This window comes from Hemibagrus wyckioides, linkage group LG03 (assembly GCF_019097595.1).
Source record: "Hemibagrus wyckioides isolate EC202008001 linkage group LG03, SWU_Hwy_1.0, whole genome shotgun sequence".
Lineage (NCBI taxonomy): Eukaryota > Metazoa > Chordata > Actinopteri > Siluriformes > Bagridae > Hemibagrus > Hemibagrus wyckioides.
The window spans coordinates 6,820,146-6,877,645 of record NC_080712.1 but is presented as its reverse complement, the minus strand read 5'-3'; the positions used below and the strand labels follow the sequence as shown (position 1 = coordinate 6,877,645).

The following is a 57,500-nucleotide window of genomic DNA, read 5'->3' as shown; positions in this document are numbered from 1 at the left end:
GAGTCAGGACAAATACAGCGGGCAGCCGGTGCCAGCCTCGTCCTGGCACGCCACCTGTCTCACTCTTTCTCTTCATCCAGCAGTGTGACAGAAGCAGCTGAAGCCCTCCCATCCAACCCTGCCTTAAATTTACCCTTTGGCCTTTTACACTAAGTGCACACATCATACTCACACACACACACACACACACACAAACATACGGAACGACTTTGCATCTGATCCATGATCAGTTTCGGTTCATACGTCACATAAGAATTGGAAAAATGAGAGCTGGCCCTCTCATAAAGACAATACCGTGTACAGAGCGATGACTGTACAGGCGGATTTCCTCCACTACTCACGCCATGGAAAGTGTGACGATCGTGACTGACCCTTACTGTGACTTTTGACCTTCAGCTTGCAGAGTCATTCAGGGTTTCAGCGCTGCTGCATGCCTGTGTTAGAGGCTGTGTGAGATGACCTGGACATCAAAAATAATAATCACTGAGCTAACAGGACAGGACAGCACAGAGGGAAAAGAGAGTTCTGTCAAATTAATTCAGGTGTACTGTATATAACAAAGAAAATGTGATAAAATATCACAAAAGAAATGAAAAATGAAAATGAAAAATTAATTTTTGGTTACCCAATTATTCAGCAAAATGTCACAAAAAATCATATATATTATATTATATTGTATATAAAAATATATTATCTAAGGATTTTAATGTAGTCTGCTGTTCTAAAGTATTGTATATATGTAAAATATTAAACAAATATATTAAATTAAAATTATATTAAAATATAACACTATAGAACAGCAGACTACATTACAATTCTTAGATAATATATTTTTAAAAATTAACAATGAACATTCTGAGTTATATATAATATAATATAATATAATATAATATAATATAATATAATATAATATAATATATAAAAAAGTCATTCAGAAAAATATAATAAAATGTAATAGATTTTAGATATTTTTATAATATATAATATTTATATATTATTTTTTAACAATTTAATACTTAATACTTTAATACAATTAATAATTATATAATATTAATAAAATAAATAATAATATATAAAATAAATAATTATATAATATTTTTTAATGATTTTTGCTTTTTTAATGAACAGCTTTCGGTCACTTCTGCGCTGCAAAGACAGAATTCACCAGTAAATGCTGAATATATTAAATTCTTTCACCTCCTATTGATTGATTGATTGATTATTTAATTGATCTTTTCTCAGCAGTAGTTTTAATATGGCATAAAAATCATTTCATATACTGTTAACAAGAAGTTATTATTATGCTCCATAAAGGTAAAGGTCATAGTTCAGCACATTCATCAGAACTGACTGTGATTTATATATTTCATTTAGAAGGTCATTAAACCTACTCAAATATACTCTATATATATATATATATATTTCTTTCTTTCTTTTTTTTTTAAATGCATATTAATAGTGTACATAATGATCAACCTTGAAGCATGGAAGAGTTTATGACTTATTCTGGCACACAACAATTGTATTTCTAGGAATTCATTTTTTAAAATAATTGTAATGGAAGAGAATTGTTCATGATGTAACATAGCATTCACTTATATATTATATATTACTCCCTGACAATTAAAAAAACCTTGTGTTGTTGATTAATGCTCTGTAACAGCAGCTCTGACAGTGGTTCCAGCTGCAAGGCCGCGGATCATCGGCTGATCTCAATGTCAGCAGGGTTTTTTTCACTTCTTTTATTTTGTTTGTCTTGGTATTGTCTTTTGACCTCATTTTTGACTCGGCTCATGTCAAAAATCAACACAAACAAAGACAATGGATCAACACAAATAAAGCAAAACAGTTAGAGACCTTTTCTTCTTCTCATAATCTTCCAGAAATTCAGATGGTGCAACTTCCTGTTGAACATCGAACTCATGGTGTATTCCAATTTTCCGATATTCCACTGTGTCCAGGTTACAGTGCGGAGTGAATGACTAAAATATTTATTTTTTAAACACTTTAAAGGATTAATTTGTTTTAAGCATGTGATGTTACTTAGATTGACACACTAATACAAAAAATTGCAAGTATGATAAGATAAGATAAGATAAGATAAGATAAGATAAGATAAGATAAGATAAGATAAGATAAGATAAGATAAGATAAAGATTTGATCTGCTGCCCCCAAGACCCGGCTCCGGATAAGCGGGAGACAATGATGATGATGAAGATGAAGATGAAATATTCTAGATATACAAAAAGTACAAAAAAATGTGCTAGGCAATGTAATAATAATAATAATAATTATAATAATTATATTCTAAGGTAAAGTGAAGTTGTGTAGTGGAATGGGCAAAATTTTCTGTGCTGTACATTTTATTCATGTTCATAGTTTTTATAGTTCTTTACAAGCACATATATTGTATTTACTTATGTTGTATATAAAGCATAACTGTTCCTACAGATGTGCACTTTTCCAATACGGAGCTTTCTTTCTGAACATAATGAAAGAAAGCTGATAGAAACGGAAGGTCAAGACCGGGAAAAAAGGGAATTGTTTTTAAAAATGGACCTCAGAAAGATTCGCTTAGACACCTGAGGATCTCCTAAATCTGAATCAGTGCACACTGGATTGATACACACACACACACACACGCACACATATACATATAACATTATGAGTACTGAAGTGAAATAAGACTGATGATCTCCTCATCATGGCACCTGTTAGTGGGTGGGATATATTAGGCAGCAAGTCAGCATTTTGTCCTCAATGTTTATGTGTTAGAAGCAGGAAAAACGGGCAAGTGTAAGGATTTGAGTGAGTTTGACGAAGGGCCAAATTGTGATGGCTAGTCCACTGGATCAGAGCGTCTCCAAAACTGCAGCTCTTGTGGGGTGTTCCCGGTCTGCAGTGGTCAGTATCTATCAAACGTGGTCCAAGGAATGAACAGTGGTAAACCGGTGACAGGGTCATGGACGGTCAAGGCTCATTGATGCACGTGGGGAGAGAAGGCTGGCCCGTGTGATCCGATCCAACAGACGAGCTACTGTTGCTCAAATTGCTGAAGAAGTTAATGCTGGTTATAGAAAGTTGTCAGAATACACAGTGCAGGACGGGTCAGGGCTGTTTTGGCAGCAAAAGGGGGACCAACACAATATTAGGCAGGTTGTCATAATGTTATGCCTGATCGGTGTATACACACAGTTTAATATAAAAGGGAAAAATAATTCAAATTTATCTATCTATCTATCTATCTATCTATCTATCTATCTATCTATCTATCTATCTATCTATCTATCTATCTATCTATCTATCTATCTAATCTATCTATCTACAAAGCTATAGCGAGTGCTGAGACAGGAAACGATTCGGTTTGAATACACGTCTGAAGACACTTTAGCTCACTGACATCCTTTTTGTGCATTTTTATATTAAATAATGTGTCATTTTTCATACATAAAAAAACATGTCTGAGATACTCGAAGCGAGTGTATGATGACTCTGACATGCTACAGATTAACGTACTAGTCCCAAAAAATAAAAAACAAACATGCTAATAATAAACATTTGGGATTAGGGGAAAAAATGGGGTCAATTTGAATTATTTTATATTAAACTGTGTGTGTGTGTGTGTGTGTGTATCAATCCAGTGTGCACTGATTCAGATTTAGGAGATCCTCAGGTGTCTAAGCGAATCTTTCTGAGGTCCATTTTTAAAAACAATTCCCTTTTTCTCCGGTCTTGACCTTCCATTTCTATCAGCTTTCTTTCATTATGTTCAGGAAGAAAGCTCCGTATTGGAAAAGTGCACATCTGTAGGAACAGTTACGCTTCAATACAGTAGCCTGTTGGATATATTGTGAATAATCTCAAAGAACTGTGCTTAAAATCCAATGCTATTGTTAATAGGCTCTGTGTTAAAGCTGAAAGTGTAGAGTAACGATGGATAGTGAGATGAAAAAAGGAAATCTGGGTCTGTGTGGAATATTTATGTAGTATATTGAAGTCCAGCTCAGATTTTTTCCCCTCAGATTTTCAGTACAGTATGAAGCAGAAGCGACAGAGCTTGTGGGTAATTGCAACCCTGCTTCAAGCCTTTGTCTGTCTATGGTTTTGTCTCTAAACTGATTTCATCTCTCTCTCTCTCTCTCCCTCTCTCTCTCTCTCTCTCTCTTGCTCTCCATATCCCTTTGTTTCCCCATTTTTTTTCCTCCCCCGCCCTCTCTCAAGCTCCTCCTCCCCCCCTCCTCCAACACTCCACCAATGGCAGAGTCTTCAGGTGTTGACCTTATCGGGTGGAGGTCAATGCCAGGTCAGGGCTCTGTTGCTAGGCTACCATCAGATAAGTGGTGGGGAAGGCTGCGCGGTGGGTTGCGCCGTCATTCGGCGCCTGTCATGTAATCTCATTCATTTGCTGACAATTGCCTGCGCGTCACAGAAGGTTATCGAGCCGATCCTGTCATAATGAAACGCATTAAAATATTAAACCAAGCGGCTCTGTATCTTTCGAGACGTTCTCCTAAGGATGGGTTATGCCACGTTCGTGTCAGCTTTTATTTCAGTGGGTCATAAATGGCTTTATGCGTCAAATCTATGAAAGATATGATGACCTTTCCTTTTGGTCAGGATGCAGGTTTATGAAAAATATCACAGAGGACAAATTAAAGGAAAAACAAACAGAATTATTAAGATGCTGAGCTTCTATAAGCCACTTTAAAACACCTTATCTTATCAGAGATTGTACAGTATACGGCTCTGGAAGCGTACTTTAATGATAAACGATCTTCTTTTCACAATCTCAAGATTTTTACTCAGTTACGATGATGTACGTGAGCGCTGTCTAACACCTCACTCCAAAATTCTGTTGAGATGTGGTGAGTCTGAAGGCCTTAACTTATGAGTTACTTCATTCTCATCCTCATCAAAACATTCAGTGAGACCCTGACAACAGGGGAGGAGTCAGCCTGGAACAGACCACGCCCAACAGGATAAAGGTGATCGGTCTGAAGGACTTTGTATTGATTTGCAGTGATGCTTTTGTCTAAGGGGACAAACCGGTCAGTGATTAAAGATGATTATTTTGGAGAAAATGATTAGTTTTCGAATAGCTTTTAATTAAAAAAATAACTAATTTGTATAATTATTCTATTATATTCTTTTCTGTTGTTTTAAAGGTGCTTACTGGAAAAAAAAGCCGAATTTCTTTAGTAAGATTTAAAAAAAAAAATCATTTAGAAGATCCTACATTACAATTCTATCATTTTTTTTAAAATTATTTTTTCAAATAAAAAAATAAAATAAAAAACTTCATTTAAATTTAAAAATGGTTTAATTTTTTTAAAAAAATGTAAAAAGTAATTTTATTTATTGTATGTTAGACTTTTACCTGATATAATGCATTTTATCTATCTATATATCTATCTATCTATCCATCCATCCATCCATCCATCTATCTATAGACATATCGTTGGGTGATTTCTAAAAATATAATTATTTTAACGTGTACTTATTATATATAATACAATATTTTTTTATTGGCTTGTGAGCATTTGGATAATTGCCCTATTGTGTGTGCATTTATATTTAAATCTATCTATCTATCTATCCATCCATCCATCCATCCATCCATCCATCCATCCATCCATCTATCTATCTATCTAGACAAATCTTTGGGTGATTCCTAAAAATATAATTATTGTTAACATGTGCTTGTGTGTGTGTTTGTGTGTGTGTGTGTGTGTGTTGTCCACTACATCGATCCATCATGACTCATTTGAGGGACAAGTGCTCCTGATTACTTCTAAGCTCCAAATAGCACCAAACTGGAGCAGTTGAGGCAGCGTATTATATTTAGTCCATGTGTCCAAGGTCTTCACACAAATGTGACGCAGCCTCCTACGCACTGCCACCTGGACTGCTCAGAAAGTGCTGCTCGAAAGCCTGTGTGGATAAATGACAACTGAAAGACAGGTCCTGTTCGCACCAGGCCAGTCTCACACACACACACACACACACACACACACATAGTCCTATAATTGCAGGAATGGAATGAAAAGTAGTATGTTCACACTAGAAAGTGACAAAAATGACAGGTGATCGGTTATTTTCTTAGCAATTGTGGAGCTGCGACTTCAAAAAAAAAAGCAAGGACTAAGATTCTCTAAGATTATATGCAAATTAGGTACGACAAAGTAAAGCTGCAAATCCAAAGAATCGGCTTCTCTGACCAGTTCTATGGCACATGTGGTCCTACTTTTCTTCAGTTCCCCACTCACAACCTGCAATTAGTTCCCATTTAGCATTACCATTTCACTTAAACCTTTTATTCAGTGGCTGTAGAGACATTATGAAAGAAAAATAAAGCTTGGAAAGAAGTAGCAGAGATCTTTAGTGCCTCTGAGGAGAATGTGAACAAAAAGCTACCAGGCTCACCATCAGGAATAAAAAATGCTGGACAGTATACAACCACAAGCGACAGCAGTAGCGGTCAGTTACACGCTACAAATTGTACACCTTGACACCTGATAGTGTGAGTCAAATGACACAGTGTTATCACTATTTGGGACTGGAGGTGAGTTCAGAAGTTGAGTCAAATATTATGTATATATATCCTATCAGCTCAGTGACCAGAAAAGAGCAGGACATTGTTATTATCCAGGGTTGGGAAATATGATTAAAATATCATATCACTATTTGCAAAGCCATGGCATGATACATGATATGTGTCACTATGCAAATTAGTTAGGTTTATTTTTCACCAGCAATATAGTAGTGTTGCACAACAAAGGGAATTAAATATATAATTTGACTTATTATAATTAAAGATAAAATATAACATTTATGTAAATAGAATAAAAAAAATAAATACATTTATTAATAATAAAAAAATATTTTTCTTAAAAAAAAATCAATGAGAATAACACTGAAAAGGAGAATTTTTTTTTTTTTACATTTTCCAATTTTCAGCCCAAAATTAAAATTTTAAAATATCAAATTTAAATATATATATATATAAAAAAAATTTAAATATGAAAATTTAACATCACATCGGCATTGTAGTCAGTTTGTCTTGTCAGTTAATTATTTATCCATGAATTAAAAATAATATATATTAATTAAACAGATTAAATTAAAATTAATATATATTTTCAAACTGATTTTATTAAAATAAATTAAAATGAATATATATATATATATATATATATATATATATATATATATATATATATATATATATATATATATATATATATATACTTTTTTAGAAAAGAAATTGCCAGATAGTCCAGCCATAGCTATGCTGGCACAGCATTCCCAGATAGACAAAAATAAACGATATGGACAAAAAAAGACCATTAACATCTCCACGACCCTGGAAAATGTTGCAGGAATGTTGCAGGAACGTTCTTAAAGTACCCAGAAAACTTTCCTAGAATGGTGACCGTCAGAAAATGTTCCTCCATCCAAAATATGATTTCTGGGATTGAAGTCAAACAGCATCTAAATGTCTTTGTAGCCACAGGAGCATTCTGTCACTGTCTGAACCTTGGGGTTAACCGCAGGTCAGCGGATTGGACGACGGATGCGCTCTTTGATGGGGCGTCTGGCCAGTTCCGAGGCAGCTAACATGGAGCCTGGGTGAGACTGGCGCACTGCGAGGGGTGAAGGCTCCATGCCTGGGCGCTTGCCAGCTGACATTCCAGTGAGACAAACTCGAGAGAGAGAAAGTGGTCAGGGCAGATTTTACCAAGGCAGCGACTCGCCTCAGGAATGTTCATGTAACACTGCACTCCTGTGAAAAGGATAAGGATGAGTGTGAAGACTCTCGTGCTGTCTGTCTCTCTCACTCACCCTCTCTCTACTTCTCCACAACCTTTCACTACTCACCTTTCTACTATACCGTAAGTCAGTATAGGTGTGTGTACTCCTGTTGCTGTGTGTCCTTTATGAATATTAACCATTTTTTTAAACAAAAGGAAAGCCTTGGTTTGACAAAATATGCTTATCATGTCAACCCTCAAGCAAATAGAACTGAAACTGGCTAAACTTTAACACAAATGCAGTATGAGTGGACTTTCAGAAATGTCTGATATGAAAGCTATTTGCTCTGTAATGTATGAATGGTATGACGTTCTGTATGAAGGCTGCCAAATGCTTTACTGTATTAGATAGAAAAGCTAACAATTTTGTATTAAAGCACTGCTGAATTCCTGAACGTTTAGAAGTTGTTGATTAATTTTTTATAACTGCGACTCTGACAATAGTTACAGTATAAATTATCGTTGTTCGTTCTAAACCCTGATCTTAACCCAGGGTTGAGGAACGTTTCACACAAGCATGGCTTTCCCCCCGGGGTTATGAAACTCTGCTCTAAAGCAGGATCAGCACGGCTTTTACAGCATTCACTCCACATCACTGTGACAAACGTGTGCAGTGTGAAACGATACTCTGTTAGAACGTTACAGCTAGTTGCTTAGCAACAGACACCCAATCAGAAACTGAACAGCGTGTAAAAACCTCATAACACATGAAAACCAGGACATAGCAGCATTTAACGAAAACGGCTTGATAGATATAGTCAGGTGGCAAAACCAGAAACAGACCTGGGGACACCTTAATGACACCAAAATAGACCTGGGGACACCTCAAGGACACCAAAATAGACCTGGGGACGCCAAAATAGACCTAGGGGCACCTTGAGCCTCCAAAAACAGACCTGGGCACACCTCAAGGACACCAAAATAGACCTCGGGACACTTTGAGCCCCCCAAAACAGACCTGGGGACACTTTAATGACACCAAAATAGACCTGGGGACACCTCAAGGACACCAAAATAGACCTAGGGGCCCCTTGAGCCTCCAAAAACAGACCTGGGGACACCTAATGACACCAAAATAGACCTGGGGACACCTCAAGGACACCAAAACAGACCTAAGGACACCTTGAGCCCCCAAAAACAGACCTGGGCACACCTTAATGACCTTAAAAATAGACATGAGAACATATTAAGCACCCAGAAACAGATCAGGGGACACTAGGGACACCTTGAGCATCCACATACAGACCTGGTGACACCTTAAGTACACGAAAATAGACCTGGTGACACCTTAAGTACACGAAAATAGACCTGGAGACACCTTGGGCACCCAAAAACAGACCTGGGGACAATTTGAGCACCCAAAAACAGACCTGAGGACACTTTAATAATACCAAAATAGACCTGAGGACACCTGAATGACCCCAAAATAGACCTTGAGCACCCAGAAATAGACCTGGGGACACTTTGAGCACCCAAAAACAGACCTGAGGACACTTTAATAATACCAAAATAGACCTGAGGACACCTGAATGACCCCAAAATAGACCTTGAGCACCCAGAAATAGACCTAGAGACACTTTGAGCACCCACACAGACCTGGGGACACCTTGAAGACACCAAAATAGACCTGGAGACACCTTAAGGACACCAAAATAGACCTAGAGACACTTTGAGCACCCACACAGACCTGGGGACACCTTGAAGACACCAAAATAGACCTGGAGACACCTTAAGGACACCAAAATAGACCTGGGGACACCTTGAGCACCTAATAACAGACCTGGGGACACTTTAATTACACCAACATAGAACTAGGGACACATTGAGCACCCAAATACAGGCCTGGGGACACATAAAGGACACCAAAATAGACCTAGGCACACCTTAAGGAGACCAAAACAGATATGGAGACACCTTAAGGACACCAAAATAGTTACAGGGACACCTTGTGCACCCAAAAACAGAGCTGGGGATAATTTGAGCACCCAAATACAGGCCTGGGGACACATAAAGGACACCAAAATAGACATAGGGCACCTTGAGCGCCCAAATACAGATCTGGGGACACCTTGAGGACGCCAAAACAGACATGGGGACATCTTAAGCACCCAGAAACAAACATGGGAAAGCTGGATATCAAATAAAAAGAAGGTTAATCCAGGGTTTAGGAATATATAGTTTGAAACGTCAGATTATGAATATAGCCAGGATTAATCGTTAATCCCGGGTAAAGTATGAGCAGTGTGAAACGTCAAACTAGATAACTCAGGATTCTGTTAACCCGGAGTTTACAATCACCCAGGGAACTAGAGTGAAAATTAACAGTGCAGAAAAAAAGCAGCAGCAGAGGAGTTTAAGCTTTCTACACCCTTAAGTTAATCAGGGTTCTGTAAAGAAACCTGGGCTCTTTAATTACATCCAAAGAATCCTTTATGGCAAAAAGGTTTTATAGTAACAACAAAGAACACGGCTATATTGTTTCATTGTCTTTTACATTGCTCGGTTGTAGTGTAAAAGGATTTTTGTGCTCAGTATATTGCATTCCATTTATGTTTTGAACAATTATTATTATTGCTTTACTCAATTACTCAATATATTATGAAAGAATGACTCTATAAAAGATTCCATACAGAACCTTCTTCTGACTGCAGTTTCTGAGTGCAGTAATATGACAAGATCAGGTCTTATTAACTAGAAGAAAACCAACTCAAAACCGGTGAAGTCTGGTCCTTCTTGCTACTTTAAAATATACACAGTGTTTGTATGGGTTCTTATTGGAGATACATTGTATGTTTATTCTCTCAATTGGTTAAGGCTCTGGGTTGTTGATCAGAAGGTCAGGGGACACCTTAAGGACAACAAAATAGACCTAGGGTCACCTTGAGCATCCAAAAATAGACATTGGGACACCTTAAGGACTCCAATACAGACATAGGGATACCTTGAGCACCCAAGAACACACATGGGGACACTTTAATGACACCAAAATAGAACTGAGCACACCTTAATTTCACCAAAATAGACCTAGGGACACCTTAAACACCCAAAAATCAGACCTAGGGACACCTTAATGACACCAAAATTGACCTGGGCACACTTTAATGGCACCAAAATAGACCTGGGGACACATTGAGCACCCCAAAACAGACCTAGGGACACCTTAAGCAGAACAAAATAGATCTGGGGACACCTTGAGCACCCAAAAACAGACCTAGGGACACCTTAAGGACAAGAAAATAGACCTGGGGACACCTTGAGGACACCAAAATAGACAAGGGGACATCTTAAGGACTCTAAAACAGACCTAGGGACACCTTGAGCACCCAAAAACAGACCTGGGGACACCTTTGTTGTTATTTTAAAACCTAATTCAAGCCTCAGCACTAATCTGCCACTTTCGGGCCCCTGAGCAAGGCCCTTAACCTTCTCTGCTCCAGAAGTGCTGACCCCAACATCTAAAGTTGGGATATGTAAAGAAAAGTGTCTCACTGTGCTCTAATGGACATGTGACAACAATAAAGGCTTTTTCTTCTTCTTCTCTTCTTCTTCTTCTTCTTCTTCAAAATAAAGGTACCAGAAAGAACCAAAAAATGTTTTTTGCAATAATAATCCATTTTTGTAGAACCCTTTTCAGTAAATGGTTCTTAGAAAACCTCTTTTTTTCTTGCCATTCATAGTCAAAAGAACCTTTTTCCACTCCAGAGAATGTCTGTGTAATGGAAACGTTCCATGCATGTTACATGTTCTTGAAGGTAAATAAATGTATCATGTCCTGAAATAGCTGTCAAGAGCTTAAAGCATGTTCTCCTTTGAGGTTACTATAGCCTGTATTTTATTTCTCAAACTTAAACCTTAAAGCAGTCTCAAAGGTTTAATCTGCACAAGGCCATGCAGTTCCTATATTCTCTTTCACAGCACTAAAAGAATTTCCTTTCGACAGACCGACAGATGGACGGATAGATGGACAGATTGAGAGATATCTGGGCTTTGAACATATAAGAAAGATCTCTGCATAGCAGACAGGAAGGAAACTATTAAAGAAAAACTATTTCCGGCATTTGACCTTGCCGTGACCTTGGTGAATCAGATGAATCAATTGGCAATGATAATTCCATAGAAATCCTATACATTCTTGAGATATCACGCTGAGTGGAATGTCAGGCAGATCCTGAAAACATAATGCCTCCTCCATCATCCTGTGGAAGAAGCATCAAAATTTAACTCAAGGGAAGGAACAGCAGCATTTTGTGGCAATAACGTAAGTGAGAGCAGGAACTACTTTGCTTAAAATGTATTTTATTTTATTTTATTAACACTAAAAAATATATTTTTAATTGAATTTTATTTTTATGTTCATATTTTAATTAAACAATCCTTTTTGATGATTTTAATATATTCATATGTCATATATTTTGCTATATAAATAAATCACACTGGCTGGTGCTAGGCACAATTCTAATTTTTTATAATATATTTTTTTAATAATTTACTAAATTTTAAAATAAACAAATTTTATATTATTTTATTAAAATATACATTTTTAAATGTTATTTTTTATGATCATATTTTATTTAAAAATGTAAACAATTATTTTTAATGAAATACATTTTTTTTAAATGTAATATATTATTATGTAATATATTTTGTTATACTGATAAATAACACTGGCTGATGCTAAGCACAATTCTAATTTATTATAATAAATTTCCTATTAAAATGTCTTTTATTTTATTAATATGTATATATTTTTAATTTTATTTTGTTTACTATTTTATTTACAAATTAAAACCAAAATTTTTTTTGTTATATTTTATTATATTCACATGTAATATATTTTGCTACATAAATAAATCATTGCCTGATGCAAGTGCAATTGTAATTTTTTTGTAATAAATTTCTTAATAATTTACAAAAATATTTTATTTTATTAAACATTTATATTAGTTTAAATATAATCAATATAATATTTTAAATTGCATTTTATTTTTATTTTCATATTTTATTTAAAAATGTAAACAATTCTTTTTAATGAAATCTGTGTTTTTGAGTAATATTTTTAATAGATTCAAATGTAACATATTTTCCTATATTAATAAATCACACTGGATGATGCTAACTGCAATTCTAATTCATTATATTACATTTTTTCATAATTTACTAAGCCGTATGAAGGAAATGCTGCAAATCCAGTCAGGTTTCTCTGTATAAAACGTTGAATACCAGAGCAAACCCGTTGTGGTCACACAGAGAACACAGAGTAAACTATTCTGATTCTTACTTAGAAACAGGAGGCCTTAGGATGAAACACAACGTCTCACTGACTCCATGAATATTCAGTATGTGGTGAGAGAGATGGAGAGAGAGAGAGAGATAGAGAGAGAGAGAGAAAGAGAGAGAGAGAGAACTGGCGCTCAGTGTCTGACTCACAGCTTCTCTGTGGCAGAAGCACAGCTGGTCAAAAGGCAGAGTGGGAGTCAGCAAGAGAGAGAGAGAGAGAGAGAAAGAGAGATGGACAGAAAGATAGATGTGGAGACTCGAGAGAGTTTCTGGAGGAAAGACAGAGATGTGTAGAAGCTGGAAAGAGGGTTATAGCTCCCCGGAGTGTGATCTCTCAAGCTATGAGGTGTTCGAAGAGAACATCATCATCCTCACATAATGTATTTGCTGGTGCTGTGTTGCCAAACCAGTAACGCTTTTCAATAAGGATTCACTTTATTTGAAAAATGAAAAATGATAAAAATTAATACACTTTTTCTTTTTTCTTTTTTTTAATAAAGTAGACTTAAACAAAGAGACTAACACTTGTATTAATGGAGTAGATATTTTAGGACTTCAAGGAAAATACATTTTGAATGGGTTGTATTTACTACACAGTATGTTTAATATTAAATATATATTTTAATTATATATATTAAACCTAATTTTATATATATATATATATATATATATATATATATATATATATATATATATAGACTTTATACATACTGCAAAATTGATCAAATGCATGTTTACTCATAATTAGCCTCATTTATCAAGATGGATACAAATGAACTTATTTGTAAATTATTTGTATGAGTGTTTACACAATACATTTGGTATTTATGAAAATCCTGTAAAAAAACAACAACAACAAAAAAAATTTGTATCCTACCCGTAATCCTGACCGTGCGTAAACTAATGTCAACTTCGACTTGACTGATGCTGAATCATACGCTGATCAGGCATAACATTATGACCACCTGCCTAATGTTGTGTTGGTCCCCTTTTGGCTGCCAAAACAGCCCTGACCCGTCCTGCACTGTGTATTCTGACACCTTTCTATCAGAACCAGCATTAACTTCTTCAGCAATCTGAGCAACAGTAGCTCATCTGTTGGATCGGATCACACGGGCCAGCCTTCGCTCCCCACGTGCATCAGTGAGCCTTGGCCACCCATGACCCTGTCGCAGGTTCAGTACTGTTCCTTCCTTGGACCACTTTTGATAGATACTGACCACTGCAGAACACCCCACAAGAGCTGCAGTTTTGGAGATGCTCTGATCCAGTGGTCTAGCCATCACAATTTGGCCCTTCGTCAAACTCGCTCAAATCTAACACATCAACTTTGAGGACAAAATGTTCACTTCCTGCCTAATATATCCCACCCACTAACAGGTGCCATGATGAGGAGATCATCAGTCTTAGTCACTTCACCTCTCAGTGGTCATAATGTTATGTCTGATCGGTGTATAATCTGGATTACTGAACATTTAGAATTAAAATATTCTGTACACTTTAAATCGTTTGTACGGCAGAAATTACAGAAAAGCTTTGGAGTCTGTATCAGAAACATGCTACTTTACTACGTCAAGAATTAAGAACAGCATTGAGAAGCCAGGTTGGGTTAAAAAAAAGTCATATTGTATAATTAGCATTCATTAAATGAAAATGTAAAATAAATTAAAAAGTGCCAACCAGGCAAGTTGAACAAAACAAATAATCGCTTTATAATCGTTTTCATAAATAAGACAAGACAAATAATCATTCAAGAAAGACATAAGTCTGAGTAGAGATGTAAGCTGTAAAAAATACCTCATCTGATGGAAGATTTAGCAAGCGGAAAAATGATTAAAGACTGCTATGATTTATTTTAGAGGATGAAAACAGGGTTATAAGTCAGTTATATGCAGCTCCATCATCTTGGGCATCTTTCTTTCCCCTCCGGTTCCTTGTCACCTCATTTAATTAACACCTAATTCACATTTCTATAGATTCTAACCTTTTCACACACTGATTCATTGTTAAATATATTTTTTTTATTAATATAGAAGTGAATCTAAATAATTTCCACATCTGCCTCACTCTTTAGTAGGCATTTCATGTTTCCAGCCCTCAGTGAGCTTGACCTTTTATGGAGTTTTGTGGACATCAGTAAATGTAAATGCAAATGAGCTGTGATAGGAAAACCCTTTGGACTTTATAGGTGATCAACCTACACATGAGTATGAAGAAAATCAAAATAAACCATGCCAAAAAATGGTGTGCATCAGGAAAATAAGGATTAAAGCATTACACATTGTTTACTCTGAGCTCAGGCAGGAAGAGGAAGTCAGTTGAGGTTGGGGTAAGAGCAAACAAACAGCAGAGATACATCAGAAAACAAGAACCAAAAAACAGAGATATGAAGAAAAATATACAGACTTTGATTGAGACAAAGGTACAAATAGAAACACACAAACAACAAAAGCTTGACACTGAGGAGGCACAAACTAAACTTATACAGGAATGCTATATCAGGGTTAGATGAGACAGAGGAGCTTAGGATAAGGACTTGTGACATGCTAGGGCTGATGGGAAATGTAGTTCAGGGCCTTTTGATTGCTACCTTGAAAGTGTGATACGTTCATATCTCTATATATGTTTTATATGAGTGCCTCAGATGAATGAAAACCTTCATTTTGTATTGCTTATTCCAAATAGGTGTCTCAAAATCTATAAGGTTTGTTAGATTTAAATCATTTGATTCAACCATTTACATTTTACTGTTTCATTCACGGCATTTGGCAGACATTCTTATCCAGAGTGATGTACAAAAGAGCTTTGAAGTCTCTATCGATAAATATAGCAATACTGGTTCACTAGGTCACAGACTAAGGATATCATGAGTCGAAAACTCTGTTGGAAGGAAATATGGCAGACAAACATTTTGTTAAACAAACAGAAAAAAATATAAGTGCAAGTTTAAGTGTCTCAGGAAGAGGTACGTCTTGACAGTCAGTGACTCAGCTGTTCAGATGTCTAGGGAAAGTTTATTCCACCATCTCAGTGCCAGGACAGAAAAGAGTCTCGGTGTGTTGTACCCTGAGAGATGCAGGCCCTGAGAGATGGTGGGACCAGACCTGAGAGAAGGTGGGATCAGACCTGAGAGATGTTGGGACCAGACCTGAGAGAAGGTGGGATCAGACCTGAGAGATGTTGGGACCAGACCTGAGAGATGTTGGGATCAGACCTGAGAGATGTTGGGACCAGACCTGAGAGAAGGTGGGATCAGACCTGAGAGATGGTGGGACCAAACCTGAGAGAAGGTGGGACCAGACCTGAGAGATGGTGGGATCAGACCTGAGAGATGGTGGGACCAAACCTGAGAGAAGGTGGGACCAGACCTGAGAGATGTTGGGACCAGACCTGAGAGAAGGTGGGATCAGACCTGAGAGATGGTGGGAACAGACCTGAGAGAAGGTGTGACCAGACCTGAGAGATGGTGTGAACAGACCTGAGAGAAGGTGGGACCAGACCTGAGAGAAGGTGGGATCAGACCTGTGAGATGGTTTGACCAGACCTGAGAGATGGTGTGAACAGACCTGAGAGAAGGTGTGACCAGACCTGAGAGAAGGTGTGACCAGACCTGAGAGAAGGTGTGACCAGACCTGAGAGAAGGTGGGACCAGACCTGAGAGAAGGTGGGGCCCCTTGTACCCTGAGAGATGGTGGGACCAGACCTGAGAGAAAGTGGGACCAGACCTAAGAAATGGTTTGGCCAGACCTGAAAGAAGGTGGGACCAGACCTGAGAGAAGGTGGGACCATATAAAATCATAAAATGATCTGCACCTTCTAAGCAGGAGGGATCAATCATCTGTCAATCATCATGGTGCTAGCCTATCTTCAGTCAGCTCATGTATGTGGAAGAAGGCAGACTGCACTATTCTTTATATGTGATGTGGTTGGCTTGCTTCATGTGTTTTTGGGAAAGCATGTTAGCCTTCCCCATCCCATGTTAGTAGCCAGTGCATGATAGGGGAGCTATCTGGTGGGTGGGAATGAAGCAATGAAGGAGAAAATTGAGAGCCAAAAAGCATCAAAATCAAATAATATTATTATTACTAGTTTGCTTCTGAAACATTTCCCATTTTATCACATGTATCATATATTTACATGAGCCTATTTACATGAACCACTCATGACATGACACGGTGAAATCACATGATCACGTGTGGAAAATATTACTTTTATATATTCTTATTGTTATTTTTATTAATTGTGTTTTGGCCTACAGGTAAAAATAAATGATTGAAGATGAAAATTACATGAAAACATGTGACATGCCTAAAGAAGGACATGTATAAAATTCTTCTCATGTGATTATTTACATGTGATGGTCATGTGACTATTCTGTGAAGGATAGATGTGACTAAAAGACTATGGGACCCATTATGTATACAATAATTCTGACACCCTGACAACCCCCCCCCACCCCCCGTACATATATATTTACACATATTAACAGTAAGGGTATTAAACTTTCTCCGTATCTCTTGACTGCAGCCCTTTTGGTGGCTCAGCAAAGTCGATGAACAGAGGAGATTGCTTATGAAACACAAGGTGTGACAGTATGGCAGTATGTTACAGCGCTCTGGAAGAACTCATCATGAAAGCAAGATGAGGGGGCTTTGTTCCAAATGTCACGATGCATATTTATGGCTGCGGCGGAGTGTTTCTTTTTGTATAAGCACCGAGCGTCCACTCCTCCGTCTCAGACACTTCTGCTTGCATCACATGACCAAAAAAAAATAAAAAAAATAAGTAAATAAATAAAAATACAATCGAAACGCCAATACAGTTCCAGTATGACCCAACCTTTTAAGCTGGCATGGCCTTTTAGATAAAAGATATCAAACAGTAACGCAAAACATATTTCCCACTACGAGAACCCGGAGAAAACAAAACATGCATTTTGTCCTTCTATTAGCATACTATTTGTTTTTCAGCCTGAGGCGATAGAATATTCCAGCTCAGCTCTGGGTTTTCTCTGCATTACACTTCAGGTGATAAGGGGTCTGAAAATTGGCTGATAAGCTTAGGTGTTTAAAATTATACCATCTTCACACTGTATGATATTTGGCCAAAAATCATGTGATTGGACTCAATTTGATCTAAGACTAATGGTCTTAGATTGCATAATGTGATATTTTCACCTGTGGCCTATTTAATGCTAATGCAACCAAAGTTCTGGTAGTGTGAGAGATGATTTTATTCATTCATTTATCAAAGTATATGAGTGCTGATGTGAAGCCTGTCTAAAAGTGTAAGCCAATCTATGGTCTACCTTAAAACAATGGTCTGGGGTTTGCTTCAAGTGAACCTGGGAGCAATGTCCTCAAAGGGGCCAAGCACTGAATGACATGATAGGAAGATAATAATGCAACAAGTTTCAAGTAATTTCAAGTTTCTCAAAATAGATAGAAAGACATTTTGTTCTGAGGATAAAACAGATGGATAAATGAACTAATAAAAATCATTGAATTATGTACAGTAGAACTTTTGCAGATAAGCTGATAGCATGGGTTATAAGGTTTAAGTATATTGCACAAATGAAGGATGAACAGTAGATAAAAGGCGATTTGGATGCAAGAAATCTAGTTCTCTCTCTCTCTCTCTCTCTCTCTCTAATAAGGGGTTTGACTAACTTCCTCTGCTTGGGGGTGTCTGCATGCCTTCTGGATTGGGGTCATAGAGACCACTTCCACCAAGGGGTGGAGAACTTGTGGCCCTCAACCATGGCAGCCTGGGACTGTACAGCTTCTTTCAGGCATCACTGTCATCCACACAAAGCACTTTTCTTTCATCTTCGAGAGGCTCGGTGGATTTCCTCCAAATTGCACTGAGCACTCCTGCCCTGGACTTGGCCTCTTTTCTCCCCTCGTTCTCTCCCTCACGATCTTACCAGCAGTGTACAGTGGGTTCAGAGGTCAGCTGTAACCATGGCAAAGTCTAGATATATTTCAATCGCAATCAAAATGGTGGAGTGCATAGAAAATCTATTGATGTGTCTCGTTAGCTTCAATTAGCTTCAGTCTGAGGAATGGTATATTGCAGGGACAAGGCTAACTAATAATTTATTATGAGGCACTGACCTTGGCCTTCACTTCAGGGCAGTAGGCAGTGTAAATAACTGTGGCCAATATTCACAATGGAGTATAATGCACAGTGTCATGAACATGGCTCACCATTTCATAACGGTGTGTGATCCTATTTCAAAAAAGTCCAAAATTACCTAAAATCATATCTATCACAGGTCTAGAGGCCATAGATTGAGACTTAAATCACAGTTTGGCTGGAGTCCATAACCTATAATGTTCTGATATGTTTATATATAAAGGTAGGCATAGATGGATCTATGGGTTTGGAAGAGATGACCCACGTCCCAGGCTCCGTTTTTGATCAAGGCAATGCTACGCCATGATTTCCAAGCTATTACCTCCACCCAGTATCAGGATTATGGAGAAAAGGTTGGTGGGGCATGCGAAGGAGGGGGAGAGTACACTCCGCCAACCAATCTGGTTTTCATTTGAAAACTCCCTTGAGGTTTTTCCATTATCCTTCCTCCATATCCAGGCTGACCCTGGAGAGAAAGCCCTCGGCCGCAAAGGTCAATGCAGTCTAGACTCTCCCCTCTCTCCCCTCTATCCTCTCACCACCGACTGCCTTCGGCAACTCAGGGATCCCTCCCCTCCCCGTCTCGTTTTCCTCCTCTCTCCCCTTGGCTCTTGCTGACCCACCCCTCCTCTTTTCTAACCCCGCTCCAGCTCGCTCTGTAATCTTTTCATTTCGCCTCCCCTCCCTCTCAGGTCTTGGGGAGCTGCAAAAGGTGAGGCAGGTTGTGCCAGCGAATCAACTGTGCCACTGTCCATCTGAGCACCCCAGTGTCTTTTGAGGCAGGGTGAAAAACAGTCCCATCTGGCCTCGCTAGGATGCTATTACTGTTGAGTTACCACTTTTGCGTCAGTCAGGGATCGAGGCACCGCTCCAAGACATGCAACGTGGGCACGGTCTGTACTGCACTAAGGCTTTCTTTTGTCTCCAGCAAATCAGTTTTGCATTTTCACGAATGCTGAGAAGCCACGCTAATGCCTAAAGTAGCTCGGCGGCTTTATTCATTTTGCCATCAAAGAAAACACGGAGCTGCAGACCAGCAGTGCTCTAGAAGGACAGGTCAATAAGGTTAAAATGTCGTCTTTTTTGGAACACGGATGAAGGGAAAACATTCTCATTTTCCTCTCCAGGCAACTGCCACAATGGTGAAGAGAAAAGCTTGTGAAACCCAAGTTGTGTCTCCTTGGCTCCATTGTGTTTTCATTCAGTATCACTTAACAAGTCCGGCTTCCTGGCTCCCATCCAATAAAGTCAAGAATGAGCTGCAGTACACCAAGGAGGTCAATATTGTGTGTGTGTGTGCATATTACATTATGGCAGTAGCTGTACTACCACTCCATTATTATTATCAGTCCCGCTAGAGAATCTTTAAAAACCACACAGTGATGAAGTGAATGATTTCTTTGATTAAAAAGAAATTAAAGCTTTTCTTTTCAAACCCCTTCAGGACACAAACTGAAGGAAGCTATGAAAGGAGAAAAACTGCTCATTGAATATTCATTAACCTGGACCTAGGTGTGTACATGGTTCTTAACCACACTTGTTTATGACTTAAGGACTTGTAGCACTGACCTTTTGTTTAACACTGCGCCAGATACCAAATTAACCTCTAGCCTCTGCTTGGCCTGCCATGGCCTGCTAACAAGCAAACTGTCTGGAAGCGCCAGAAGTGCTTTATGATTCTGCCTCTCAGATTCCTGCCTTGTCCTCCCTCAAACCAACATCCAGTGCACCCAGTAACTTCCTTTATCATTACTGATTTTCCTCACCTGCGCCTCTTTTTCCAAGACTACTGCAAAATCAAACATGATTGTTGATATTCTGGTAGTCTTGGAAAAAGAGGCGTTCTCCATGTTCTCCATAGTTCAGAACCATGATGAATAAAAGGAAGCAATGCTTTAGTTGAGAAAGGCTGATCTGTAAATGTGGCTAATAGCAAAGACTGTAAAAGCAAGCAGGGGGCAAGTGTTTGGGGGTAATCTCTTAATTTTATTCAGTTCCACAGACTTTTATTGTCAACATGAAAAGGTTTTAAAAAACATTTACCACCTGTAGATTCTCTATGTACAAAGAACTTATTTTGTCAAATCTTTAAAAAAAAAAAAAACCTAATACAAATCCTAAAATAATAAATTAAATTAAATTGTTATTATTATTATTATTATTATTATTATTATTATTATTTACTTTAATAAATTAAAGTAAATTCCGAATTATTTTGGGGTATCAATTTTTAATTTTTTTTTCTTGATTCTTTTTTGAAAAACCAATTATGTACACAAATTCATGCACATATAACCCAACTTATTTATGTAACTGTAGTACTATGCAGGGACAATCAATCAGAAAACTTTTTGCATGCACACTGAGACCTTATTTGCAGCCATTATTTGCAATAAACAACACTCTCATACATTCATCTATCCCTAGAACTTCCTTGCGTGGTTGGAACTACATCTGACTGACTAAAGTTACATTACTATTCCACTCTATAACCCCTCTTACTTCCAGGGGTGGTGAGAATCACTAGGACAATATATGTGACAATGGCTTGAAGAACCAGGAATTTCTTCAATGGGATAAGGTGTTTGGATATTACCACTGCATTGATGTCACTGGATCTGAACCTGGAAGGCCTGGACCTGGACTGTGATGCTCAGGTAGCAGCAAGGCAGACCTCCTGGATTAATACACCTCTGAGTAATTCCTCTGAGTAATGCCTTTCCTTTGTGACAGATGAACAGGGAATAGGATTGTCACCAATGGGTATAAAAAGTAGTAGTAAGATTTGCCTTTATTAAACAGTAAATCAGTTTGATTTAATTATTATGTTGTTAGGTCACATGTCAAATGACAGATCCCTAGTAAGGGTCTCTTGTGACAGGGTGGGAACCTTTGTTTTCTTTGGGAATTGTTGCATATGGCAGTGTCTCGACCATTTCAGAACAGCTGAAATGGGTTTACAGATTCCCAGTGAGATGAATGCACGAGGTGCACAGCATTCATGAAACTTCCATGTAAGGGCATACACAGCTTGTGTACTAGGGGCTTTTGGGCTTTTGGGTTCAGGTGTATTTCTTGGACTGCAATTCAGTGCGAGGAGCCAAACCCTCTGACATATGTGACCTTACTGGGGTGCTGAACTCTGGGAGTTCTGTCAATTTGAAGCAACAAATAAGGGACAAAGCTGGCAGGGTTACCAAGGTCAGGACCACGAGCAGGACTCTGTGGCCTAGTTGCTAAATTCTGTACACCATGGGAAGAACAGTGGTAGAGGAAGACAGGGCCAGTGCATCCTGTCCCAGTTGCTGCTCCAGGGAGACCCGCAATTGTGTTGACTTGGCACTGGCGAGTCAACATCTGCACCTTGCCAAATCTTTGCCTTATCTGGGACACCACTTCTAGATGCAGATGCCGCTTGATTGCTGTATCACTGAACAGCCCTGGTAGATGAATTTCTCTCATGCTTCAAATTCAGCCCTACTGCTGTATATTAGGAGAAATCCAGCTAACTTAACTGAGTAAAGCAGGAATATCACTGGGTATACAGAGAGGTGACCATTCAACTATGCTAACAGTATGTAGCCTCAATGTGAAACACTCTGGGTAAATAACATGGAGGAAGAACCTGATGAAATTTGTAAGGCCATCACAAAGCTAGCAGTCATCAGAGAGTTGCAAGGTAAAGAAAAGCTTTTGAAAGGTAACAGATTACCTCTAGTTCCCACTAGTTGGTGAACAATTAGTTTACAACCAACCAACGATATAATCTGAGCTATAATTGTACTTCTGTTAGCACTTAATTAAAGAAATAATACATTTTATAGTGGGAATTTTTATATTATTCAACGTAATCTTGTTAATATTGAAACATTTACGTTTTAAAATGGAATTTATATTTCACTAGTAGTGAGATAAGAAGAAAACACCATGTTTTAGTTTTTATTTGTAATACATTTTATATGTGGTCAGGCAGATTTGAGAAAACTTTTATGCATAGTTTATATAAAAATATTAAGTTTCTCAAAAGATTGAGAGTTGTAGAAAGATTAAGCGTAGAGTGAGCGTGATCGATTCACATAGTTTTAACGTAAAGCAGTTAGAATGTGAAATCTGACGAGGATGTTGGTGCTGATGGGAAATACACTAGAACTACTGTACAGTGTTAGATTCAAGAGATTGGTCATTGGTCATGTGTCTGATACTAAACACCAGCACTATGAGTTTGATTCTCAGCTCAGGTGTAAGCTCAGGGTTTGATTACACACAGCTCTGTGGTAGTGCGGGAGTCCAATTATCCAATTATTATTGTTTTAGAGGTATTAGATAATGACTGACTTGTTGTAAATGTATGATATACTAAAATATTTAAGCAAGACAGGATTTCCCATTTGTACTTATGTTCAAAAGTTAAACTTATTAAACACATCAAAGGCTGCAAGTCTGGATTTTTATTTAAAAATATATTTATTCACATTATACATTTCCATTTTCCTTGAGTAGAGGAAGAAGCTCAATACAGGAGCTCAATGTTACTGAATTTTGTTTTCTAGCCTCATTAAAACATTAAATAGAATAATCCAAGCCAAGGACAGAACCCTGAGGAACCCCTTTAACGATTTTTAAGAGCTGCTGTATAAGATAATACAAGATAAGAAAAAATAACTTAATGATAAGCTTTTATTAATCCCTCATGTGGAGAATAAAGTGGTCTAGCAGCATGATATAAGACTATAAGGAGTGATAAGATAGATAGATAAATATAAATATGACAAATAGTAGAGTCAATATGTCAATATAATCTTGGCCGAATTCTATAAAGCACTGTGTTCGAGCACAATGTGTGTTCTACTGTATAAGTCAGATTATAGGATGAAGATCTTCTAATATAGGAACTGTGATTGAAGAAAATGAAAGAAATAGTCTGATCTAGTTTTGTGGAATGAATAGGGCTTGTATATAGAGGAAATGTTTTTAAAGCAAGCTTAACTCTTTTTTTTTTTTTTTTACCAGCACGCTAGCATTCTATTCCACTGCCAGAATGCAAATCGACAAATCAGCCATTTGCAATCAATATAAACAAATAAATTCTTTTCTGGCTACAATTCTGATATAAAATTAGTCAGGACTCTATTCAGATAACTTCACAATGAATTTTAGTGGTTGACGGTAAACACCTTCAAATTATAGATGCTTATGAACAAGCACTTGGGGCATCCCAGAGAGCAGAATTTGGTTTGATATCAACATTTACTTACATTTTTGGTTTTTAAAACATTTCTATGAATATTTTGGCTCTAGTAGGCTGGGTAAAAATACTTATTTTTTAAAATAAACTTATTTTTGTCTGTGACTGCAAAATCAGGAGGAAATCATACCGCATAAAGCCGGATTTACAAAAAAGACAAAGATTTTGTTGGATTTTTATGATTTATTGTCGCCAACTTGATTTAATTTTTGCATTTTATCCTCTTAAGCATACTTGTTTTTTCTTTATTTAGTTCATACTATAAATACATTCAATAAGATCTGGACATGTCTCAAGATAAATGAATGATCCAATAACACAAATATTACATGATAAAGGAAATGCATGCTTTTTTGAATGAAGATTAATACATGTCCATCTATGTTCTGTTACTCTTCACGCTGGACTTGATCCAAACAGAAAAGACCTAACCTCAGGCACATACAATATCTGTCTCTCTATAAACTACACCTAAGATTTAATGCCTACTTAGGTTAAAGGTTGTGCACCCTTAGCGGGATTTGGTTTAAGCCCCCTGTCTAAAAACATATCTTACACAGAGACATTGCAACATGCCAATCAGACGAAAGGTCAGGGATTGGGATTTTCCCTAATGAGGTCCAGGTGGAATGATGCCTAATCAGGTCACCTTTAAAAAAAAAAAAACTTTAATAAAGAAGAGTTTAGGTGACTGCAAGAAAAAGGCCTCAGTTTGTCAGTTTCTCTCCATCTCATCATGTCTTGAGAGTGACGCTGTTGGCACACTTCACACAGGCTATTCTGTGCCAACGTGCCAGTCACTCTGGGTTAAAGCCGCTCCAGACTGGCAAGACAAATAATCTTCCGAGGTCTGGTCACCCTCAAGTGAGAGCTTGTTTCAGATGCTGTGTTCATCACATGTTCATAGACATCACACCTACAAGTCTGTGGTGAACTTGTTCTGGCATCGGGTCCTCTTCACAGATGAACAGACGCAGATGGGAGGACCAGAGGCGAGGAAAGAGACGTGCTGATGGCTTAGTTCAGGAAAGCGACCCCTGGGGTGGCACCTGGGGTGCTGTCTGTGGGCTGAGCGTCACCATACAGACAGATCCTAGCTCCAATTAATGGTCAGCAGGATAGACGTTATGGCTATGGGAAGCTTGGAATGCAAGATCAGGTGATTATGTGACCCTGGCAAATGGACACCAATTTCATTGGGCTGTCTAAAAGGAAATAACAAGCAATAACTCTAATATTATTCAGATCCTCATTAGCACTATGAACAAGACAGATGAAGCAAACCTTGATGAAAATTCTAACGTAGCTGGACCAGGAACCACCTGACAAATAACAGAGCATTTCTGGTAGAAAGAAAACCTGTCCTTTTTAAGAAATAACACAGCAGTAAAGCAACTGGATAATGTCCATGTAGGTTTCCTCTGGGTTTCCTCCTAAAACATGCCAGTATATGGACTGTCTATGACTAGTGTAAACGTGTGTGAGTATGGTGCCCTGGGATGGACTGGAGCCGGGATTGGCTCTGGATCCCTAACCATGAAAAAGCAGTTACTGAAGCTGTAGGAAGATTTCAGTCTTGAGAAAGTTTGAAGGAAGCTGGAGAATATCTTACCCTAACCACTGGCAAAAACAATCTACCAGCCCAAGCTAGATATTTCAGCCAGAAATTCTTCTCCGCAGGATAGAAGAAATACAGTGGTACTCCTTGAGGTCCAATTATGTACCATGGTTAGACAGGAACACTACATCCTCAAGATCCTCTAATAAAAGGTAAAAAAAATAAGTATATATAGCTTTTTGAGGGTACAAACTCATCGACAAGCAGCATTGTGTTTTCTTGGGATGAAGGTATCTAGTTACATTTAGTGCATAAAAGATAGTGAAGGTCAACTAACAACATATTTTGGCACAATCATTAATGTGCATAAATACATAAAATTTAATATGTACAAATTAATTTGATCTTTTATTTCTTGTGGAAGGTGATTGGGATTGATGTTATAATTACAGTAATGGATGTAAAAGAAGAGCAGTTGGTCATCAACTGAGCCAAAATCTTTACGTCGGATATCGAACACTGCATTAAAGTTGTTTATCATATGGAAGTGAAGCAAGGAATGTGTATTCATATTGCACAGGAATGTTACTGATACTGCTGTAAGTTATACATTACATTACATTAGTAAAGCTGGAAAATCCTCATTTACCACATTCTGAGGTGTTATGGTTGTACCTCATACGTATTTACAATAGAAGTTATCTGTATATGTGTAATACAATGTGAAATAGATTATCAGCGTGACATTAATATGAAAACAGGCCACTATACACAGATCAGGCATAACATTATGAGCAGTGAGAGGTGAAGTGAATAAGACTGATGAGCTCCTCATCATGGCACCTGTTAATGGGTGGGATATATTAGGCAGCAAGTGAACATTTTGTCCTCAAAGTTGATGTGTTAGAAGCAGGAAAAATAGGCAAGCGTAAGGACTTGAGTGAGTTTGACGAAGGGCCAAATTGTGATGGCTAGACCACTGGATCAGAGCATCTCCAAAACTGTAGCTCTTGTGGGGTGTTCCCGGTCTGCAGTGGTCAGTATCTATCAAAAGTGGTCCAAGGAAGGAACAGTACTGAACCTGCGACAGGGTCATGGGTGGCCAAGGCACTATTAATCAGGTGGTCATAATGTTATGCCTGATCAGTGTATATAGGTAGAAACATCATTCTGAGAAAATAAAACAAATAAAATTAACAATGATGCAAATGCTGAATTTACAAATGGTACACTCCGTATATAAAATGCTATTAAACTATTAAAATGCATCAATATATCAATGAGCTTTAAGAAGAATTGAGCTGAAATCATAGCCTCTGCAAATGGCTTGAGCATTTTGTCTCTCTAAATCCCATCTGAATCATGTATTCTGCTCAAACTATGCTTATCTTTTGTTCAAGTAGATATATACAATCTAGGTCATATTTTCATTCATCTTGCATAGATTCTTCCGTAGGTTTTAAGGAATAGGAAATTTCACTGTTTATCTCGGTTAGCAGCAATTGTTTACAGATGAATTAGTGCCAAATTGGCTTAATTGGCTGCACAACATAACATGACCAGATTTTTTATTTATACTGGGAATTGTTATTTTTATTTTATTATGCATTTTACTGTTTTAACTAGAATTTGCTTTATTGTCATATAAATTAACTTGTACACACAAATTTCTTTCACAACAATCCGTGTACCTGCTTTCTACAGCACTTGCTAAACAGCCCACTATTACTAGACTTAAAATATAATCATTAAAACACATTTCAAATCTTATTATTTTTTTCATTTAAGTCTGAATCATTCTTTTCCCATGATACACTATATTGGCCAAAACTGTGATGTCTGCCTTTACATGCACATGAATGTAATATGGAGTTGGCCCACCCTTTGCAGCTATAAGAGCTTCGACTCTTGTTTTAAGGCTTTCCACAAGGTTTAGGAGTATGTTTATGGTAATGTTTGACCATACCTCTTGAAGCACATTTGTGAGGTCAGGCACTGATGTTGGACGAGAAGGTCTGGCTCACAGTCTCCGCTCTAATTCATCCCAAAGGTGTTCTACTGAGGTCAGGACTCTGTGCAGGCCAGTCAAGTTCCTCCACACCAAACTCACTCATCCATGTCTTTATGGACCTTGCTTTGGTCACTGGTGTGCAGTCATGTTGGAACAGGAAGGGGTCATCCCCAAACTGTTCCCACAAAGTTGGGAGCATGGAATTGTCCAAAATGTCTTGGTATGAAGCATTAAGAGTTCCTTTCACTGGAAGTAGGAGCCCAGCCCCTGAATTCAATGATTTGGAGGGGTGTCCCAAAACTTTTGGCAATATAGTGTATGTCCATTGTAGGTTATGAAAAACATACATTTTAGTCAACATTCACTCAATCTTGTTACCTGAACAAACTCATCCCTGTGAAGTACCCGGAATATTCCGCAAGGCAGTTTTCAACAGGAAATTTCTTAAAGATAATGGGAAGAAGACAAAGTCGCTAATTTCTACTTTTTTCTTCCCAACAAATTATGTATAATATTGTGTAAATTGAAACGAAATATAAAATCTAATCGTTATAATGTCCTTTACGTTCTAATGCCATTAGCATAGATGCTAGTTAACCAGATTTAGTGTACAGTATTTGCTAATTGTATGATTAAAATACACTCAAACTGTTGCTTATTTAAGAGCAGAATGCAGATTTTGTACAAAAAGCTTGTAAAAATAAATTAATAAAAAATACTTTTTAAAAATAAACACTTATAAGTGTCCATACATTTTGATTAGATCAGTGTTTTCATACATTCAGTGTATAAAAACAGTTTTATTAAGTTATGCAATCTTGAAATTATCCTTTACATGTTTTTTTAATTATTCAATATATATTTATTCTGAATAACAACAAATTGAGTGAATAATTTATCAAAACCAACGCAACACTGTAAATACGAGCAATAAACACTTTTTTAGCCGTGTTTATCGAAATGCGTTTTTTCATGTCCCGTGACGACTTCCGTACTCTGTGTTAGTCCTGCAATCCGATTGGCTGAACTCCATCAGCGCTACATTTCATCAAGACGTGCAGTGAACGTTGCAACTAGCGTAGCAACAAATGTGAGTATTAACAAACGTTACCGTGTCGCTAGGTATTATTATGTTTCATTATTAACACAATTATATTTACATTTATACTTCAGAAGAATTTGCACATCTTAGCATTATAGAATATTAGTATTGTCACCGGGTAAGGTTGGTTAAGCGTTTCTTTTTCTCCTACCTGTATTCCGACAAAACGCCGCTTCCGGTATTAAGACGATCTCGCGTGTGATTGGTGGAATTCTGGTTGAGTCTTAAAAAACTATGCCGTCACGTGACAATGTTGGTTTTTGTCTAATTACGGGTGGGAACAAAAGGCTGTTAGCGTGCTACAGAGAACAAAACAGCTAATAGTTATAATGATCAAAGAGTTAGTATGTTACAATTATAATTAGCGTGTAATAAAGGAACAGATAATTCTAATGCAAAACCAGATTTATATGTAGATTTTTCCCCCTTTCTCCACACCATGTACAGTGTAATGTATGTAAATCCCATTGCTGAGTATCTGCATTGTGTAAATCAACAGAAGTCACTGTGTACTGGAATCCTGACTGTGGTGTTATTTTTCTGTCTCATCAAAGTGAAAATGAGTGTACGCAAGCAAACCCCAAGTGATTTCCTGAAGCAGATCATCGGGCGGCCGGTGGTGGTGAAGCTCAACTCTGGAGTGGATTACAGAGGTGAAGAAAGTGTGATGATGTGTGGATGATCTAAGAAGATCTTTATAGCCATTACGTCTGATGCAATGGAATGAAATGTCGTTTCTCCAGAACCGTGGTGCAACACCCTAATCCTGATAAAACAAAATTCTGAAGAATAACCCGGATCGATTTAATAAACGAGGCATGGAGTAAACAGTGACTATAGAGGAGGATGATGTACTAAATAGATATATAAAAGTTTCTGCATAGCATTGTCTATACATTTATTTTACAGTGTTATTATTTAGTGTCTGTACTTTTAGGGGTCCCCTAAAAACCCCTGGTACCACATTCCTTGTGTGTGTAAAAACATACTTGGCCGTTAAATCTGGTTCTGATATAAGAGCCATAAGGATCTGAGTGCAGTCCAGATGACCTCTTGATGCTCCATGTGGTGGTGGAGCACAGAGTTTAAGAGCATTATACGTTTGAAGAAAGATGAAAAGTGTAGAACAGTGTCAGGAGGGTCAGATTTGGATGAAATAGCCTGACAAAAAACAGGAAGGAATGAATTAAAGGTAAACCCGAGAGGCAGCTGCGGGTGCAGTCGTAGATGCTTTAAATCCCTAATGAATAAAAGAATGAGAAACACTTGAGTGCTATTATAGGAAAATAATGGCCAACACTGGAGGTACGACACTGGATTTCTTTTGTAATTACTGTATAGAGTGTATAAGGGTTATACACTCACCTGGGTGTTTGTAAAGCCACATTCAGTTTGTGTTGGTTGTGCTCCTCACTTTAATGAAGGTTGTGTTAGTTAAGTGTGTTTTTTCCTTCTTGTTTTGCTCCTCAGGTGTTCTGGCGTGTCTGGACGGCTACATGAACATCGCAGTGGAGCAGACGGAGGAGTACGTCAACGGCCAGCTGAAGAATAAATATGGAGATGCGTTTCTCAGAGGAAATAATGGTATGTGGCAGATATCACCTCCATGAATGAACGTCATTGACTTATGTCTAATATTCAAATCGAATGACCAATCAGGAATAGCTGGGGGAAAATATACACCGATCAGATATAACATTCTGAGCACTGAGAGGTGAAGTGAATAAGACTGATGATCTCCTCATCATGGCACCTGTTAGTGGGTGGGATATATTAGGCAGCAAGTCAACATTTTGTCCTCAAAGTTGATGTGTTAGAAGCAGGAAAAATGGACAAGTGTAAGGATTTGAGCGAGTTTGATGAAGGGACAAACTGTGATGGCTAGACCACTGGATCAGAGCATCTCCAAAACTGCAGCTCTTGTGGGGTGTTCCCGGTCTGCAGTGGTCAGTATCTATCAAAAGTGGTCCAAGGAAGGAACAGTGGTGAACCGGTGACAGGGTCATGGGCGGTCAAGGCTCATTGATGTACGTGGGGAGTGAAGGCTGGCCCGTGTGATCCGATCCAACAGACGAGCTACTGTTGCTCAAATTGCTGAAGAAGTTAACGCTGGTTCTGATAGAAAGGTGTCAGAATACACAGTGCAGGATGGGTCTGGGCTGTTTTGGCAGCAAATAGGGGACCAACACAATATTAGGCAGGTGGTCATAATGTTATGCCTGATCGATGTATAGGATAGACACACACACACACAGATATCACTAACGGACGATGACCGCGTTAGCATTTAGCAGTAGCAACTTGCTCCTCTTGATATGTGCAACTGAAATTAAAAATATATAAATGAATCTTTTTGTTGAGTTTGGTTTTTAAACTACTTTGATCTTGCACCAAATTCCTGCGTATAAACCCCGCCCCCAGGACCTTTTAAAATGACTGACACAAAGTTGATTGGTTTTCCAAACACGTTGCATCCATGACGTTATAAACTTTTGTCAAGTCCACAGCTGAACCTGTTGTTTTTTTTTTAGTTCTATATCTCCTCCTGGTAATCTGTGTAAGAAAGGAATAAAAAGATAAAATTAAATATTGCAGCTTTAATTAATAAAAAATGGCCAAGTTGGCTATTGATTAGTTTCCTATAATATTAAGATATTAATAATTTTTTTCCTTATAATTTCTCTCTCTCCTAATATTTTTGTTTTCTTATTTAAAATATGTTTTCTATTTTCCAGTGTTATACATCAGCACCCAGAAGAGGAAGATGTAAAAGTGTCGCTGTCTGAAATCCGCTAGTTATTTCATCTGTATCTTATTTTTATTGTTTTTTTTTCCCTTTAGCACTAAGACATGTTTTTGTTCGACTTTTGTAAATGAAAGTTCGTATTGCTATTACACACACGTGATGCAATAAAGTCCTATTTTCTTCTCCACTGACCTGCTTGTTCTTTTTGTGTATTGTACAGTGCATTATTTCAGCTTTAGTCCTCTCGGACCCTCTGATCTGTTTATTAGCTCGAGGATGCGGTTTCGGAAAAGAGTTGTTCCGAACGCAGCCGTCTGCCATATACTGTAAAATAAAATCGGAGCTTCACGTTGATTGAAGAGGTGTTTCATGTTATGATGCTTTTAATAATATTGTATTGTGATTAGTGACTTTATTGCTCCACTGCATGTACTTTAGGTTAAGTGTGCATCATTTGTTTTTATATTAATGTGCCTTTTAATGTTGTGTGTGTGGTGTAGTATTTTCCCACAGAGGTTTGATCCATTTTCCTTTCGCTTACATTATGGGCAGATCCTTTCCAGAACATTCCCTTGTATTCTGTTTAGGGCTTTTCATGCTGCATTTAACCCAGAATTATTATCGTTCTAACCCCGGGTAGAGGAACATTTCACACTCGTGGTTTAGAAGTGGGTTTATCACGGCTTTTTCCCTCCTCACTGTGGTGCCAAATATGTATAGTGTGGACCATGCTTAGCAGTAGACACCTGATCAGAACCTGAACAAAACTTCCCCCTCATATCATGAGCTTTGAACATCATAGAAACCTCATGTGGTGTAGAAAAAGAAACCGAGGCAGGAATTGACTCGAAGAGGAGGCGGTTTAATTTATTTTACAGTTATCCTCTGAAAAGTCAGTTCAGAATATAAATAACAGAGATAAATGAGTGAAAGCTGAAATCATTGAACGTCTGGACAACTACATAACTCTATTTCCTGTCCAGTGTTACCCAAATGAGGTTGAGGTTCCTTTTTGAGCCTGGTTCCTCTCAAGGTTTCTTCCTCATATCATTCACCTCTGCCACCATTGACTCAAGCTTTTTCTTTAGGATAAATGTTCATTTATGTGTAATATTCCATGTCTTTATACTTCTGTAAAGCAGCTTTGAGACAGTGTCCATTGTTAAAAGATCTATCTATCCATCCATCCATCCATCCATCCATCCATTCATTTAATTGAATTAAATACACCAAAAACCCTGACTTTATTTCTCACTGTGAGCTGTAATTCTTCAATCGTGGTTGTTATCGGGAACAAATACAGAAATAATTTGATTAATCCAGGGTTTAGGGATACACAGTGTGAATGAGATCATGAATACACTCAGGATTAATTGTTAATCCCAGGTAAAGTATGACTAGTGTGAAACATCAAACTAGATATCCCAGGATTCTGTTTACCTGGAGTTTACAATCACACATGGAAATATTTCCCAGGTGTTTTCTTTTACAGGATCAATACAATCTGTTCCTTTCTATTCCTTCCCTTTATGCTCTTTACATTTAATTTCTTTATGCTTTGTACCTTTCCTTTCATTCTTTTCTGTTCTATTTCTACATCTTCTTCTGTTCCTCTCGATTGTATCTTTCCTTTCTGTTCCTTTACTATTTCCTTTATGTTTTCATTCCTTTCATTCCCAATCTTTCCATTATTTTCTCTTCCTTTGAGTTCTGTTTCTGTATGTTTGATTCAGTTCAGTTTCTTTCCTTTAGTATTCGTTCTTTTCTGCTCTATTGCTTCACGTCCTCTCCTGTTTTTCTATGTTTGGTTTCCTTACATTTAAATTCCTTTCAAAATAATTCCATTCCTTTTTTATGTTCAGTTCTGTTAAATTCTCTATCTTTACTTTTCATTCTCTTCCATTCCTTTACATTCTCCTTCTTTTCTATTATTTTCTGTTCATTTTAATTCCATTTCATTTACCGTTTCTTCTTTTTTAAAAATCCTTCTCTTCCCTTCCCTTCCTTTATACTCTCCACCCTCCCTTTACACTCTCCACCCATCCTTTACACTCTCCACCCTTCCTTCACTTTCTCCACACTTCCTTTATGCTCTCCATCCATCCTTTACACTCTCCACCCTTCCTTCACTTTCTCCACACTTCCTTTATACTCTCCATCCGTCCTTTACACTCTCCACCCTCCCTTTACACTCTCCACCCTTCCTTCACTTTCTCCACACTTCCTTTATACTCTCCATCCGTCCTTTACACTCTCCACCCATCCTTTACACTCTCCACCCTTCCTTCACTTTCTCCACACTTCCTTTATACTCTCCATCCGTCCTTTACACTCTCCATCCGTCCTTTACACTCTCCATCCGTCCTTTACACTCTCCACCCATCCTTTACACTCTCCACCCTTCCTTCACTTTCTCCACACTTCCTTTACACTCACCATCCGTCCTTTACACTCTCCACCCGTCCTTTACACTCTCCACCCTTCCTTCACTTTCTCCACACTTCCTTTATACTCTCCATCCGTCCTTTACACTCTCCACCCGTCCTTTACACTCTCCACCCTTCCTTCACTTTCTCCACACTTCCTTTACACTCACCATCCGTCCTTTACACTCTCCACCCGTCCTTTACACTCTCCACCCTTCCTTCACTTTCTCCACACTTCCTTTATACTCTCCATCCGTCCTTTACACTCTCCACCCGTCCTTTACACTCTCCACCCTTCCTTCACTTTCTCCACACTTCCTTTACACTCACCATCCGTCCTTTACACTCTCCACCCGTCCTTTACACTCTCCACCTTCCCTTTACACTCTCCACCCTCCCTTTACACTCTCCACCCATCCTTTACACTCTCCACACTTCCTTTACACTCTCCACCCTTCCTTTACACTCTCCACCCTCCCTTTACACTCTCCACCCATCCTTTACACTCTCCACCCTTCCTTCACTTTCTCCACCCTCCCTTTACACTCTCCACCCATCCTTTACACTCTCCACCCTTCCTTCACTTTCTCCACCCATCCTTTACACTCTCCACCCTTCCTTCACTTTCTCCACCCTTCCTTTACACTCTCCACCATTCCTTCACTTTCTCCACACTTCCTTTATACTCTCCATCCGTCCTTTACACTCTCCATCCGTCCTTTACACTCTCCACCCATCCTTTACTTTCTCCACCCGTCCTTTACACTATCCACCCTTCCTTCACTTTCTCCACACTTCCTTTACACTCTCCACCCTTCCTTTACACTCTCCACCCTTCCTTTACACTCTCCACCCGTCCTTTACTTTCTCCACCCGTCCTTTACACTATCCACCCTTCCTTCACTTTCTCCACACTTCCTTTACACTCTCCACCCTTCCTTTACACTCTCCACCCTTCCTTTACACTCTCCACCCGTCCTTTACACTATCCACCCTTCCTTCACTTTCTCCACCCTTCCTTTACACTCTCCACCCTTCCTTTACACTCTCCATTCACCATTTACCTTCCATTTACTTCCTTTCCATTCCCGACCTTTCCATTTTCCTCTTTTACGTTTCCAATTTCATCCAATTCATTTCCTATTCCTTTCCCTTTCCCCCCGTTTCCTTTTCCTTTCTCCTCTTCTTAAAACTGCGCAACCTGATTGTGATTGAAAAAGAAAAGGATAGTCTATGTTTTCCTCGCAGTGACCTAAGCTCCGAAAGAGGAGCTTTTTAAAGGTGACCTGATTAGCCGGCGTTCCACCTGGACCTCATTAGGGAAAAGTCCAGCCGACGACCTTTCATGTGATTGGCAAGTCGCAGTGTCTCAAGTCTCGGTGCACGAGCCGAATCACTGCTCACAGGGTTTAAAACTAATCAAACACTCTATGTGAAGGAGCGCAACCTCCGGGCGTGGAAATGTTTTTGTTCCCTCAGTATTAATATTAACACGCGATATGATCTTGTTGCCATTTGAGACGAGGGCATGTAGGTCAGAGTGAGTTTATCTGATGACCCACATTTTTAATAGACCGGTGCATGAGGAATATCCAAACACCCTGATTAATTACTGCGGCTCATATCAAAGCGCTGTTGGATTCTTGATTCTGATTGGTCAGAAGGGGGTTGATACGTTTCCTAGCACAGGAGCTCTGGCAGTATATGAATGTGTTTGTTCTTGTGTGTTCGTGTTACTATGGTAACAACATACACAGGGACTTTTATGGTTGAATGCTCCATAGGAAAAAAAAATTCAATTTGGTATCATTAAGGGTTCGGTTTATTTAATGTGTTTTATTTTAGCTTTAGTGTCAGCGCTTTGGATCGATCAGACGTAAAGTTGTAAATTTTCTGGACACTTATCGCTGCTTTAACGTAAGTGATAACAGGAACTAATTCATGTCACAAGCTTTCCAAAACAGTAAAGTAACTAGAGGTGGATAAAAACGACAAAGCGTCATTCAAGCAAATGAGCAAGACTTCCAGAACGTTTGAGTTTTGTCCGAGTAATGTTTTGACATCTTGCGCCTGGCAATTTAGCAAACAAGCCCGAGCTCTGTGTCAGTTCATTAGGCTAAGATAAGGAAACCCAATAAACATATGACTCATTAGGCTCTTAATGAGCTGTTTTTTAAAACGTTTGGAGTTTTCTCAGCATGGAGAGGCTTCAGCAGGACCCGTGTTTTCTTCCGGCTGCTGCATGTGCACGCTCTCTGCCCCTGAAAGGGAGACAAAAGGCTGCCAAGGTCAGGCCTGAGCGCAGGATGAAGGACGCTGTATTGATTCAGCTCTGTCTGTAACAGGAGAGAGAAAGAGAGAGGGGGAGTAAGAGAGACACAGAGAGAAAGAGAGAGAGAGAGAGAGAGAGAGAGAGAGAGCAGGATCATTACTGCAACTGTGGCGCAAATGTTGATCCTACTGTAATCAAAGACCTCAAGCTCCCCCTGCGACCTTCCCGCAAACAACCTCGTCGCTTTGCTTGAAGCCTAATTAGCACTATTTGCAGTAATGGCCTTACGGCTAAATGGACACTGTCTTATTAGGGCGACTCTAATGACCCTGCAGCGTCCGTCTCAGATGCAATCTGTTGTCCTGCTTCGTTCGTTCTGTGCTTCTTTTTCATTTACATGCAGCATTAATTAGCCTGCATGCCTAAGGTGAGCAGATAATACACAGTCTCTTCGTGTTGCTGAGACGATTTGATTTTTCTTTTCCTTTTTTTTTTTTCTTCAGGTGTTTGTACAGTAAAGCTCTTTTGCATTAACACAGCACACAGCACACAGCAGGAGAGTCGGTGCTGGAGATGCACAGTGCATAGACAACTTGTGGGAAGTTTAAGGTCTGCAGCTCCACCAGCAGGTCAGCTCATGGTACTGCAGGGTCTTTTGTGGCCAGAGGTCGACCCGATCGGCTCCACTGCAGTGCAATGCGGCGTATATTTAACCTCATCTCATTGCCTGGAATCTGGAGGAGTATTGATCCGGATGTGATGGATATGATTGACAGGTGAAGGTCAATATGAAGGTAGTGATGACGTGAAGAGCAGGAGAAATTTTCTACATGCAGAAACCTTCTTCTTCTTAGTAGCAAAATTCTTCTTTCTATTATTATAACTATTACATTTTTCATGCATAAAAAATAAATTTTTATTTAATTAAAAAAAAAAAAAATCTGAAAAAGCTCTCTGAAAATTCAGACAATTTAAGTAATTTTCCAATAAATTTTATTATATATTTTGAAAAAAAAAAATTCTGAAATGATATTTTAGAATTACTTAGTTTTAGACATGTTTCAAATAACAGATTAGCATCAATATAGGGTCATTACTCATCTGTAGCTCTTGTTTTCATTGAAATGCCAAATAAAGTAAAAGTTAATAGATCAATAAAATGTAACGTATATTTTATTTCCAGAAACATGTCTATTACTTCAGCTGGGGCCGCACTGTAAGGCTGGGTGATGAAAAAATATAAATATCGTAATATCGTGTTCAGTGATGTCACAATACATAATACGATTTCAGATAGATCGTGATTTATACTTATAAACATTTTATAATTTTTTTAAAATAACATTTACAAACTCTGGATGCAGATTTACTCTTTTTTGGCTTTTTTTTCTGTAAATATCGTACAATTTTCTATTTTTTCCCTTTTTTCCCCTCTTTTTTTTTGCACATTTTGACACAGAATTTTCCATTTTTTTTTATTTTATTTTTGTCCCCATTAAATCAGAGTTTATTTTTGAAACCCAACACTACTATTCAGTTGCTAGTCTGTTAGAAAGCCTATAACTCCTTTACAATATGATATTTTTTGTCATAAGACTCACTCCTAGTGTGCTGTTATAGCATAATAATCCTGTAACAGTTCCTTTTACTCTTCGTCTCCCACAACAACTTGCCAGTTATTGCAAGGTGTTATGTATTCATATAGCAGACACTTTTATCCAAAACAAATTACAAATAAGGAAATTATAGTGAAAGCATAGCGGTATAGCTGTAAGAGCGAGTGTAAATTTTTATTATTTTTCTTTTTAAATTGAAGAGGGAGCATGTTAAGAGTTAGTAAAGAGGTGGGTCTTAACCATTTTTTGAAGCTAGCGCGTTTATTCCACCATTGACGGACAGTCAGTTGGACGTTTTCTGCTCCCTTTTTATATTTTATCATTTAAATGTTTTGATTTTTTTATATAAAAATCATACAATACAAAATCGCTGGGTAGGATGGACAAGATCACTTTTACAACAGCCGATCGGACATGTGTGTAAGCTCAGGTATGTGGAAGAGGGCAGATAGTGCTTTTTCTCTCTGAGTGTAAAGGCCACCCATTATAAACAGATGTGGAGATCCTGGATAAAAAAAACTGGTGTATAATAGGACTAGAATTTACTGTGTGGGAATTTGCAAAGACTAAATTGAGAATTTAAGAGAAAATGTGTAAAAAAAACTAAACTAAACAACCCCCTCAAACCTACAAAGCAATCTGTTGCATTTCAAAGAACATAACAAATACACTTAAATCAATCTTCCGTCCTTATTCATGTTAAAAAAAAAAAGTCTTGTTCTTTGACCCATAAATAAATAAAAATGCTCTTTTTGAAATTGAGCTAACAAAAGTTCCAGGCCTCGATTGAATCCTCGCTCAAAAGGAATGAAACGCTTCCCTCAGACATCTTCAGCATCAACAGACTTCGCTTCTATTTACATAGCAAAGTCAGAAAAAGGGTTGTGTGTGTGTGTGTGTGTGTGTATCCATACAGGGTAAAGCCTTGGATCTGCGATCCTGCATGTGAACTTGAACTGAGGTGACCCGGCGATGATGAATGAAAAAGATCACCTTTCCCTGGCTGACTCTTTCTCCTTACCAGGGCAGAGCCTTGGCGCTTTCGTAGCTCTTTCCCTTTCCATTAGCTGTATAAACAGATGAGGACATGGCAGTAAGTCACATCCTGCAGTGTCTTGCTGCATTTCTCTGTATTTTCTTCCTTCTACCGAACGAGAAAAGCTGTGCGCTCAGACCGGAGATTGTACCACCGCTGGGCTCTTAATTTAGACCGCACCGCTGTCCCCCATGGCCTGGAATGTCCCCTCTGACCTTCCTATCTGAAAGGAGCTATTCCGGACGCAGACCGAGGGGCCTCGCATGATTTATCGGAAGTACAAATGGGCCGGCGAAACAGCTTGGCTCGAAGGAGTGCCATTAGTTTTGAGGATAAAGAAGCCACAGGGGGATATTTTACCTCGATGGAAACCCTTTACCTGACTACATCGACCTCTCGTGGTGGTTGTAAATTACACCTCTTCGGTGGTGAGGGATTTACTTTAGCTTGTGGGGTTGTGTTTAGTAGAGAGATTTGTGCGTTTTGTGGAGTAATTAAATGTAATCATTTATGGACAGAGTCGAGTGCAAGTCTTGAAAGGGGCTTTGTTATAAAACCTGGAAATGTTGGCTGTTGAGATTTAAATTGGTTTGTCTAGTTAAAGGGATAGTTTTAAAAAATGACAATTTTTTTGCCTCTGTTGTGAGAAATAAACATTTTTTAGGAATTTGGGAAGTTTCCAATATGATAAATAATATCCTATTATTTTATTGGATTTTCTCCACAGTTTGGTTTTAGCTAAATCCTGCCCACCAACTCAAACTCTCCAATCACACGACAGCTACAAATCAAGGAGGATTCCAGCTAAAGTGCTTTCTCTTCTTCCTCCTCTTCTTCTTCTTGTTCTTCTTCTTGTTCTTCTTCTAATTTCAGGTAAAGCTAACTTCCATAATCCGTAATGCGCTGCTCTTACTACATCACAACTTAACACACTCAGAGTAAAGCATTGTCTGCCCTCTTCCACATACCCGATCTTACAGACACCTACGATTGGCTGTGATTGACAGGGAATAAGTAGCATGCCGTCCCTCCCACCAAGAGAGCATGTTCAATCTTTCCTCCTCCATATACAGGACTTCAGAGATGATTGGCTAACGTGCCTGTGGTTGACTCTGAGTGAGTCCAAACTATTATCTTCTGTCAATACACTGGTTGTTGTGTTGTAAATAAGTGTCTGAATGATGCTTTGTGAATATCTAGCATCTCATCTATGGTGTATTCCTGTGTCAAGCCTAGTGATCCCAGGATAATGACCGGTTGTGGGGTTGTTATTTTGCACATCTGGCAACCTTGGATATTGAAAATTTTGGTGTTTTGATCTGACACATTTTGCATCAGACTTTTCCATTTGTATTGTGCAATAATTTCTCCACCATCAGTGGAAAATATACAAAAGCTCTCAAGATATGCAGTTATAGCTGTTTGTGAATTAAAAATGTTGGCTTGTAAGTGAAGAACTGAATCCAAATGTTAACACGAACCTCTCGGATCAAACAGAACATCGCTGCGCAGAGTCAGAGAGCAGCTCAGTTTTAGTAGGTAAATCTAACGCCGACTCGTCCGTCTCTCTCCTCTCTCTCTCTCTCTCTCTCTCTCCCTCTCTCTCTCTCTCTCTGTGATTGAGCCTTGCGTGAAAACCAGACTAACCCTGCACTCAAGCAATTAGCCCCCTTCACCGCATCACTCTGACTGCCAATTTGTCCGCCATAGAACATGACGCACAGCGCCGCTGGCACGCGCCCAAAATGCTAATGGAATTGCCAGAGCATTTTGTTTCCCTTCGAGTAACCGTGGACGGTGTGCGCCGGCAAAAACCCTGTTAGGCCCCGGTAATTGAGTGTATTTTGTTGCTAGTGCAGCGATGAATAACTGGCACCTCTGGCATCCTCACAGCGGGGGGAAAAAAATAAAAGTGACAGAGAGAGGATCAGTGTGCAAGCGAGAGGAAGATGAAACTGTATCCTAAATGCACAGTACATCCAAGGTTTTAAGACATATCCTCGAAGCAGGAGTGCTGATTACACCACAGCATTCTTGATTCTGATTGGTCAGAAAGGGGTTGATTCATTTTCTATGACAGCAGATATGACAGTAGTTCTGGCTTGTATTGATGTATGCACTAGTTTATGTATACGTTATGAAGCATCATATAAATGACATGATATAGTTACATTGTTGGAAGGAGTCTCCAGTGTCAGAGGAACACACAGTGTTTGCAAAAATCGTGTGCCATTATTGGATACTAATCAATATTGTCGTGGAGCAGTAACTCCGCTTTATGTTATGTTGCCACACGCAACCTGTTGTTGGTTATTTTCCGATTAAAGCATGCCCCCAAGTGTTTTATTCCTTACAGATGTAAGTGCAAACAATTTCATATCAGACCTCTAGAGGGTGCTGTTCAGTGAATTTTTTCATACCAAAAACATACTCATTTCCTAGCTGACTGATATACACCGACCAGGCATAACATTCTGACCAGTGAGAGGTGAAGTGAATAAGACTGATGATCTCCTCATCATGGCACCTGTTAGTGGGTGGGATATATTAGGCAGCAAGTGAACATTTTGTCCTCAAAGTTGATGTGTTAGAAGCAGGAAAAATGGACAAGCGTAAGGATTTGAGCGAGTTTGACCAAGGGCCAAATTGTGATGGCTAGACCACTGGATCAGAGCATCTCCAAAACTGCAGCTCTTGTGGGGTGTTCCCGGTCTGCAGTGGTCAGTATCTATCAAAAGTGGTCCAAGGAATGAACAGTGGTGAACCTGCGACAGGGTCAGGGGCTGCCAAGGGTCACTGATGGACGTGGGGGTAGAAGGCTGGATGCTGTGATCCGATCCAACTGAAGAAGTTATCTGATAAAAAAAGTATCAGAATACACGGTGCATGACAGGTCACAGGCCTGTTTTAGCAGCAAAAGGGGGACCAACACAATATTAGGCGGATGGTCATAATGTTATGCCTGGTCAGTGTATAAGCAGATGGATTCTCAGGGTGTTTTCAGACATATCATCTCACAGAGTTGATGAATATCCATCCTGATGGATGACGTCTATGAACCTTGGAACCTTGGGAACATAAACATGTATGTTTTGACCAATGAGAGAACAGTTTACTCAGAAAATTCAAGTCTCATGATTTAGAATGAAGCACAGGTCTACAGGTCTGAAAAATTTATGTAGACTTAACAGAATGTTTGTGACTCTAGAAAGTTCTGAGGTGTTGATTTTTGCCTTCGTCTCACCCTCTAAATTTATTTCTATTATAATTAAAATAAACCCATACACATTGTATTGTATAACCTAAGACCCCCTAATGTGTTGCACAGGGTCTATTTGATCATGGTTTTAATCACTATTTTGATGTGTCCAGTGAATAAATATCAGTATCAATATTTTAGAATAATTTAGTGCGTAACTTCTGAACTTTAACTTCTGAATACTGATGTTTATGATTTCAGTGTTAAGTCCTCACTACACACGTTTAAGTGAATAGAGTACTGCAGTGTAATGTTGGTCAAGGGTAAAACCCAGACAGTAGAGTTATGACTTTGGTCTGCATATGGCACATCAGGACACACACACACACACACACACCTAGTGTAATCAGTGTGATTAGGCCCGTCTCTCTCTCTCTCTCTCTCTCTATTTCCTCTCTTGCCCTCTCTCTTTCTCTTTCTCCCTCTTGTTTCTCACTTTATCTCTATTTTCTCTTTCCTCTCCCTTTCTCTTTTTTCCCCTCTCTCTCTTTATGCCCCCCATTCTCTCTCTCTCTTTCCTTTCTCTCTCTTTCCTCTCTCTCTCTCTCTCTCTCTCTCTCTCTCTCTCTTTCTCTACCCCCACTCTCATTCTCTCATTCTCTCTCTCTCTATCTCTCTCTCTCCCCCCCTTTCCTTATCTCTCTTTCCTGTTGTTCTCTCTCTCTCTTTCCCTCTCTCTCTTTCCCTCTCTGTCCCCTGCCCTTTCTCCCCCTCTCTTTCTCCCTTTCCCTATCTCTCTTTCCTCTCTTTCTCTCTCTTGCCCCCTATCTTTCTCTCTCTCACTCTCTCCCCCTTTCATTCTCTCTCTTTCCTCTCTTTCTCTCTCTTTCTCTCTCTGTCTTTCATCTCTGTCTTTCCTCCCTCTCTCTCTCTCTCTCTCTCTCTCTCTCTCTCTCTCTCTCTCTCATGCCAGTCATAAGGCCCTCTTTGCCTTTCAGCCTGAGCTGCGATTCTAATAAAGTAGAGTACAGACACGGAGAGGCTGTTAAACTGAAAGTGACATGGTAGGCTGAGCAGTTACACCACACAGGCCACGCAGTGTCACTCGGAGGATTTTATCGAGCAGCTCTGCTCTTATTCAGATGAACACTGCTGGTGTGATATGATTACAAAACACACTCCTACCGCAGAGTGGCTTTAGGTAGACGGATGATTACGAACATTAATCCTGTCATGGCTGCCTTGAGACTGCCTTAATTACTGCGTGTTGTGTATAAATATTTTGATCATGTTCGGAAAGTCATGTCAGGCGTCTTACTTTATAATTCGGCAGATGCGGGGTTAGAAAAATATCTTAATACGTCTTCACTGTAAAGCAGAATAGAACAATTTACACGGCATCAGCGTTACAAGATAAATATACATTTCTCCATAATCATTTTTCTTTTCCAGACTTCTATGTGCTCATGATCTCATTATACACTTTAGAAAACTCTTCGAGTTCTTCTGCACTTGGGGAATGAAATGATTGATCCAAGGTTAAATGAATTTCCAGACTAATCTTTAACGATTGCGTTTCTCAAGTAGTCAAGCGGCATTTTCGACATGTCACGTCCATGATTAGAGCTGTGAGATTCAATTGCATCCAGTGTACCAGACTGAGATGAATCCTGAGTATGTCGGGAGATGCAAGTTTTCAGTTCCTGTTGCTTCAGCTTACTTTTCAGCAGTGATCCGTAGACAATAAAAGGTAACACAAATACAGGTTTCCGGACCTACAGATGACCAAAGCCTCCTAATGGTCCAGCGGCAGGACCCTGTGCTCTCGTTTCCGTGTTCTATTCCCAGGCAGGGAGCTAACCCAGCCACTGAAGAGTTAACTCTCAGTGTCGGACCCCAGCCTGGATAAACTGGGAGGGTTGCATCAGGAATGGCATCCGGGTGTAAAACCAGTGCCAAATCGAAACATACGGATCAAATAATCCTCTGTGGCGACCTCGAACAGGGAGCAGCCGAAGGAACAACAAGTTAATGCCCAAGAAGACAGATATTCTAAGCAAAAAAAAAAGTGCAGAAAATTAAGCTCAAATGCTGTTGTTGGTGCTTATCTCTGTAATGCAGAAGTCTCCAACCTTTTTTCCTCTAAAACCTACTTTAACAAAATTAAAGTGGCTGAGACCTAATATTAATCCACTAATCCAGCTGAATAAGCTATTTTTGTGTGAACTTATACACCAATTAGACATAACATTATGACCACTGAGAGGTGAAGTGAATAAGACTGATGAGCTCCTCATCATGGCACCTGTTAGTGGGTGGGATATATTAGGCAGCAAGTCAACATTTTGTCCTCAATGTTGATGTGTTAGAAGCAGGAAAAATGGACAAGCGTAAGGATTTGAGCGAGTTTGACCAAGGGCCAAATTGTGATGGCTAGACCACTGGATCAGAGCATCTCCAAAACTGCAGCTCTTGTGGGGTGTTCCCGGTCTGCAGTGGTCAGTATCTATCAAAAGTGGTCCAAGGAAGGGACAGTGGTGAACCGGCAACAGGGTCATGGACAGCCAAGGCTCACTGATGGACATGGGGAGTCAACAGATGAGCTATTGTTGCTTAAATTGCTGAAGAAGTTAATGCTGGTTCTGATAGAAAGGTGTCAGAATATACAGAAAGCTTGGGCTAAAAATAGAACAGGCATCTGTCTATCTAGAACTTATTTAATTTTGTGCAGAAAAACTAGACTCATGATAAGCCGACTGCCGACTTTGCAAGAAATTTGCATCGGCATATGAACAAAACGAACTGAAGCGAGTGCTGGCCGAGTTGCTCGTACGTCCGGGAGCCGTTCAAAACTTGTTAGCGTCAGTGGAAAGCCAAGCAAAGCTAATTGAAGTGGGTTTACGAATTTTATGAATTTTTGTTCAGTCAGTGAAAGCTGTTTGGAAAGAGTCAACCCACAATATGCCTGCATGCCTGCAAAAGCTAGGTGATTTTTCTGGGTTTTTTTGTTGACAGATTGGTGGTGTGGGTGGTCTGTTCTATTTTTAGCCCAAGCTTGGTGGCACGACTTCCTGTGAGGAGCCTTGACATGGAATGCTTGGCTTGGGTCAGTTCTTCGTAAGCAGCCATACAGTTTGGTAATATTGGTAATATTTCTGGGTGGCTGGAACGGATTATCTGCATTTGCATTATTTCTTATTGGAAAACTCCAGAATGAATGAAATTTGTATTGGAGATTTCACTGTAACTCATAATCTTGTGGACTTCATTGGTCTCTTTAATCACTGACACTCTCCAGACATGCATCTTCTTCTTTTTTTTATTGTCTTACATCAGAGTACATTTTTGATTTGATTGTTATTTATTTATTTATTTAACTAAGACGAATTTATAAACCTGGAACAATCTGCTCTAGTGTTCCAGCTCTAATGGTTGCATTGAAACACATATGTTGCTACTTAAAATTTCATTATTCCAAATAATAGCTTTCGGCTGGCAATCTGTTCCTGTTTAAAGTTACGCAATACATTTTGGCCTTTTACTTACCATTCTTGAGATTATCTAGATTATATCTGACTTAAGATACGTGAGTGTTTATGAAACCACACGCATGGATGCTGGCAACATGACAGTGCTTAATGAGAAAAGGGATTAATGTATACAGTACACACATACAATATAATCACATTCAAGACATAAAGCCTCGGTGTTAAGGGTTTAGTGTCTGAACTTGATTTGAATAAAATGAATAGGTTTTATACAACGATACAGTGTGAAATCAAGCAGTCTAATTGTATTTAACACTGTCAGTCTGAAGATTCATATCATGTTCTTATTCTTTGGTGCAGTTTATTGGTTAGTCACAAACCATCTGGTCTACAAGTCATGTCTTTCAGACATATGAGGAAACCCGATTCCTTCTTCTTCTCATATAACTACCAAAATCAGAATGTTTTGCAGTTGTTTATTTTGTATATATATATTTTTGCAGTTGTTTAGTTTGTATTATTATTATTATTATTATTATTATTATTTTCATAAAAGTAATGAGTGCATCCATCTATCCATTGTCTATACCCACTTTATTCCTAATTAGGGTCACAGGGATCTGCTGGAGCCTATCCCAGCACACATTGGACAAAAGGCAGGGGTACACCCTGGACAGGTCACCAGTCCATCACATGGCCACACATATAGACAGACAACTACCCTCACTCCTACGGGCAATTTAGAATTAACAAACAACCTAATGTACATGTTTTTGGACTGTGGGAGGAAACCAGAGTACCCGGAGGAAATCCACACAGTCACAGGGAGAACATGCACCAACTCCACACAGAAAGGCCCCTGCCTGTTTGAACCCGGGATTCGAACCCAGAACCTTCTTGCTGCCCATATCTGTGTATCATGTATACAAAATATACTTTTGTCTGTTTCCGTTACTGAGGGTATTGAAATGAAGTGACACTTGATTAATGGCTGAGGTTAAATTTAATACTAGCAAGTACTATAATAATAATAATAATAATAATAATAATAATAATAATAATTATTATTTTTATTTTATTTTATTTTATTTTATTTTATTTTATTTTATTTTATTTTAATTAATTAATTAATTAATTAATTAATTAATTAATTAATTAATTAATTAATTAATTAATTAATTAATTAATTAATTAATTAATTAATTTTTATTTATTTATTTTTAAGTAGTGGCAGTAGAAGTAGTAGCAGTAGAGTATGTAATTAATCCCCAAGCAAAATTTTGGAAATTTTGGTGTCACAACAGCCACAACATAAGCACAACAGGGAGGACTAGTGACTTAAGAGCAGCACAAAACTTAAAAATGCACCAGAAAGTATTACAATAAAATACCAAAAATAAGAAAAAAATTAATATACATACACAATAATCTTCTTTTTACTTTTTATTCCTTCTTGAACTATTGAACTGTTAGAATTTGTCCTGTATAAACGATGCCCAATGTCACTGAGTAACAGTTTCCTTGTATAGTAGCCGACAGTTTTCAGTACACATGACAATAAATCTCTTAAATCTTGAATCTTTTTAAACTATTATTTAGATCTCTTCACCAGACAATCAATTCAGGAACTGGGATTTGGGAAACACTTCCAGTTAACGCTTCATGTTGATTTGGGATGTGCTTCCGGTCAGCAAATACCACAAGAACCACCAGACACCAAAACAGCTACTTTCTAACAGCTATAGCAGCTATGATGGGATAATGACTTCTCACTCAACACACACACATACACACGTATATACACACACACACACACACACACACACACACACACACACACACACACATACACACACTGTTGTAAGCATTCAATATTTTGCACATAACAAATACCAGCGTTCCACTTTGCAGATATTTTTAACCTCATTTGGCGTCCATTTATCTTCTCTTGTTTGTGTGTGTCATGCTTTTGTGTATATTTTGTGTACAGCTCTGGATTACGATCACGCAAAAACAAAACAGCTGTTAGTGTTAGTACAGTGGAACCTCTGCATATGACTCTAATTCATTCTGGAGGCGAGTTCTTAAGGTGAAAATGTGTATTGCGATACAAATTTTCCCATGAGAAATAATGTAAATGCAGATAATCTGTTCCAACCACCCAAAAAATATGAAGCGTATGTAAACTGTATGGCTGTTTGCAAAGAATTGACCCAAGCCAAGCATTCCATGTCAAGGGTCATCACAGGAAGTCGTGCCACCAATCCTGGGCTAAAAATAGAACAGACCACCCACACCACCAATCTGTCAACAAAAAAAAGCCTGAAAAATCTTTTTGAAAGCATGCTGAAGGCAACGTTGGTATCGTGGGTTGACTCTTTTGAAACAGCTTTTGCTGATTGAATAAAAATTGTGAACTAGCTTCAGTAGTCTTCGCTTGGCTTTCCACTGACGCAAACAAATTTTGAACGGCTCCCGGACGTACATGCGACTTAGCCGGGTTCAGTTCGGTTACAATTCTTAAGGCTACTATTCATAATGGAGGGAATTCATATGCCGAGGTTCCACCGTAGGTATTTTTAGGTGTCCTGTGCTTGGTTGCACCTGTTACATTTTTGTGGCAATACCCAACGTACATCTCAACATACTTCAAAGCTGAACACACTGGTATGAAAAGTAATGTAACGAAAACAGAAAAGCCTTTTCATGGAAGTCCAGCTAGATCTCGAAAATCTGATACTTTTCCCTGCTAAGCGAAGAAAGGAGCATGTACTGAAACACATACCGTACTATCTTGCCAACCCTCCACCATTTGTTGTTGGCGCTCCTCCAAAAGCCTCCACTGTAAATCTACTCCGTCCAGCCGAGGCCTCTTATCCAAACAGGCGCTGCTCGCCCTGAAAGACGTGAAGCAATGGGCCTTGATGGAGCGTCTCTAGGCGACCCAGAACCCTGTGACCCGAACTTGATCCCTGCATCGCCTGCAGCCTGGCGGAAAGGGAGGCCCTGGGGCCTGAGAGAGGTGCATTGAACGAGGTTTGGATGAAAATATGCTAAGGGGACCAAGGGTCTGTGAAGGTGGGAGGAGAGGCTGAGGGGTCGTTCTCCTCCTCGATGCCCAAACTAGTGGGCATCCAGCCAGTCTGCCTGAGGCATTGCTCTAGGACACAGGGGTCTGTAGGGACATGTGGGGACTGAGTGTGTGTGTGTGGTGTGTGTGTGTGGTGTGTGTGTGTGGGGTGTGTGTGTGTGGGCTCCGGTTGTGTGTTTTGATGGAAGAACAAAGCTGAGAGGACTTTTTTTCATACATATGTCCACACAGTCAAAAAGTGTGCTTCTCTTATACATCTCTCTCTCTCTCTCTCTCTCTCTCTCTCTCTCACACACACACACACACACACATATACAACATGTGCGGTTCCATAGATATGCACCCCGAGCTACCTTTGAGGCAATGGCTGGCAGGTTGGAATTAATTTCACTTCTCTTGTATAATATATGTATAGCAACTCCTATACATCTTTCGTCCACTTAATTATCTGTTCTGTCTCCTCTGTGATTGATTTGATGCTGGACTCTTTCGACCACCTTCATTAGTAAAGCTGTACGTCTCAGGACTGGTCAGCTTGGTGTTTGAGACGTTATTACTCATCACTGTATGGATATGTAGACCAGCGGCTCTACACCCTTCTGTGTGTGGGGTAGCTACATTTACATTTACATTCAGTTTTATTTCTATGAAGTTTTTAACAATGGAAATTGTCACAAAGCAGCTTTAAAAAAAATCTGTACACTGCAGGATTTAAATAGATAATTTACAGAGACAAGAGTGGTGAAGAAAAATTCCCTCAGACAATATGAGGAAGAAACCTTGAGAAACCTCGAGAATGAATGAAAACTAAACAAGACTAAAAAAAAAGTAGAAAGTAATAAAGAAAGGAAGGGAGGGAGGGAGAGAAGAAGGAAGAAAGAAAGAAAGAAAGAAAGAAAGAAAGAAAGAAAAAATGAAAAGAAATAAAGTAAGAAAAAAAGAATACATACAAACATATCACACATACACACATCACACATACACACATACACACATATCACACATACACACATACACACATATCACACATACACACATACACACATCACACATATCACACATCACACATATACACATACACACATATCACACATACACACATATCACACATATCACACATACACACATATCACACATACACACATACACACATCACACATATCACACATACACACATACACACATCACACATATCACACATCACACATATACACATACACACATATACACATACACACATATCACACATACACACATACACACATATCACACATACACACATATCACACATACACACATATAACACATATCACACATACACACATATCACACATACACACATATAACACATATCACACATATCACACATATAACATACAGTACACACATATCACACATACACACATATCACACATACACACATATCACACATACACACATACACACATATCACACATACACACATATCACACATACACACATATAACACATATCACACATATAACATACAGTACACACATATCACACATACACACATATCACACATATCACACATACACACATACACACATATCACACATACACACATATAACACATATCACACATATCACACCTATCACACATACACACATACACACATACACACATACACACATATCACACGTACACACATATCACACATATCACACATACACACATACACACATACACACATATCACACGTACACACATACACACATACACACATATCACACATACACACATACACACATATCACACGTACACACATACACACATACACACATATCACACATACACACATACACATATCACACATATCACACCTATCACACATACACACATACACACATACACACATATCACACGTACACACATACACACATATCACACATATCACACATACACACATATCACACATACACACATATCACACATATCACACATACACACATATCACACATATCACACATACACACATACACACATATCACACATACACACATCACATATAAACACATATCACACATATCACACCTATCACACATACACACATATCACACATATCACACATACACACATATCACACATACACACATATCACACATATCACACATACACACATATCACACATATCACACATACACACATACACACATATCACACATACACACATCACATATAAACACATATCACACATATCACACCTATCACACATACACACATACACATATATAACACATATCACACATACACACATCACACAGATCACATACAGTACACACATATCACACATACACACATATCACAAATACACACATATCACACATATCACACATGCACACATATCACACATATACACATATAACACATACACACATATCACACATACACACATATCACACATATACACATATCACACATATCACACATGCACACATATCACACATGCACACATATCACACATACACACATATACACATAGCACACATATCACACATACACACATATACACATAGCACACATATCACACATACACACATATCACACATACACACATATCACACATACACACATATCACACATACACACATACACACATATACACATATCACACATACACACATATCACACATACACACATATCACACATACACACATATCACACATACACACATATCACACATACACACATATCACACATATCACACATACACACATATCACACATACACACATATAACACATATCACACATATCACACATACACACATATAACATACAGTACACACATATCACACATACACACATATCACACATACACACATATAACATACAGTACACACATATCACACATACACACATATCACACATACACACATATCACACATATCACACATACACACATACACACATACACACATATCACACATACACACATACACATATCACACATATCACACCTATCACACATACACACATACACACATACACACATATCACACGTACACACATACACACATATCACACATATCACACATACACACATATCACACATACACACATATCACACATATCACACATACACACATATCACACATATCACACATACACACATACACACATATCACACATACACACATCACATATAAACACATATCACACATATCACACCTATCACACATACACACATATCACACATATCACACATACACACATATCACACATACACACATATCACACATATCACACATACACACATATCACACATATCACACATACACACATACACACATATCACACATACACACATCACATATAAACACATATCACACATATCACACCTATCACACATACACACATACACATATATAACACATATCACACATACACACATCACACAGATCACATACAGTACACACATATCACACATACACACATATCACAAATACACACATATCACACATATCACACATGCACACATATCACACATATACACATATAACACATACACACATATCACACATACACACATATCACACATATACACATATCACACATATCACACATGCACACATATCACACATGCACACATATCACACATACACACATATACACATAGCACACATATCACACATACACACATATACACATAGCACACATATCACACATACACACATATCACACATACACACATATCACACATACACACATATCACACATAAACACATACACACATATACACATATCACACATACACACATATCACACATATACACATATAACACATACACACATATCACACATACACACATATCACACATAAACACATACACACACATACACATATCACACATACACACATATCACACATATCACACATATCACACATAAACACATATCACACATATCACACATACACACATATCACACATAAACACATACACACATATACACATATCACACATACACACATATCACACATATCACACATATCACACATATCACACATATACACACATACACACATATCACACATACACACATATCACACATATCACACATATCACACATATCACACATATACACATATCACACATACACACATATCACACATACACACATATCACACATATCACACATATCACACATACACACATATCACACATATCACACATATACACATATCACACATATCACACATATACACATATCACACATACACACATATCACACATACACACATATCACACATATCACACATATCACACATACACACATATCACACATATCACACATATACACATATCACACATATCACACATATACACATATCACACATATCACACATATACACATATCACACATATCACACATATACACATATCACACATACACACATATCACACATATCACACATACACACATATCACACATATCACACATATCACACATATACACACATACACACATATCACACATAAACACATACACACATATACACATATCACACATACACACATATCACACATATCACACATCACACATCACACATATCACACATATACACACATACACACATACACACATAGCACACATAACACACATACACACATAGCACACATAACACACATACACACATATCACACATATACACATATCGCACATATCACACATATACACATATCACACATATCACACATACACACATATCACACATACACACATATCACACATATCACACATATCACACATATACACATATCACACATACACACATATCACACATACACACATATCACACATATCACACATATCACACATAAACACATACACACATATACACATATAACACATACACACATATCACACATAAACACATACACACATATACACATATCACACATACACACATCACACATATCACACATACACACATATCACACATATCACACATATCACACATATACACACATACACACATATCACACATACACACATATCACACATAAACACATACACACATATACACATATCACACATACACACATATCACACATATCACACATATCACACATATCACACATATACACACATACACACATATCACACATACACACATATCACACATAAACACATACACACATATACACATATCACACATACACACATATCACACATATCACACATATCACACATCACACATATCACACATATACACACATACACACATACACACATAGCACACATAACACACATACACACATATCACACATATCACACATATACACATATCACACATATACACATATCGCACATATCACACATATACACATATCACACATATCACACATACACACATATCACACATACACACATATCACACATACACACATATCACACATATCACACATATCACACATATCACACATATCACACATATCACACATACACACATATCACACATATCACACATACACACATATCACACATATCACACATATCACACATATCACACATACACACATATCACACATACACACATATCACACATATCACACATATCACACATACACACATATCACACATATCACACATACACACATCACACATATCACACATATCACACATACACACATATCACACATATCACACATACACACATATCACACATATCACACATACACACATATCACACATATCACACATATCACACATACACACATATACACATAGCACACATACACACATATCACACATACACACATCACACATACACACATATCACACATACACACATATACACATAGCACACATACACACATATCACACATACACACATATCACACATACACACATATCACACATACACACATATCACACATATCACACATATCACACATACACACATATCACACATACACACATATCACACATACACACATATCACACATATCACACATACACACATATCACACATACACACATATCACACATATCACACATATCACACATACACACATATACACATAGCACACATACACACATATCACACATACACACATCACACATACACACATATCACACGTACACACATATCACACATATCACACGTACACACATATCACACATATCACACATATACACATACACACATATCACACATATCACACATATACACATATCACACATATCACACATATCACACATACACACATATCACACATACACACATATCACACATATCACACATATCACACATATCACACATATCACACATATCACACATACACACATATCACACATATCACACATACACACATATCACACATATCACACATATCACACATATACACATATCACACATACACACATATCACACATACACACATATCACACATATCACACATACACACATATCACACATATCACACATACACACATATCACACATATCACACATATCACACATATACACATATCACACATACACACATATCACACATATCACACATATACACATATCACACATATCACACGTACACACATACACACATATACACATATCACACATATCACACATACACACATATCACACATATACACATATCACACATATCACACGTACACACATATCACACATATACACATATCACACATATCACACATATACACATAGCACACATACACACATATCACACATACACACATATCACACATACACACATATACAAATACACACATATCACACATATACACATATCACACATATCACACGTACACACATATACACACACTTCACACATATACACATATCACACATACACACATATCACACATATCACATATACACACATATCACACATACACACATACACACATATCACACATACACACATGTCACACATACACACATATTACACATATCACACATACACACATACACACATATCACACATATACACATACAGACATACACACATACAGACATATCACACATACACACATACACACATACACACATATACACGTATCACACATATCACACATACACACATACACATACACACATATCACACGTACACACATATCACACATATCACACATATACACATACACACATATCACACATATACACATACACACATATCACACGTACACACATATCACACATACACACATATACACATAGCACACATATCACACATATACACATACAGACATACACACATACAGACATATCACACATACACACATACACACATACACACATATACACGTATCACACATATCACACATACACACATAGCACACATACACACATATCACACATATCACACATACACACATATCACACATATCACACATACACACATATCACACATATCACATATACACACACTTCACACATATACACATATCACATATACACACACTTCACACATATACACATATCACACATACACACACATCACACATATCACATATACACACACTTCACACATATACACATATCACATATACACACACTTCACACATATACACATACACACATATCACACATACACACATATCACACATATCACATATACACACATATCACACATACACACATATCACACATATCACACGTACACACATATCACACGTACACACATATCACACGTACACACATATCACACGTACACACATACACACATATACACATATCACACATATCACACGTACACACATATCACACGTACACACATACACACATACACACATATACACATATACACATACACACATATCACACATATACACATATCACACGTACACACATATCACACGTACACACATACACACATATCACACGTACACACATACACACATACACACATATACACATACACACATATCACACATATACACATATCACACATATCACACGTACACACATACACACATATCACACGTACACACATACACACATACACACATATCACACGTACACACATACACACATACACACATATACACATATACACATACACACATATCACACATACACACATATCACACATATCACACATACACACATACACACATATCACACATATCACACGTACACACATACACACATACACACACACAGACATACACACATATCACACATACACACATATCACACATATCACACATATCACACATATCACACGTACACACATATCACACATATCACACGTACACACATATACACATATCACACGTACACACATACACACATACACACATATCACACGTACACACATACACACATACACACATATCACACGTACACACATACACACATATACACATATCACACGTACACACATACACACATACACACATATCACACGTACACACATACACACATACACACATACACACATATCACACGTACACACATACACACATACACACATATACACATACACACAT

At 38.2% G+C, this 57,500-nt stretch overlaps 1 protein-coding gene across 1 annotated transcript; it reads left to right on the top strand.

The window, feature by feature from the left end:
- Positions 1 to 29,010: 29,010 nt before the first annotated feature.
- lsm6 (LSM6 homolog, U6 small nuclear RNA and mRNA degradation associated) lies at positions 29,011 to 32,076 on the top strand. The gene is made up of 4 exons (XM_058379950.1): positions 29,011 to 29,131; positions 29,698 to 29,796; positions 30,614 to 30,727; positions 31,879 to 32,076. The coding sequence occupies exons 2-4, from the start codon at positions 29,703 to 29,705 to the stop codon at positions 31,911 to 31,913; spliced, it is 243 nt and encodes an 80-aa protein (XP_058235933.1). The 5' UTR covers positions 29,011 to 29,131; positions 29,698 to 29,702; the 3' UTR covers positions 31,914 to 32,076.
- Positions 32,077 to 57,500: the final 25,424 nt, after the last annotated feature.

Coding starts and splice junctions, on each gene's coding strand:
- lsm6 (XM_058379950.1), top strand. CDS start 29,703: ATGAGTGTACGCAAGCAAACCCCAAGTGATTTCCTGAAGCAGATCATC. Junction 29,797..30,613: donor CTCTGGAGTGGATTACAGAG/GTGAAGAAAGTG, acceptor TTTGCTCCTCAG/GTGTTCTGGCGTGTCTGGAC. Junction 30,728..31,878: donor GTTTCTCAGAGGAAATAATG/GTATGTGGCAGA, acceptor TCTATTTTCCAG/TGTTATACATCAGCACCCAG.